The sequence below is a fragment of the Chanodichthys erythropterus genome, chromosome 12 (assembly GCF_024489055.1).
Source record: "Chanodichthys erythropterus isolate Z2021 chromosome 12, ASM2448905v1, whole genome shotgun sequence".
In the NCBI taxonomy this organism is placed as follows: domain Eukaryota; kingdom Metazoa; phylum Chordata; class Actinopteri; order Cypriniformes; family Xenocyprididae; genus Chanodichthys; species Chanodichthys erythropterus.
The window spans coordinates 8,582,091-8,647,286 of NC_090232.1; the positions used below are offsets into that span (position 1 = coordinate 8,582,091).

The following is a 65,196-nucleotide window of genomic DNA, read 5'->3' on the forward strand; positions in this document are numbered from 1 at the left end:
GTGGGGAAGAATGATATTCGGAAGGAGCAGTCAGAACTCCTTAAGAGGGATTTCAATGAACTTTTTGAAATGCTTAAAAGACTAAAAGTTCAGTCGTTCATCAGTGGACCACTCCCAGCAAGAGGAACAAATAGATTTACACGGTTGCTTGGACTTAACACATGGCTGCAAAAAACCTGCAACTTAAAATGACTGAATTTCATCGACAACTTCAATCTGTTCTGGAGTCAGAGACAACTGTTCACTCATGATGGCCTGCAGGGCCGGCGATTGCTATAGGCGAACTAGGCGGTTGCCTAGGGCGACAAATATGTTGCGGGCGCCCTCTAGGGTCGCCGTTACATTACGTTAGGCAAGTGCGCAGTTGATGAAGAAAATGAAGCGGTCTAATAAACCCTCCAGTGCACAGGGACGAAAACGGAGAAAGCAAGAAGATAAAAGGAAAACCCAGTATAGAGGTAAATCTTCTCATCTCAGCCATTAGGCCGTGTGTCCACCAAAGCGTTTTTAGCCAGCTGAAAACGCTAGGCGCTCTGCTTAAAACGCCTGTCTGTGAGTGCTTCACAGCTGCGCAGCGTTTTTTTCCGTTGAGACGCTTTGTTGCTATGAGACGGAATATCCGGGGGACTGTTACTTATAACTGATTTTGCAGGTAATTTGTTTCAGACTTAAAATGTTGACACAATGTGAAATTACTTTGCTATGTATTTTCGGAGAGCAGCATTAATTTCTCATCCATTTTGTTCCGTTCTCTGCTTGTTAATGTCTTTGTACAGCAAGAATGTTGTGACAGTTGGTCGGTGTTGTACTTTCCAATAAATGTGCAATAAATTAATGTTTGTGAATTTTAAGCAGCGATATGATATTGACAACCAACGATTGTCAACTTACAACATTTTTCACAGTCGATCAAAATAGGCAAGTATTGTTTTAATGGCATATTTACTTGTGAATGTCCACTGAATGTCCAATGTAGTGTGATTAACAAGGCTATTGAATACGGATGTCCGAATGGGTCTAGGGCAATCTCGCCTAGGGCGACCAAAGGGCTAGAGCCGGCCCTGATGGCCTGCACCCAAACAAACTGGGCTCAAGTGTGCTAAAGGACAATATCTACTTCTGCCTCCATCATCCTTCAGCAGTGTGTGCAAATCCACTCAACCTGAATGGCACAAACACACCTGGACAGAGTACAACTGACCACAGGACTTCATTTCAGCAGCTGAATGCACATGCGGTGACACATCCCACAAGGTCAATGATAACACCACGCAGCCACAACAACCACTGCTCACGGACACAATCTTGACTGAGCCCTGCCCACAGAGCTCACCGAGAGACAGTGACGTATTAGAACTGCTCCAAGATTCAGCACGCAAGGACGACTTTCGGGAAAACAGCCAGGTAAGCCAGGACAACATATTACAGCCTCCGGTAACACCAGAGCAACAGCCCCTCTCACCGGACACGTTATCCCTCTCTCCAGCATCCCCTCTTCTGTGCTTCTCAGAGAAAATGGAGGAACTGGTGTACGCTGGAACCAAACTCTCCCACTCTTTTGCTGCGAGCCCCCAGATATCAACAAAAAAGCGTCAAGCCCCGAAACCACCAAAGCCTGTGGGCCCAGCTCGACCTCGACCTCCCCCTCCTCCTGTGAGAGCTCTTCGGCCCCTGCCACAACGCCAGCGCCCTCACCCTCCTTCAACTGTTCTAGGTGAATCAAAAACAACCGATAACAGCTCTCAGTGATGTGTGTCGGGTCCCCGCTATGATAACAGTGACTTTATCAAATGTTTACAGAACAAGCGGGAACCCAGTGTGCCTGCAGCTTTCTCTATTTCTGTTTTATTACGTTATAGAAAGCCTAAGGCCTTTTCAAACCGTTTGGCAAACCCTTTTAATCTGCTACCTATTACACGTCAAACTAAGATTACTGTAGAGACAGAAAGTAAGACTGTTAAGCTAGCACTTCTAAACATACGCTCACTTAAAAATAAATCACTTCTAGTCAATGACTTAATAACCACAAACAACCTAGATTCTAAATGAAACATGGCTTGAAGACAGCTGCAGTGCAACAATCCTGAATGAAACAGCCCCTCCTAACTTTACTTTTATGAGTGTCTGCAGAGCTGTTAGGAGAGGTGGAGGTGTAGCTGCTCTATTTGAAGATGTCTATCAATGCAAGCAAGTGTCATTTGGTGATTACTTGTCTTTCGAATACTTGGGTATTGTATTAAAAGGTGCTCCTCGCATTCTACTTATAGTTATCTACAGGCCTCCAAAATACTCTCCAGCCTTTGTGGAGGACTTTACAGAACTGTTATCAGCAATTTCCTCAGAGTTTGACTGTTTTGCTATTACTGGGGACTTTAACATCCACATAGAAAATGCAGAATCCAATATGGCAGAAGAAATCATAACTGTTTTGAATACTTTTGATCTGACTCAGCATGTACACACAATCGTGGACACACTCTAGATTTAATTATCAGTAAGGGTCTAAACATTTCATCCATTGTCATTAAGGATGTAGCGCTATCTGATCATTTCTGTATTTTCTTTGAAATATTGATCTGTCCGACTGTTGAAGCTAGATCTGTCTCGGTCAAAAAGCGATGCTTAAATGAGAACACTAGTGCACTGTTTATGAAGGCTATATCTTTAACACCAAGCATATCTGCAGGCTCTGTTGATTTTCTCCTTGATTTTTTTAACTCAAAAGTACAGAATGTTATTGATAACATTGCTCCTGTGAAAGTCAGGAAGAAAAGTGGCAGACAAAAAGCACCATGGAGAAACTCAACAGCAGTGCAAAATATGAAAAGACAATGCAGAAAAGCTGAGCGCATGTGGCGAAAGACAAAACTTGAAATCCATTATAACATCTATAAAGATATTCTTCATGCTTTCAATGTGGAATTAGGCAAAGCTAGACAGACCTTCTTCTCAAATATTATAAACAGAAACTTAAACAACACCCGCACTCTTTTTGCTACAGTAGAGAGACTAACAAACCCCCCAAGTCAGATTCCCAGTGAAATGCTCTCAGACAGCAAATGTAGTGAGTTTGCTTCCTTCTTCTCTGAGAAAATTAATAATATCAGAAAGGCGATCAGCACATCCTTGAGTTACACTGGGGTAAAACAGATCAGATCACAACCTCAGAAAGTAGCTATTATGTCTGATTTCGAAGCAATTGATGGTAAAATTTTGGAAGAAACAGTACAGCACCTTAAAACATCAACCTGCGCCCTTGACACACTTCCCACATCTTTTTTCAAAAGAGTGTTAAACTGTTTAGAAGCAGATCTCCTAGAAGTGGTAAATGCCTCACTTCTCTCTGGGACTTTTCCAAAATCTCTGAAAATTGCAGTTGTTAAGCCCCTCCTGAAAAAAAGCAATCTGGATAACACCATATTGAGCAACTACAGGCCAATCTCAAATCTTCCTTTCATAGGCAAGATCATTGAAAAAGTTGTTTTCAATCAGCTGAACAAGTTCTTAAGCTTGAATGGATACTTTGATAACTTTCAATCTGGTTTCCAACTGCATGACAGCACAGAAACAGCACTCATAAAGATAATAAATGATATTCGCCTAAACACAGATACAGGTAAATTATCAGTGCTGGTTCTACTTGACCTCAGTGCTGCGTTTGACACTGTCGATCACAACATTCTTCTTGACAGGCTCGAAAACTGGGTTGGGCTTTCTGGGATGGTCCTTAAATGGTTCAGGTCATACTTAGAAGGGAGAGGTTATTATGTGAGTATCGGTGACCATAAGTCTGAGTGACATCCATGACATGCGGAGTCCCTCAAGGTTCAATACTTGCACCCCTCCTGTTCAACCTATATATGCTGTGCAGACGACACCCAGATTTACCTAGCCCTATCACCCAACGACTACAGCCCCATTGACTCCCTGTGTCAATGCATTGATGAAATTAAAAATTGGATGTGCCTAAACTTCCTTCAGTTAAACAAAGACAAAACTGAAGTCATTGTGTTTGGAAACAAAGATGAAGTTCTCAAAGTGAACATGTACCTTCACTCTAGGAGTCAAAAAACTAAAAATCAAGTCAGGAATCTTGGTGTGATTTTGGAGTCAGACCTGAGTCTCAGTAGCCATGTAAAGACAATACCTAAATCAGCATATTATCATCTCAAAAATATTGCAAGAATTAGATGCTTTGTCTCCAGTCAAGACTTAGAGAAACTTGTTCATGCTTTCATTACCAGCAGGGTGGATTATTGTAATGGGCTCCTCACTGGTCTTCCCAAAAAGACCATAAGACAGCTGCAGCTCGTACAGAACGCTGCTGCCAGGATTCTGAGCAGAACCCAAAAACATGAACACATCACACCAGTCCTCAGGTCCTTGCACTGGCTTCCAGTTGCATTTAGAATTGATTTTAAAGTACTGTTGCTTGTTTATAAATCACTCAATGGCCTAGGACCTCAATACATTGCAGATATGCTCATAGAATATAAACCGATCACTCAGATCATCAGGATCAACTCACTTAAAAATACCAAGGGCTCACTCAAAGCAGGGAGAGTCTGCTTTTAGCTGTTATGCCAGCCGCAGCTGGAACCAGCTTCCAGAAGAGATCAGGTGTGCTCCAACAGTAGCCACATTCAAATCCAGACTCAAAACACATCTTTTTACCTATGCATTTGCTGATTGAGCACTGTGCTATGTCCGAACTGTTTGCACTTTATTTTATACGTATTATCTTTTTATTCTTTAAATTATTTTCCTGTTTTTATTTCATTTTTAATGTATTTTTATATCTTTTATGTATCATCATGATTCTGACTAATGCATTTTAAATCCAAATAGCAAAATTATCTCTTTTTACTGTTATTTCTATTCCTTATGTTCTATTATTATTCTTCTTCTTTATGTAAAGCACTTTGAATTAACATTGTGTATGAAATGTGCTATACAAATAAAATTGCCTTGCCTTGCCTTGCCTAAACAATTTTCAAATTATAACACTTTCCATTAATTTTCAGGTTTACATTAGTTTTTGAGTCCCAGATTTGCATTGACTTTAAACCCCACTGTACATATATTTGTAAAACTAAACACAAAACATAATCCTTTTTATTGTCATTTTAATCCACAATCTTCCCAAAATGATGTTCCTTTGATAAAGAAATTTAAAGAATGACCCACTCCAAATGCATTATATGTAATTTTGTGATTTATATGCATTAATAACTGTATATATGTGATTTTGTCAGTAGCTTTCACAGTCCAACAATCTATCATTGGCAATTTGAACAATCTGTTCAAGTGCCTTTAATAACAGAACATCAGCGTCATCCTCTGTGTCAGTCTCCTCATGGTAGTTCTTCACTGGGAAGATGTTTGACATTGGCACACCTGTTTTGGCACTGCACATCTCCATCTGGACAGGAACAGAATGTTAGATCAGAAAACTAGATGTGGCTGTTAGACAAAATCAAATCAACACTGGCAATATGTACTTATGAAAGTGTCTTTGGATGATATCACATACCTTCTCTTTGATCTTCTTGCTATTGTAGATCTTACTTAGATCATCTTTGACAAGCGGACAAGCTGTATCCACTTTAGTCATGATAACTACTTGAGGAATCCCTACAGCAAATGCAGAGGCAAAGTAAAGGTTTTCTATTAAGTTTTTTTCCTCAACAAAATTGAGCACATTTGTAACAGTTTGTTAAAAGGTATTTACATATCTACATAACTGACCCGCATACATTGTCTGGGTCATACAAATAATTAAGCAGAAAAGTTGAGCCTGACATTCCCTGTTTGCACTTGGCATTACAATGCAGCCTGTATATCTGGATTTTGTGCACCTACACACTGAAAAATCCAAATCCAACCCACTTTATGCCCACTTCTCTCTCCCATGTAATATAATGTATGTGAAACCATGAATAAAAATCATGATCAAACATTCAGAGGTCAGTTTTACCCCGATCACTGATTCTGTGGCGGATGATCCTCAACTTGTCAATTAGTTTATCATCTGTGAAATCGACTGTATTTGCATCTATGACATAAACCAGGCAGAAAGCCTGATCGGAGAGGTTAGGGTCACAGTTGTAATGTTGATCCTTATAAGTGAGTGCCTGCTCCTGGTTGAACTAAGAATGGAAATTCAGCAAAATATGTTAAATGTCAAACCTATTGCACACATTCAAACTTTGTTAAAATAATAATGGTTTATTACTTTATAGCCATCCTTCACATGTCCAAACACAGCATTGATGATGTCATCTGTTTGTGACCCAGCCAACACAGCAGCTTCTAAGCCCATTATATCCTTGAAGACGAAGGGCAAATTTTTTCTCTCACTTCTGATGGTGAATCCTTTGAGCTAAAAATGAAGACCAAATATATAGAAGCACAACTATTTGTGAAAAATTTCCAAAAAATCTTCATATGATTAGCTAAAATGGGTAACAGGTTCCCTTTGTAAAGGGTTTACAAAAGTGTTTGTTAATAACTAATAACTTATTTACAAATACATAAGTCATTGATAAGCAGTTATAACTGCATGAATAAAAAGGGTGACTTTAGTGAACTTTAAAAATGCTCACCTGCCAAATAGTGAGCCATTTTTAACTCACATGTTATAAATGCTTTATAAATGTATTTATTCACACAAATTTTACTCAGTCTGGTTATTGCATGATGCAGCAAAAATATACTGTTATGGTGAGACAGAAGGCTGATTTATTTGTGATTTTCTCAATATCTCATGACTTATGTCTCTTTTCTCACTGTTGCTCATCAGACTTTACTCTGTGATTTACCTCTGCAAAAAGGTCATGCTGCCCTTTCACAGCAATGTATAAAAAATGATTTCATGTTTATCAAGAGGAAATGATCAAACTTTATATTGAAAAAAAAAACAACAACATACGAGCACAGCCATAACTTAATGAAATATTAATAATGAAAAATGTAATTACATTACTTACCTGTGAACCCTAATGAGGGGTGAACAATTTATTCATGAGTTATAAACGTTACTAACCTGTGAAAGTGAACCTTTATGTAAAGTGGAAACACGTGAAACATGGCTTTAATTATAACGTTTATAAATCATGAATACATGGTCCACAGGACTTCACTTTACATTTAATGTTCACTTTCACAAATTTCTAATATTTATAACTTATGAAGAAATGGTTCACCCTTCATTGGGGTTCACAGGTAACTAATAATGTAATCACATTGCACAGTATCATGGGTAATGCACAGAGTAAAGTCAGATGAGCAACAGTGAGAAAATTGACATAAGTCATGAGATATTACTGAGAAAACCACAAATAATCACTTTTAAGTCTCACCATAACAGTATAGTTTTGCTGCATCATGAAATAACCATGAAATCTGGTTCTGAGTAAAATATGTGTGAATAAATACATTTATAAAGCATTTATAACATGCGAGTTAAAAATGGCTCACTATACGGTAAAGTTATTCAAGTAGTTCTAACTCCTTATCAATAATGCATTTGTAAACGAGTTATTAGTTATTAACAAACACCTTTATAAACCCTTTACAAAGGAAACCTTAATGTACAGCGTTACCCTAAAATGCTTAATGCACAAGAGTGGGTCAGCTGACATTGAAAAAACATGCAACTACTGTATAGGTGACAAATACCTACTTTTTGTGTGAAACTAACACCAGCAGATGAACTAACTAGCGCTCTAGAGGAGACCCGTCCTTTAAAGACACTATCGATGGAGTTGATAAAGCTGGACTTTCCTGCTCCAACTTGTCCAGCTATCAGAATCTTGATGTCCTTTACATTTGGATCACCCGGAGAGAAGTTTTCCAGCTTTTCTTTCAGAGCTTCTTTCTGTCTGTGAAAACAAAATACAATTCTGTGCAAAGTCTTACTGGCTATATTTGGAATAGCATTACAAAACTATACTTTTTTTTCTATTTTTTTAACAGAAAATATGAGAATGTATCATCTTTGTGGGCCAAACTGCTGTCATCTAGAGGGAAAAGAAAAATAACTTCATGTCAGGTCAAAATTATGTTATGAATATAATGGCCAGTAGATGCCAGAAGTGTTCAGCATCCACCCGCTGTGTGGAATATTTATTTGAATATTTATTTAGAAATTATCCAACTATTATTTAACAAGTTTGATGTACATGCAATAATAATAGTTTTGAAGCATATGTTTTGCAGTTACAGTCATAAACATTAATTTAAAAAAACAATAACTCTGTGTGTGTGGGTGGGTGTGAGAAAATGTTGTACTCTGGGTGTTTCAGTCACACTCTTTCATTTCTGTGTGTTTTCAACATTGCAGCCGATATATATGCTACATTTTATAAAACAAATTCTCTGGATTTAGCATCTGTCACGGTTGAAGATCCGCAGTCTCTGTCTGTGGTCTGTGTTTATGTTGTGCTGTCACCTTAATTGTTTCATGTGGGCGTCGCCGCTGATTGTTTGATCAGCGGCAGCTGTTTTCAATCCAGGACTGCCTATTTATTGCCTTGTCTTTCGTCTCGTGTTTGTCAGATCGTTGTTGGAGTTCCCTGTTCTGTTCCCCTGTTTCCTCGTGTGTGCTTCTGTTTGGAGTTGGTTCTTCGTGTCTTCATTCTGGATTATTGATTCATCGTTGGATTCTTCACTTCTGCTCTCACTCCCACGGACTTCACCACGATCATCTCACGACGGCCCACCGAAGTCCCTGTGTCGCCGCTCTCCTGCTGTTTTGTGTGCTTGTTCCTGACTTTATGGCATGAAGCTCAATAAATGAGATATTTTGACTTGCATTTGCATCCATCTTTATTTCCCATGACAGAACGATCTGACCAACAACATGGATGCAGCAAGTTCAGCAGCATTAACGGAGTTCATCAACCACAGCATTGCACGGATGGATCAACAGCAGGAGAGCATTTCCTCTACCGGACGCGCCGTGCAGGCGTTGGTGACACAGGTGTCCGAGCTCTTCCAACAGCTACAACAACTTCGGAATCCCGCTGCGCCGCCCACACCGCCCGTTCCCCCTCCACAACCTACGCAAGGAGATCAACCGGAACCACGTCTACCTACACCTCAGACCTATGCCGGTGAGCCTAGTTTTTGCAAAGCCATTCTGAACAAGTGTTCACTGTATTTTTCTCTCCAGCCTTCGAAAGGGAAGAGTCCAAGGTGGCGTTTGTGTTGACCTTGCTCACCGGGCAGGCGGCTTTGTGGGGAACGGCGGTTTGGGAGAATCAAGATCCATGCTGTTCCTCGTTCCAGACACTCACCGCCGAAATGAAGAGAGTGTTTGACCGCGCGGTCATGGGAAAAGACGCAGCCCGACGACTGACGGGACTCAAGCAGGGAGATCGCACGGTGGCGGATTATTCCATCGAATTCCGAACACTGGCGGCGGAGTGCATCTGGAACGAGGAGGCGCAGTGGGACGTCTTCCTGCATGGGTTGGCCAACCGTGTACAAAAAGAGATCTACGTTTTGGATTTACCTCAGAGTCTTAATGGACTGATTGATCTTGCCCTGCGGGTGGATACCCGTACAAACCATCTGGAGAATCTTCCTCGGTCCGACTTCGCATCCCGGGGCGCAGAGGCTCGTGGAGTCAACTTTAGAGACAATGTCGGCCCCTCTTTCGATCCTGAACCCATGCAGGTGGGGAGAGCTCGGCTTTCCCGGGAGGAGAGAGAGCGGCAGAGGTCCCAAGGACTATGCATCTACTGTAGAGGGGCTGGGCATTTCCTGAACGCATGCCCAGTAAAAGATCGAGCCCGGTAGTAACGTTGAGGCTATTATCGGGTGGGATCTCCGCTGAGAAGTCCTCACCATCCATTCTCCTCCCGGTTATACTAAGGTGGGCCACCCACACGCTCACCTGTCCCGCTCTACTGGATTCAGGAGCTGAAGGTAATTTCATGGACACAGTTTGCACAACGGTTTCAATTACCCATCATTCCTCTCACTAAGCAGATCTCTGTCAATGCTCTCAATGGCCAAGACCTACCCAACATAACACTCACCACTACATTCATTACCCTCATCACTTCCGGCAATCACAATGAGTCTATTCAAGTCCTCCTCATGGATTCACCTCTGGCCCCCATTGTTCTCGGACACCCCAGGCTTACACAACACAACCCCAAGGTGGACTGGCGGCAGCATGCCATCCTGGAATGGAGCACTCAGTGTCATAAGTCTTGTCTTGTGTCTGCTTCTGTGTTACAGGAAAAGGCTGTGGATCTGTCAAACGTGCCCGCGGAGTACCTAGACCTTAAGGAAGTGTTCAGTAAGTCCCGGGCCTGCTTCTCTTCCTCCGCATCGTCCCTATGACTGTGCTATATATTTAGTTCCCGGTAAGTCTCCACCTAAAGGTAAGTTGTACTCTCTATCCGTTCCCGAGAGGGAGGCCATGGAGAAATATATTTCTGATTCTCTAGCAGCTAAGTTCATTCGCCCTTCCTCTTCTCCGGCAGGGGCGGGGTTCTTTTTTGTTGGAAAGAAGGATGGTTCTTTGCGACCTTGTATTGATTACCGGGGGTTGAATAACATCACAGTAAAGAATACATATCCTTTGCCGTTGATGTCTTCAGCCTTCGAGAGGTTGCAAGGAGCATCCATTTTCACGAAATTGGATTTAAGGAACGCTTATCATTTGGTCCGCATCAGGGAGGGGGATGAATGGAAGACAGCTTTTAACACCCCTTGGGGGCACTTTGAATACTTGGTCATGCCCTTCGGGCTTTCCAACTCCCCGGCGGTCTTCCAAGCACTCGTTAATGATGTGTTGAGAGACATGGTTGACCAGTTCATATATGTCTATCTGGACAACATATTGATTTTTTCCTCATCTCTCCAGGAACATCACGTCAGGCGAGTGCTTCAGCGGCTGCTAGAGAATGGGCTTTTTGTCAAGGCGGAGAAATGTGATTTTCATGCACAGTCTGTTTCTTTCCTAGGGTACATTGTCTCGTCTGAGGGAATTCGCATGGATCCTGACAAGGTTAAGGCTGTGGTGGATTGGCCAAACCCAGATTCCCGTAAGGCCCTACAGAGGTTTCTGGGCTTCGCCAATTTTTACCGGTGGTTCATTCGCAACTTCAGCAAACTAGCCGCGCCTCTGACAGCCTTGACCTCCCCCAGAACGGCGTTCAGGTGGTCCGATGCAGCTGAGGTTGCATTCGCCAAACTGAAAAGTCACTTTGTTTCGGCTCCCATCCTCATAGCCCCTGATTCTTCACGTCAGTTCGTGGTGGAGGTCGATGTGTCAGAGGTGGGGGTAGGAGCAGTTCTATCCCAGCAATCTCCCTCAGATGATAAGATCCATCCCTGCACATTTTTTTCTCATCGTTTATCTCCGGCCGAACACAATTATGACATTGGTAACAGAGAGTTGCTGGCAGTCAAGTTAGCGTTGGAAGAACGGCGTCATTGGTTGGAGGGTTCGGGGGTACCTTTCATCATTTGGACTGACCATAAGAACCTAGAGTATATCAGAACGGCTAAACGACTAAACTCCAGGCAGGCTCGGTGGGCACTTTTTTTTGGACGTTTTGATTTTTTTCTCTCATACTGCCCGGGTTCTAAAAACATCAAACCCGATTCTCTTTCTCGTATTTTTGATCCTTCCGAATGCCCGTCTACTCCCGAGTGTATTCTTCCTGAGACATTAGTGGTCTCCACTCTGACATGGGAGGCCGAATCAAAGGTCAAGTTGGCCTTAGAAGGGGTAACGCCTCCGCCCGTATGCCCACCGAATCGTTTATTTGTGCCGGAGAGGTTAAGGTCCAGTATTATCAAGTGGGGGCATTGTTCCAACGTAGCCTGTCATCCAGGGGTTAATCGCACCAGTTTTTTGGTCAAGCAACGATTCTGGTGGCCTGCCATGGCTCGTGACATTCGCAGTTTTGTTTTGGCTTGCGCGATTTGTGCCACTGGTAAGACTTCCAATCGTCCCCCAGATGGGTTGCTCCAACCGCTGTCTGTCCCTTCGAGACCCTGGTCCCACATCGCGCTAGATTTTGTCACCGCCCTCCCACCCTCCCAGGGGAACACTGTTGTTTTGACCGTAGTGGACCGGTTCTCGAAGGCGACTCGTTTCATTCCCTTAACCAAATTACCCTCTGCTAAGGAGACAGCGGTAACTGTTGTAGATCACGTCTTTCGGTTACATGGCCTCCCGATGGATGTGGTCTCTGACAAGGGGCCCCAATTTGTGTCCAAATTTTGGCAAGAGTTTTGTAAGTTGCTGGGGGCGACTGTTAGTCTTTCTTCTGGGTTCCATCCCCAGTCCAATGGTCAAACTGAGAGAGCCAACCAAGATTTGGAAAGAATGTTGCGATGTTTAGTTTCCAAGAATCCTTCCTCCTGGAGCCAGCAACTCTCTATGATTGAGTATGCACATAATTCGTTACCAGTGTCTTCCACGGGCCTCTCACCATTTGAATGTAGTTTAGGTTACCAGCCACCTATCTTTCCCAGTCTGGAATCTGAAGTCGCGGACCCCTCCGCTCACGCATTCATCCAGAGGTGTCACCGCACTTGGACGAGAGCCCGTGAGACTCTTCTCCAAGTGGGGGCGCACACCAAGGCTAAGACTGATCGCCACCGGTCGAAGCCTCCCGTATACGTCGTGGGTCAAAAAGTGTGGCTTTCTACTAAGAACATTCCTCTCCGTTCCGTCTCCAATAAGCTTGCTCCCAAATTCATTGGCCCGTTTGCTATCACCAAGATCATTAGTCCGGTGGCAGTCCGACTCAAACTTCCTCCAGCGTACAGGAGAATTCATCCCGCCTTCCATGTTTCTAAAATTAAACCGGTGTTTCATTCACACATTAATCCGCCAACCCCGGTTCCTCCACCACCGCGTCTCGTAGACGGGGAACCCACTTATTCGGTCAATCGCATTCTGGACTCGAGAAGGAGGGGACGCGGTTTCCAGTACTTGGTGGACTGGGAAGGTTACGGTCTGGAGGAGAGAAGTTGGGTTCCTGCTAGGGACATCCTGGATCACTCCCTTATCGATGATTACAATCGTCAGGCAGGTGCTCCTGGGAACGCCGAGAGGCGTTCCTACGAGGGGGGGTACTGTCACAGTTGAAGATCCGCAGTCTCTGTCTGTGGTCTGTGTTTATGTTGTGCTGTCACGTTGATTGTTTCATGTGGGCGTAGCCGCTGATTGTTTGATCAGCGGCAGCTGTTTTCAATCCAGGACTGCCTATTTATTGCCTTGTCTTTCGTCTTGTGTTTGTCAGATCGTTGTTGGAGTTCCCTGTTATGTTCCCGTTTCCTCGTGTGTGCTTCTGTTTGGAGTTGGTTCTTCGTGTCTTCATTCTGGATTATTGTTTCATCGTTGGATTCTTCACTTCTGCTCTCACTGCCACGGACTTCACCACGATCATCTCACTACGGCCCACCGAAGTCCCTGTGTCGCCGCTCTCCTGCTGTTTTGTGTGCTTGTTCCTGACTTTCTGGCGTGAAGCTCAATAAATGAGATATTTTGACTTGCATTTGCATCTATCTTTATTTCCCGTGACAGCATCTTTCATTTTCTGTGGTCTGTCAGTTTTGACTGCAAATGGCCAAGTGACCACTTAGACTCATCAAATGAAGTCGTTTTTATTTTTCAGATTGCATATATAAAAGGTATTGAACTACTCAAAATAAAGAAACCATATAAACATATTAATCATTCATTAGGCTATGTTCAATTATTACTTTCATATTTATTAAAAATAATAAAATAAAAATTAATAATAATAATATATATATATATATATATATATATATATATATATATATATATATATATATATTTTATATATACAGTCCAAAAGTTTGGAACCACTAATGTTTTTTTTAATGTTTTTAAAAGAAGTTTTGTCTGCTCACCAAGGCTACATTTATTTAAATAAAAATACAGTAAAAAACAGTAATATTGTGAAATATTATTACAATTTAAAATAACTGTTTTCTATTTGAATATATTTCACAAAGTAATTTATTCCTGTAATGGCAAAGCTGAATTTTCAGCATCATTACTCCAGTCTTCAGTGTCACATGATCCTTCAGAAATCATTCTAATATGCTGATCTTGCTGCTCAAGAAAAATTTAATGTGTACAATTGTACAAAATATTTGTGTACAATATTTTTTTTTCAGGATTATTTGATGAATAGAAAGTTCAAAAGAATAGTGTTTATCTGAAATCTAATCTTTTGTAACATTATAAATGTCTTTACTGCCACTTTTGATTGATTTAATGCATCCTTGCTGAATAAAAGTATTAATTTATTTAATTTCTTTTAAAAAAAAAATAAAAATAAAAATTCTTACTGACCCCAAACTTTTGAACGGTAGTATATAATGCTACAGAAGCTTTGTATTTCTGATAAATGCTGTTCTTTTGAACTTTCTATTCATCAAGGAATCCTGAAAAAAAAAAAAGTACACAACTGTTTTCAACATTGAAAATAATCATAAATGTTTATTGAGCAGCAAATCAGCATATTAGAATGATTTCTGAAGGATCATGTGACCCTGAAGACTGGAGTAACGATGCTGAAAATTCAGCTTTGCATCACAGGAATAAATTACTTTGTCAAATATATTTAAATAGTACACAGTTATTTTAAATTGTAATAATATTTCACAATATCACTGTTTTTTACTGTATTTTAATTAAATAAATGTAGCCTTGGTGAGACGAAACTTCTTTTAAAAACATTAAAAATCTTAGTGGTTCCAAACTTTTGGACTGTACAGTACAGGGACGTGCACAGGAGGGTTGCTCAGGTTGCCCGGGTAACTGCCCATATGCCCTTCTCGACTCACGTTGCCCTTCCGAGGTGGAAAAAAATAAACAAAAAAATCGTACGATGGATGCAGAATTTCCCGTAGGCCTAGATAAAAAAAATTAATAAAAAAATAAAAAAATAAATCATAAAGCCTCATTCACGTCCATATTCGGTCACCCGTCCGAAAGTGAAAGTAGGGGAAGGGCAAACTCTGTTTACGTGGCTGCAGCGACATTTGTCCTAAGCTGAGCCTGCATGAGCGGAAGGAGATTGTCGCGGTTGTCGGGTGAGACGACTTAACGTTGTCGGAAAGGTGAGTAAGGTTATAATCGTTAACGAAAACGAGCGAAAAAACGAAAAGTAGGTGGGAAAAACATCGTCGTTAACTGAAATAAAAATAAAAACGAGGCACTACAAAAAAAACGATAAATAGCCTAACCAAAAATGTAATGTGTGTTAGGCAAAACTAACTAAAATAAAATAAAATTATAGATTAAATGTCCTTAGTTTCCGTCTTTGTCAATGTCTTTCATAGAGCAAACGTTCAGCTGCATTTCATTTCCCTGCATCTCTCACTCACGCGTCTCTCTCACATACTCGCGCCCGCACAGCCCCTCCCCTCCGTGCACACCGCGTCTCCATGAGAACGAGTGTTGAAAGCAAGTTCGCGAAAGGTTGGTATCTCGTGAAAACCTTTAAACAATCACACATTAAGAAGTGGTATAAAAATATTTTTAATTCTGAATATAATTTTGTCAGTGTGTTAATGTCGACCCGAGAAGCGACTGCTAGGCCTACTTTAGAAAGTTAACTAGACGCAAGTTTGAGGTAAAACGCACTTGGGTTGTCGATGATGTCAAAACACTATTTAAGCTGTGATTCAAGTAAGGAATAATTGACGACGGGCAGTAGGGGGGTAGGGGAGTGCCCTTTTTTTAGGTCAGAGCAACTGCCCCTCAAAATTCCTGTGCACGTCCCTGGTACTGTATATATATATATATCAGGGCTGTCAAAATAACGCGTTTCGATTAATTAATCTGAGAAAAAATAACGCTTTAAAAAAATAACGCAGATTAATCCATTCCGTATTGATCTTTGAACCTGGAGCCGGAGGGAGAACGCGCTGGCACTGCCTGGATCATTGACTGGAACATTTACTTATTAAAAACGGCCTGATGGAAGTGTTGATAAAAATAAAGTCGACTGCAATGTCTGCAGAAAGGAATTTGCATATCACCGGAGTTCATCCACTCTAAAGGCTATAGGCTACCACATCAATGCAAAGCATCCAGGAGTTAACGTTAATCCGGAGGTACGACCTAGCACGTCGTTAAAGTAGATATTTCAATCAAATATCTCTCATGTCTCTGAGGCAAGCAGCCTATATGCTGAGTTTTGGTTCATTCATGAATGAATCTAATTGATCGCGCCCGCGCCTCCATGTCATGATTATATTTTCTACTATATTTGCTTCTTATTTGTTGATAGTTGATAAAACATTGATTAAAATTAAGATACAATTTTTACAAAACGAAATTCACTTTAAAGAAAGGCTTTCTACCAAACAAAAGTTCATGAAGTGGTCAAAATCATGTCTGACCCACTCCATGTCTCCCCATATATTCACTTTTCATTATCAAATAGATGAATTTAAAACATAACATAGGACTATTTAAACAGAAATATGAAACTGTTTTCTTTAATGGCTAACGTAGCCTATACCGAGAAATTTCACGTGTGAATTACCAATTCAAATGTGAACAAAAATAAAGCAATTAAATGTGTTATTATAATTAAAAGATGAAAATTAAAATGAAGGGTAATAATAGATTATGACGGATTTTTTACGAACCTGTCCGTCAAAATGATGGACAAAGTTGAAGTCTAACGCAACCTCTGGTGTTACGGCACACATCATCAAATTTTCTTCCTGAAGCACTTTTGAATTTATTTCCTTAGCATATTAGGTCATACTGTTGATTGTTATGGCCATTATTTGAACAGTGAAAATAATAATAAAAGAGTTTTTGAACTTTAATGTCACTAATGCTGATTATTCATTGATTATTTTGAATTGAAATATTTAATACTTTCACAGCAAAAATTATGTATGCAATTAATTTAGATTAATTAATCACAGAGTATGTAATTAAGTAGATTAAAATTTTTAATCGATTGACAGCCCTAATATATATATATATATATATATATATATATATATATATATATATATATATATATGTTTATATATATGTTTATATATATATATATGTTTATATATATATTTGAATTTGAATGTTGTGATACATTTTCATGCTAAAATAATTAAAATTAAACATTATAGTATCATATGTTAAAAAGTTACATCACACATGATCATGGCATATCATAATTTTACACTTCTGAGTGCTGTCCCTTATAAAATGCCTTGCTGAAGCTACAACAGAAGATTTAAGCAGAATTACTTCAGATATATTTTTATACAGAATACTGTGGTCATTCAACAACAACAACCCACAATAACTGTAGTTTGTAAAATGTATGGGGAAAGATTCCAGTAATATTTTACAGGGAAATAAAATTCTTATCTTCCACAGTATTTGCACATTTATCTGAACAGTTCAGTGTTAACTGCTATGCACACAGATACGACACAGTCTGCACATCAATACAGAATAAAGTACTTAGACAGAATAGCTTATGTACATGTATAGCTTACCCCCAGTCTAATTTCCTCCATGGTTTATCCAATTCTAAGAGAAAACATAATAATTAATTTGGAATAACAATAATTTGGAAGTATCTCTCTGAGAATGTATCTATGTGTACATATGTGTTCTGTATATAAATATAAATTTTATATATAAAATCATATGGAAGAAAGACCCTCTCACCTGGATTTGGTTTTGGTTGTTGCACTTGTTTTGAGTTTGATGCTCCCATTTTTTTTTTGTTTTTTCTCCTTCAATATATTTATATCAGCTCTGTCCTGGAACACAGATGACATATCTCACTTTAAGCAAGTGAAATCAGTCCTTCGCCAGAGCCCTTATATATACATCTCTCTTTTTCAGTTTCACTTTTCACTTTCACTTACATACATAATTAAATCTGCCCACACCCATTACTGTTATTTCCACATCAGACCCCAGATATACAGTACAGTCCAAAAGTTTGGAACCACTAAGATTTTTAATGTTTTTAAAAGAAGTTTCTGTAAAAAACTGTAATATTGTGAAATATTATTACAATTTAAAATAACTGTGTACTATTTAAATATATTTGACAAAGTAATTTATTCCTGTGATGCAAAGCTGAATTTTCAGCATCATTACTCCAGTCTTTAGTGTCACATGATGCTTCAGAAATCATTCTAATATGCTGATTTGCTGCTCAATAAAAATTTATGATTATTTTCAATGTTGAAAACAGTTGTGTACTTTTTTTTTTTGTCAGGATTCCTTGAGAAAGTTCAAAAGAACAGCATTTATCAGAAATACAAAGCTTCTGTAGCATTATATACTACCGTTCAAAAGTTTGGGGTCAGTAAGAATTTTTTTTTTTTTTTTTTTTGAAAAGAAATTAAATAAATGAATACTTTTATTCAGCAAGGATGCATTAAATCAATCAAAAGTGGCAGTAAAGACATTTATAATGTTACAAAAGATTAGATTTCAGATAAACACTGTTCTCTTGAACTTTGTATTCATCAAATAATCCTGAAAAAAAATATTGTACACAAATATTTTGTACAATTGTACACATTAAAAGTTTCTTGAGCAGCAGATCAGCATATTAGAATGATTTCTGAAGGATCATGTGACACTGAAGACTGGAGTAATGATGCTGAAAATTCAGCTTTGCATCACAGGAATAAATTACTTTGTGAAATATATTCAAATAGAAAACAGTTATTTTAAATTGTAATAATATTTCACAATATTACTGTTTTTACTGTATTATAATTAAATAAACGTAGCTTTGGTGAGCAGACGAAACTTCTTTTAAAAACATTAAAAATCTTAGTGGTTTCAAACTTTTGGACTGTACTGTGTATATATATATATATATATATATATAATATTTATTTATTTATTTTAATTTTTTTTAAACCGGTTCGTTTTTAAAAAGCTTAGCAATGTAAACTATTTGTTCTCAATTGATATTGTTTATTGAAGCTTACTGTATTATGTATTGTATGATGTAGAGTATTGTGAGAAAGAGATCGATTGAGCAAGTTTATTACCTGATTTCAGATTTAGCATTTTCCTTCAGGTCAGTCCTATGTTTATAATAAAACATCTGTTAAATGTCCGATGTATTATCTTGTCCTTTTAATAGTTTTTAAGGGGTTTTCCCATGACATCGCTAGTCAAAGCATTTGTCAGTTGTGTCTTGTTCCGTGTTCACAACAATTCAGTCTTTTCAATGTAAAAGTCTTCGCTACTGTCTGATTCTCCTTTTCATGATGGGCCTACGTTTGCTTTGCTTTTGCATCTGTGACTAATGAAAGTCTGGATAGTCCCTTTTGTCTTTGGGACTGAGAACTTGAAGTCTGTTTTTCCAAAAACAAGCTGAAACATGGACTCATCTGACCACAGCACACATTTTCTCTGTCTTTTGGACCATCTAAGATGAGCTCGGGCCCAGAGAACTCAGCAGCATCTCTGCATAGAATCGATGTATATCTTTCTCCTTGTGTAACAGAGATTCGAGTTGTATTTCTTGATGCAGAGCCAGACTGTTAAATGACAACTGTTTTCCAAAGTACTCTCGAGTCCATGTGGCTGTATTTGACAGAGTAGCATGACGGTTTTATAATGAAATGACATCTGAGGGCTCAAAGGTCATGCACATTCTCCCTTGTTCTTTGTTTATTTTGGAATTAAACTTTGTTTGAACGTTGGCCGGTTCCCGCCTCCTTCTTCCCACATTTACGAACTGTGTTACAGTACAATTGTTGGTCAGTGAAAACTTTGGAAATCTTTTCTTCAGTTAGTTAAAAAAAAGGTTCAAAAGAATTAACAAAATCACAGATTGTTTTGTATTGCGTTTTACAAAATGTCCCAACTTTTCTGGAAATGGGGTTTGTATTTCGCTCAGTTTTGGTTATCTTATGACACTGCTTATCATGCTAAAATACTTTGCTTGTTTGTGAATATCTGCTCAGGTGTAAATATGATGTGATTTAGTGGAAATATATTTTAGTCTATGCTAAAATAATGCGATATGTCTAAACACTAGACATTATATTTTTATGTATAAATGTCAGGTTTGGGTTAATCTATCATGCTCTGTCAGAACAAGTCCCAGCTAGTAGGCTATATCGCATGTGAGAAAACTGGTGGATCATTTATAGCCTTTTCTCACAGCAGCAGGAATAATTAAAATGATCATTTTGATTGTATGGTATGACAAATGGACAAATAGATATTAAACTGTACAGAAACTGAAATCTACAAGTAATTCTAAATACACATTGCCATGCAATGCTGATGTTGTTAACATTAACAATTTGAGAACAAAGTATAATAGTAATTAAGCAGCCCTAGCTCAGAGAATAACAGATTAAGTGATTTGTAGCAAATGACTATTCCATATGATGCATACAGTATGTAGGAATAATGGTTCTGACAAATATCTGACAAACGTTGTAATTCTGTTATGCTGGGTCTCTTAGGGTTAAACACTTGAAAGACAGACTATTCGTTTTTCTGCCAGACAGAGAAGCGTGATTCATCACTCCAGAGAACACATCTCCAATGCTCGAGTCCAGTGGTGGCACGCTTTACACCACTGCATCCGACGCTTTGCTTTGCACTTGGTGATGTAAGGCTTGGATGCAGCTGCTCCGCCACGGAAACCCATTCCATGAAGCTCTCTACGCACTGTTCTTGAGCTAATCTGAAGGAGGTCTGTAGCTATATAGTTGGCGACTTCTGCGCACTGTGTGTCTCAGTATGCGCTGACCCCGCTCTGTGATTTTACGTGGCCTACCATGTGGCTGAGTTGCTGTTGTTCCCAATTGCTTCCACTTTGTTCTGATACCACTAACAGTTGACTGTGGAATATTTACTAGTGAGGAAATTTCACGAATGGACTTATTGCACAGGTGGCAACCCATCACGGTACCACGCTTGAATTCACTGAGCTCCTGAGATCGACCCATTCTTTCACAAATGTATGTAGAAGCAGTCTGCATGCTAGGTGCTTGATTTTATACACCTGTGGCCATGGAATTGATTGGAACACCTGAGTTCAATGATTTGGAGGGGTGTCTCAATACTTTTGGCAATATAGTGTAAATGCTGGCATTCTCATTAATTAATTGTTTAATTAAAATGAATAAATTTGTTGTTTTATATAATACGGTCTAGAGGTAATGGAGCATGGTCATTTTTTAGTGTTGTTTAGTTCACAGTGGCTAATGAAGTTTAAATCCATTCAACAAAACCACCATCTCTTACACACAGAGAGAGAGAGAGAGAGAGAGAGAGAGAGAGAGAGAGAGAAATTTTTGCTTTACTATGTGCGATCTCATTACTCAAAACAAACACACTGTCTTTTTTCCCATATTTACCAGGGTAATCACCATAGTAACACATTGGTTTCCATGTTTTATGAGTACTTCCCATAGACATGATGATTTTAATACTGTACAAACGATACATCACCCTACACTAAACCTATCACAGAAAACTTTCTGTATTTTTAGATTTTCAAAACACTTCATTTAGGATGATTTATAAGCTGTTTTCCTCATGGGGACCAACAAAAATAATGTCCGGACCCTGTGGGTCCCCATAAGGTCAACATTTACTGGTATTACTATTGAAGGGATAGGGTCCCAGAATATAGGGAATAGCACACACACCCACACACACATACATGGTGAAACTACTAGGGTAAGCATTTTTAAACATGCTTTACTATGTGCCATCTCATTGCTCAAAACAAGCACACTGTCTATTTCCCACCACCAACCAGGTTAATCACTAGAGTAACATACCTGATCTGATCCAGGGTATGTTTTAAACAATTATTAATAATAAAGTAAATAGAAAGTGAAAATGAGAATTTATTGTTTTGTCCTAATGATTCTGCAGAAGTCATTTAAAGGAAAAGGAAAGTGAAGGAAAGTGTTACCTCTGTAGATGAATAACATGGATGTTAATCATTCTCACTGGAACATTACTGAGATACTCAAGTGATTTCAACCAACGGACCTCTGCCATTCTGCCATAAAACCAGTCAGAAGCAGACAACTGTACATCAAATAAAACACTACAGAGAGCTTTGCTTCAAACCTTATCGTCCTGTTGTGAACATTAAACCCAGTTCAAAGTAGTCTTGACAAGGAGTTCATTAAGGTTATCTCTGTATTTTGTTGCATTCAGCTTTCCTTCGACACTGACCTGCATGATGCTACCACCATCATCACTTTTCTAGTACAAAATCTTATTGCCATTTCATAACTTTATCACACATTTTGATAACACACTGAATAGATATGCCTACTATTACAAACATTATGGATTTTACATTACATACGTTAGATAATGTAAGTGTATCTATTTTGCTGATGTGGCATCTGTAGCTTGCATTACTTTAATTATTTCAGCAACAAGGGTGATTTCAAACATGTATCTTGCAGTGTTTGTTATTGAATGAACTGATTGTTAAAATTACTAAACTAAAAGAAGAACATACTGTTGTGGTTCAATGATTAAACCAAATGTTCTCATTACATATCATAATGATCTTGTGTTTTGAAACAGCAATTATGTAGAATGAAAATATGTACAACTAGAATGAAAGCATCAGATCAGCTGTGTTACATGTGATCAGTTTTGTTTTTTGTACTAAGATTTTTGAAATTGAAAAAAAAAAAAAAAAAACTGTAATGAGATATTAAAGTATCCTAATGTACAATAGGGTACTTTTGTACGGTTGAAGGTCAAAATTACAGTTTCAGTGCAGCTTCAAAGAGCTCTACACGATCCCAGACGAGAAATAAGGGTCTTTTCTAGAGAAACCATCTCTCATTTTCTAAAAAAACCCCCAAAATTTTTATACGTTTTAATCATAAATGCTCATCTTGAACTAGCTCTCTTCTTCTATATTTGAATTCCAGCAGTGTAAACGCTGCTAAGTGTGTTACTGCCCTCCTCAGGTCAAAGTTTGAACTAAATTGTCATATACAATATGTTAGTGTAAGTATATAACAATTAGTTCAAACTTTGACCTGTGGAGGGCAGTACACTTAGCAGTGTCTACACTGCTGGAATTCCAATAGAGAAGAAGAAGAGAGCTAGTTCAAGATGAGCATTTATGGTTAAAACGTATATAATTTTTTTTTTTTTTTTTTAGAAAATTAGTGATGGAGACCCTTATTCGTTGACTGGGATCATGTAGAACGTTTTGAAGCTGCACTGAAACTGTAATTTTGACCTTCAATCATTTGGGGTCCATTGAAGTCCACTATATGGAGAAAAATCCTGGAATGTTTTCATCAAAAACCTCAATTTCTTTTCAACTGAAGAAAGAAGGACATGAACATCTTGGATGAAATGGGGGTGAGTAAATTATCAGGAAATTTTAATTTGAAAGTGAACTAATCCTTTAACATATTCTCCTCAATGTTTAAAGCTACAGTCCGTAAGTTTTGCCTCTTTGTCGCCATCTCTGTTTGAAGCCTGCAATTGCAGTGTTTTGCAGAATTATCATCTTTCAAGGGTTGTGCATTGTCATGGCTCCTCAGTGCGGATGTATCTAATGTTTTGAGGAGAACGTGTGGCTGTCAGTCACCAGTGGTGGATACTGTACATGTACATTTGAAATCACAGATTGAAGTCTTGATAGTATGACCAAAATAAGAATTTTCTAGGGCTGCCCCCGACTAAAGTTTTTTCTGTTCGACTAGTAGTCGTTCATTTAAGCCATTAGTCAACTAATCGTGTGTTTACATTAATAAGCCATAAATCATAATAACCAGCTTTTAAAGGCTTTGAGAACCTCTCCTTTTACCACTTATAATGCTGAAACTAAAGTGATTGTAACTTTCATTATCTAAGCGTTCAAGTTAAATCCTACGTTTCCCTATCAGTTCTAAGAAAGACTTTTACCTTTAAAGAATAAGAGGTTAAAGATTAATAACAACTTTAATGAAATCAGATTACTGTAAATTATATTGGAGTCAGACAAATAATGGAATTATGCACATTATCCTTCAACTACTTTTTTACGATTATTGGTTCAAAATAGCAGCAAAAGCTTCAAGCCTTACAAAAAAGAAGAAGAAGAGAGCTACTTCAAGATGAGCATTTATGGTTAAAATGTAAAAAATTGTTGTTGTTTTTTTTTTAGAAAATGAACGATGGTTTCTCTAGATAAGACCCTTATTTCTTGAAGCTGCACTGAAACTTTCAATTTGACCTTCAACCATTTGGGGTCCATTGAAGTCCACTACATGGAGAAAAATCCTGGAATGTTTTCATCTAGCCTTAATTTTAGCAAATGCCATACCTATGTTATATGCTGCACCAAGAACAGTTAAATGATCCATTTTGCGAGTTATATTAGCTGTGTTAACAGCTGTATTGCCTCAGTGTATTGAAATGTCAAGCGAGCTTGGGGGTGCCAGCACGAGGTCTTTTGCATTTAAAAAAAACCCTCCCACAGAAACGGCTTGATTTTGCCCCACACCCAAACGGGGGAAAATTGACAAGCTATAATAAATGATCCGTGGGGTATTTTGAGCTGAAACTTTACAGACACATTCTGGAGACACCAGGGGCCTCATTTATAAAACTTTGCGTAGATTTCATCCTAAAAGTGTACGTAAAAAAAAAAAAAAACTAAATTCTGCGTACGCACAAAAATATTCCGATTTATAAAACCATGCGTATGCCAGAACCTGCGCACAAATCCCTTTATAAATCCCAGTCAGTGGAAGATTGTGCGTACATGCATCTCCACCCCGAAATCACCATATATGGAGCTTATGACGCCTAGTTTTATGCATAACCTCATCTGCATATCATTTCCATGCATGTTCCCATCCACGTGACACCATGGTTAACACCGTCAAAGGTACAAGACATTGGAAAATATTAGATATGGACTAAAAAAGCAATGTGTGCAATACACTACAGTGATAAAAATTATCCAATATCCTCTTTATGTTTTAGAATAAATATATCAAAATATCCATAAAAACAAAATTGTATCAAATGCTTCAGATAAAGGTTTTAGAATAGAGTTGTTTCATTCATTTCCACTGACCAAATAGTATTTTAATTGTTTTATACAATTCAAATCAAATTTATGCAGTTTTACTGATAAGGTGAATAAATCTTTTAGGATGTTTATGGGCTATTTTTTAGTAGAAACAGATCGGCCTACTTATTTATGGCAGTTTAAATACAACTGTCTGTCTCGGCGCGTCACTGACAAAGTATTTTTTAAAAAGGAAGCGTGCAAATCTTGCCGTTTTCCTCAAATTATATCCTTCAAATACAGTGGTAATTGTTTGAATATCCTTCACACAACATCAACACCTCCTGCAGCTGCGGTTATACAGTAAGCTATTATCATTGGATCTCTTCAAACTGGACAATGGACCGTTCGACCACCGGATCCAGCAGTGTCTTCCATAATATCGAAGTTAAAGGTACTGTAAGCGATGTCAAGGGTTTTTAGGCCAAAACATTTTTTGTCACATACAGCAAAGAGATCAGCTTGGAGGTAACTTCTACTCTGAGTCAGTTACCATAGTAACTTACTCTGTGAACCTAACCTGGGGCTTCATTTATAAAACTTTGCGTAGATTTCATCCTAAAAGTGTACGTACGCGCAAAAGCTAGATTCTGCATACGCACAAAAAAAATCTGATTTATAAAACCATGTACGCCAGATCCTGCGCACAAATCCCTTTATAAATTCCAGTCAGCGGAAGATTGTGTGTACGTGCATCTCCACCCCGTCTCCTCCCCGAAATCACCATATATGTAGCTTACGACGCCCAGTTTTACTATGCATAACCTCATCTGCATATCATTTCCATACACGTTCCCATCCACGCTACATCCACGGTTGACACCGTCAAAGGTACAAGACATTGGAAAATATTAGATATGGACTATAAATGCAATTTGTGCCACACATTATGTTGATAAAGATAATCCAATATCCTCTTTGTTTTAGAATAAATATATCAAAATATCCATAAAACAAAATTGTATAAAATACTTCAGAAAAAGGTTTTAGAATAGAGATGATTAATTCATTTCCACTGGCCAGATAGTATTTATGCAAATTTATGCAGTTTTGCTAATAAGGTGAACATATCTTTTAGGACGTTTATAGGCTATTATTTATAGGCACTTATTTATTGCAGTGTAAATACAATTGTCTGAAACGGCGCGTCACTGACAAAGTATTTTTAAAAGAAAACATGCAAATCTTACCGTTTTACTCAAATTATATCCTTCAAATGGTAATTGTTTGAAGATCCTTCACACGACATCAACACCTACTGCAGCTGCGGTTGTACAGGAAGATATTAGGGACTTTAAGCAGCAGCTGCTGATACAACGGCAATGGCATTCTGGCATTCCATTGCGCATGCGCAAATTTAACTGCTACTTCTTGACGTTCTACTGTAACCGTCTACTACGGCAGGGTAGCCGATTTGCCGTAGTCGATAATACGTGACAGACTAGATGTAAATGTTATGTTCTATAATTATGTGGTATTTTAGTTGTATCTGTATGTCATTTAATGCCAACAGCTACCATTCTCTTGCTTTTATTTACATGTAATGTATTGTTTACTATGTCAAATGATTAAATGATCCACGCCATCATCTTTGTTGTTGCTTAGTGATTTTTGCGTTCTTTAGCTACGGCAGTTGACAGTTTACTTCCGGCCGTCGTTGCCGTTCCATCAACAGCTGTTCCTTAAAGCCAGATCACACGAAAATGCGCATCAATAGTACGAGTTTGTAACCTCGTAGAATATATACGCCAAAATGAGTTTTGGCGTGCTTATGGTACACAGTTTTTCACGTGCATATGATACGCACTTTATGGCGTATTATACGTACGAACCCCCCACTCCCCCACCCCCATCCTAACCAAGAGCGTATCATATACACGCCATAAAGTGTGTATCATATGCACGCGAAAAACTGCGTACCATAAGCACGCCAAAACTCATTTTGGCGTATATATTCTATGAGATTACAAACTCGCACTTTTGATACGCATTTTCGTGTGATCGTGTTGAGAGTTCAGTACATGGAAAAGACATACATTGAGTTTCAAACTCCATTGCTTTCTCTTTCTTATGTAAATCTCATTTGTTTGAAAGACTTCCGGAAAACACGCGGATCTCAACATAACACCGACTGTTACGTAACAGTCGGGGTGTACGCCCCAATATTTGCATATGCCAGCCCATGTTCCCAACATTATGAAAGGCATTAGACAAGGGCAGCCAGTAACGTCTGGATCTGCACAGGTGAATCAACAGACTAGGTAAGCAAGAACAATAGCGAAAAATGGCAGATGGAGCAATAATAACTGACATGATCCAGGATAGCATGATATTTTTAGTGATATTTGTAAATTGTCTTTCTAAATGTATCGTTAGTATGTTGCTAATGTACTGTTAAATTAGGTTAAAGTTACCATTGTTTCTTACTGTATTCACAGAGACAAGAGCCGTCACTATTTTCATTATTAAACACTTGCAGTCTGTATAATTCATAAACACAACTTCATTCTTTATAAATCTCTCCAACAGTGTAGCATTAGCCGTTAGCCACGGAGCACAGCCTCAAACTCGTAGAGAATCAAATATAAACATCAAAATAAATACTTTACTCGCATAATTCGAAGCATGCATACAGCATGCATGACGAACATATTCTAAAGATCCATTTGAGGGTTATATTAGCTGTGTGAACTTTGTAAATGTGCTGTAATATAATCGAGAGCTCGTGTGCCAGGGAGCACGTGAATTAAAGGGGCGGCACGCTGAAAAAATCAGTGCATAGTTAATGATGTCCTAAAATAGGCAGTTAAAAAAAAATTAATTTAAAAAAATCTGTGAGGTATTTTGAGCTGAAACTTCACAGACACATTCAGGGGACACCTTAGACTTATATTACACCTTGTGAAAAAGCATTCTTGGTTTAGTAATGAAAGGTTTGGTAATGAAATGATAAAAGTTAAATAAATAAGATCTTTAATGGACAACTTGATATATAAATATGTTTATTGTGCAAACATTTATTACATATATGAGGGACAGGCTGAAATTTGATATTTTACTGTGAGCACTTTACAAAAACTTTCCATACAGCTTTCCATTTATGTCTGAAAACTGTGCCCAACATTATTTAGTAATCATAGTGTGGCGAGGGATAGGATAAAACGCTGTGAGAAGCAGGAGTGTGTGAGAGAGAGGGGAACTGCTGACTGAGTCGTGTCGAGGTTCTGGAGTGAAGCCCTTGCGGATTGTGTATGCCAAACTTGGAGAGAAGCCCTTGTGGATGGTGTATACCGAACCTGGAGTGAAGCCCTTTGTGGATTGTTTATTTTTGTTGTTGTGCGCTGCACAGTCTTTCTGTTGAACCCTTTTTTAAAGTTAATAAATTCTCAGTCAGCAGTTGTTCACCGACCCTGTCCTCTTCCTTCCCCAACTACGAACTGAACTGTGTTACACATAGGATAAGCAGTTGTCCTGATGATTTTCTCTTTGATACGCTAACCAGACTTTGAGTTACAGCCATTTGAAATGTGCATTTTTTTGCTCTTCCAAGGGCCATTACTGGCCCCCTGGGGGTGGAAGGGCAGTGAAATCTACACAGATGTATTCTCCTCATCTTGGATAACAAACTTTGTTGAATCACATTGAAATATTGGAGAATTTGATAATTTCCCCCCTTTTCTATTCTAACATCATGCTTGTATAGGTTTTGATGGGTGTTGTGAGACCTGATGAAATATGGAAATATTTGAACAAAATGTTGTAATCCAATAATAATAATAATAATAATTGATTGAATAGTAGTTGATTATTTTTTATGATTTCATTTTTTTGTGTGTGAACACCAGTAAATATAATGGATGAATCCACTGCCATTATCCAATTTCCAGTGTTGGCAGTAAACAAAAAATTGTAAGGAACCCACCATCGGATTCCGACGGCCTGGGCGAAGGTTAACGCATGTATGCCTTTTCAGCGCCTCTGCATGTTCACTTAATTCACTTGTTTAATCTGACTTCGATTTCAAATGATTATGACTCTTAGATTGTGTTTCCAATTAGAAATTAATCATTAGTTATGCATTAATTTAGATATTTGATGGTTCTGGGTATCCCATATTTCAATTATTCTTTCATCAGGGACCCTTTTGGGGTTAAGGCAAGGCGTTGTCCTTTACTGCTTCTTTGAGATCTTTTTCCAGATGAGTTTTATTGCTTTATTGCAGGATCCTTGATCTCTTTTTTTTTTTTTTTTGTTTAGCAGGAAAATCAAGTCTTACAAAACAAGGATAATGCACCATTTAGTAAAATAACAAAGAAATGGAGCCAAAATGTAATCTTCAATAAACTTCTTGAAATAAATCCATAAGAGCCTAGTAAAATTTTATTTACTGTGCCAAACACCACGTTCACATCGTATTCACCATACTTTATTACACTTCATTGGCAGATACAGCATAACATTGAAAGTAGCATAAAGACAAATGAGATTGAAGATAAATCAAAAAATAATCCATTCACAGACTTTACTCCTACTGCACAAATGAGTGCCACAGAATGCCATCCAACTATGATACAGAAAACAGATTTGATATTGTGTTTAAAATAAAGATTCTTTATCACGGCTAAACTGGTTTCTTGCTCTTCCCTGTACATGTCTCTATCATGTTCATGTTCTTCTTCTTCTGGACAGTTTTTTCAGTTGTACTCTACAGTGAAGATGTGTTCACTGATGTGCTGTAGCTTTTTCTCAACCAGAGGAAGAAGTCTTAACATCCCATTGTCAGGCGTTCTTCAGTCCACGGTCCTGCAGATTTAGCTCCCAACTGTCTATAATTGTCTGTAAGTAAACCTGAAAACATTGGTTAAAATTTTCAGGTGTGCTCAATTAAGGTAGGAGGAAAACTCTCCACCTCAAAAAGGAGACAGCAAAAGGGCTGATTTAAATTTACAAAGCAGCAGTACATAATATACACATTATAGTATTATACTGTATATATAATGCAGCAAGGACTGTGAGCTAAGTACTAATGTTTTACCCATTTCAAAAGCAACCTGTTTTAAAAGATCTTTTAGAAAGGAATGCTGTCTTTGCCAGTGATGCTTGATATCTTTCAAGACAACATACTCTATCCCTTGTTTCAAGAGCATAATTTGGACAAAAACCAAGTGAAGACCTGTACAATGTAAAATTGTCATAATACTGCAATACAAACTTACAATAATTTAAACAAACAATAATTTAAATGAACCAGTTCAGTTTTTTTTTTAGAACCTGGAGTACGGTGTTCATATTAGGACTTCCTCACACCTCAGTCATACAACGAAAAGGAGTCATGCCTCAGACTAAAAGGCTTCAGTCATAGGACAAAACGGCGTCGCACCTCAGACTGAAAAGGTGCATTCACGTGGCCTCGTAATTTTTGTAGTTATGAGATTCTAGCTTGTAAAAAGCGTTCACGTCCTCTTAGAGCTCGTATTTACAGCTTGTAAGCTGGGAGTTTTCTGAAAAACTCATAACTTATACATAACTTATGCTGCGTTCACGTCACCTATTTACCGGATTCTTGAAATGACAACACGTGACGTTATTTTCGGAGCTGTTCACGTCCTCGGACTGGTAATTATGCGTTTCCATGGCACCACTATCAACGCCTAAATGAATCTACAGCGGTCAGGTGGTACAGCGGCCACGTGGTACATGTGGGAGCATTCAGAAAACTCCCAGCTTACAAGCTGTAATTACGAGCTCGAGGACGTGAATGCTTTTTACAAGCTAGAATCTCGTAACTACAGGAATTACGAGGCCGCGTGAATGCACCTTTATACCGTTTTTTATTACTTATATCGTTTTTTAACTTTAAAAGTTGTCGCCTTTAATAGCGTTTGCGTCTGTTGATACTGAAATGAATATGGTTACCTGCTTACCTTATTTGTTTTTGACTTGGTTAAATATCCACATTCTTCATGGTATTGTTTGCAGGGAAGAAAATATATTTTATCCCATTGAATGATAATTTGGTGTTTTCACTTCAGTTTTGTAGTTTTCCGTTCACAATGTTGATCTGGTTACCATGAGAACAGTGTTAAATGGTAAATCTCTCGGTATGATTTTTCTTTGCAACATTCACCATGGCTTGCTCAATGGGGCTTTCAGACATTAATGCACAATTTTTTGTAAAGTTGCTTTGAAACAACTTTCAATTTACATTTCAGTTTATATATGCATTTGTCACAGAACCGACAATATGCATAGTAAACATTGGCAGATTTAAACAGAGGTGAAATGCCAAGAAGAGAATATATTTCAACATGAATTTACAGAAGTTATGCTTTCTCTTAATATGAATGTACCAATTGCTCCAGATACCCCAATTCACTATTTTAGTACCGACTGAATATACATACATGTATGGTCAAGAAAAATGAACAAATCAAGATTGAACAGGATTTATTCAACACATCTCTGTAAGCAAAATGTATTTTGTAGTATCTAAAACACAAAATGCAGTGTCACTGCATTATTCCCTTATTTATGTAATGTAACGGTTTTAATGTTGTTAAATGGAGAAAGATTTTACATCATAACTTAAACAATTTTCAATTTATCTTTCAATTATTTTCCAGGTTTACATTAGTTTTTGAGTCCCAGATTTGCATTGACTATGAACCCCACTGTACATATATTTGTAAAACTAAACACAAAACATAATCATCTCTATAGTCATTTTAATCCACAATCTTCCCAAAATTATGTTCCTCTGATAAAGAAATTTAAAGAATGACCCACTCCAAATGCATTATATGTGATTTTGTGATGTGATTTATATGCATTAATAACTGTATATTTTATCAGTAACTTTCACAGTCCAACAATCTGTCATCAGCAATCTGAACAATCTGTTCAAGTGCCTTTAATAACAGAACATCAATGTCATCCTCTGTGTCAGTCTCATAATGATAGTTCTTCACTGGGAAGATGTTTGTCAATGGCACACCTATTTTGGTGCTGCACAACTCCACCTGGACAAGAACAGAATGTTAGATCAGAAAACTACATGTGGCTGTTAGACAAAATCAGATCAACACGGGCAATATGTACTTATAAAATTGTCTTTGGATGATATCACATACCTTCTCTTTGATCCTCTTGCTAGTGTAGATCTTCCTTAGATCATCTTTGACAAGCGGACATGCTTCATCCACTTTAGTCATGCAAACTACTTGAGGAATCCCTACAGCAAATGCAGAGGCAACGTAAAGGTTTTATAAGTTTTTTTCCTCAACAAAATTTAAATTGAAAACACACACAAATCCAACCCACTTTATGCCCACTTCTCTCTCCCATGTAATATAATGTATGTGAACCCATGAATAAAAATCATGATCAAACATTTAGAGGTCAGTTTTACCCCAATCACTGATTCTCTGGCGGATGATCTTCAACTTGTCAACAAGTTTATCATCTGTGAAATCGACTGTATTTGCATCTATGATGTAAACCAGGCAGAAAGCCTGATCGGAGAGGGTAGGGTCACAGTTGTAATGTTGATCCTTATGAGTGAGTGCCTGCTCCTGGTTGAACTAAGAATGGAAAATCAGCAAAATATGTTAAATGTCAAACCTAATGCACACATTCAAACTTAATGTTAAAATAATAATGGTTTATTACATTATAGCCGTCCTTCACATGTCCAAACACAGCATTGATGATGTCATCTGTTTGTGACCCAGCCAATGCAGCAGTTTCTAAGCCCATTATATCCTTAAAGACGAAGGGCAACATTTTTCTCCCACTTCTGATGGTGAATCCTTTGAGCTAAAAATGAAGACCAAATATATAGAAGCACAAATATTTGTGAATAATTTCCAAGAAATCTTCATATGATTAGCTAAAATGGGTAACAGGTTCCCTTTGTAAAGGGTTTATAAAAGTGTTTGTTAAGAACTAATAACTTATTTACAAATACATAATAAGTCATTGATAAGCAGTTATAACTGCATGAATAAAAAGGGTGACTTTAACGTAATACCTGCCAAATAGTGAGCCATTTTTAACTCACATGTTATAAATGCTTTATAAATGTATTTATTCACACATATTTTACTCAGTCTGGTTATTGCATGATGCAGCAAAAATATACTGTTATGGTGAGACAGAAGGCTGATTTATTTGTGATTTTCTCAATATCTCATGACTTATGTCTCTTTTCTCACTGTTGCTCATCAGACTTTACTCTGTGCTTTACCCACGATACTCTGCAAAAAGGTCATGCTGCCCTTTCAGAGCAATGTATAAAAACTGATTTCATGTTGTAACGAGGCTGGAGACTCAGAGAGATCCATGTGCAGCTTTTATTAACAATAATCGTGGTCGTACAGGCAGGGGTCAGAGAACAGCAGAGACAGTGTCAGAGGCAAGACGTAATCAGAAGCGAGGAGGCGGTTGACGCCGGGGTCTTCCGCGAGGACGAGGGGCAGGACGCGCCGGATGGGTCGTATGGAACTCGGTAATGAGGTTTGGGTCTAGGATGTTGTCGGCATTGACCCAGGACCGTTCCTCCGGGCCAAACCCCTCCCAGTCAACAAGATATTGGAGACGTCGGCCCCGGCGTTGGGAATCCATGAGCTCGTGAACTTGGTAAGCCTCCTCGCCTTCCACGATGAGGGGAGGAGGTCTCTGGTCACCGGTTTCATCTAGGTTCTCCACTCCTCTCGAACCACCTGCGGGCTTAAAGGGATAGTTCACCCAAAAGTGAAAATTTGATGTTTATCTGCTTACCCCCAGGGTATCCAAGATGTAGGTGACTTTTTTTCTTCAGTCGAACGCAAATTATGATTTTTAACTGCAACCGCTGCCGTCTGTCAGTCAATTAATAGCAGTGGATAGGAACTTCAACTATAACAGTAAATAAAACTTGCTTAGACAAATCAAAATTAAAACCTGCGGCTCGTGACGACACATTAATGTCCTAAGACACGAAACGATCGGTTTGTGTGAGAAACCGAACAGTATTTATATCATTTTTTAGCTCTAATACACCACTATGTCCAACTTCGTTCAGCTTCCGGTGAGTGAGGTCAGATCGCGCTCTGACAACGGAAGTGATGTCTCGTGCTCATTGAAGTATATGGGCGAGACATCACTTCCGTCACCAGAACACATTTTTTGACCTCACTAGCAGGAAGCTGAACGGAGTTGGACATAGTGGTGTATTAGAGGTAAAAAATGATATAAATACTGTTCGGTTTCTCACACAAACCGATCGTTTCGTGTCTTAGGACATTAATGTGTCGTCACGAGCCGCAGGGTTTAATTTGGATTTGTCTAAGCAAGTTTTATTTACTGTTATAGTTGAAGTTCCCATCTACTGCTATTATTTGACTGACAGACGGCAGCGGTTGCAGTTAAAAATCATAATTTGCGTTCGACTGAAGAAACAAATTCACCTACATCTTGGATGTACTGGGGGTAAGCAGATAAACATCAAATTTTCATTTTTGGGTGAACTATCCCTTAAAGAGACATGGAAAGTGGGTGAGATACGGTATTCTGGAGGCAGAGCAAGACGATATGAAACTGGAGTGATTTGACGGGTGATTTTGAATGGACCCACGTACTTGGGACTGAACTTTCTGCAAGGGAGACGAAGACGGAGATCCCGGGTGGACAACCATACCAGTTGTCCTGGGTGATAGTCGGGATGCGGGCGTCGAGCACGATCCGCTTGTTCCTTCTGTCGTCGGACTGCGCGTTGGAGGTGTACGTGGGCCTCATTCCAAACTTCTTCACTTCGACGAAGCCGTTGATCGACTGCTGGCAGATCTGTGGGTTCGCCTGACCAGGGGAATAGTGGCGGTTGATAGCCCAGGATGCATTTGAATGGTGAAAGTCCTGTGGCTGGCTTTACGAGAGAATTCTGGGCGTACTCCGCCCAGAACAGGTAATGGTTCCAGTCTGACTGATTCTGCTGGCAGTAGGAGCGGAGATAGCGGATGAGTTCCTGGTTCTGTCTCTCAGCCTGGCCGTTGGCCTGTGGGTGGTAGCCGGAGGTTAGACTGACATTGACGTTAAGCTTTTGGAAGAATGCAGACCATAGATGGGAGGTGAACTGAGGTCCTCTGTCAGAGACGATGTCCTCTGGAATGCCGTAGAAACGGAACACAAAGTTACAGAGATGTTCTGCAGTTTCTAAGGTGGTGGGTAGCTTGGGTAACGAAATGAACCAGCAGGCCTTCGAGAATCGATCTATCACCGTGAGGATCGTGGTGTGTCCCTGAGAATTGGGTAGGTCGGTTACAAAGTCAATGGCAATATGTGACCAAGGGCGCTGTGGAATAGGGAGTGGTTGTAGGAGTCCTGCTGGTAGCAGACGAGAGGATTTCGTGGCCTGACAGATGGAGCAGTTGTGCACGTAGGTGATGACGTCTGACTGCAGCGAGGGCCACCAGAAGCGATTACTGACCAGTTGGATGGTGGCTGCTATCCCCGGATGTCCTGTGCTGAGTGATGTATGGACCCACTGAATGACCCTTTGACGGAGAGACTGAGGCACATAGGTGCGGGCAGCAGGACAGTTGGCTGGCGGTGGTTCGGTTCGCTGAGCCTCTGTAATTTCAGTCATCATGTCCCATTGGATAGGTGCAAGGATAATGGATGTTGGAAGGATGGGTTCGTTGGAGAGCGGTGTGGAGCTGGCTTCGATCTGGCGTGAGAGGGCATCAGCTTTGATGTTCTTGGACCCCGGTCGGTAAGTGACAGTGAACTGAAATCTTGTGAAAAATAGAGCCCATCTAGCTTGACGTGGTTGAGACGTTTGGCTGAGCGTAAGTATTCCAGATTGCGATGGTCAGTGAGGACGATGAACAGATGTTTGCTCCCCTCCAACCAGTGTCGCCATTGCTCCAGAGCAGCCTTCATGGCCAGGAGTTCACGGTCTCCTACGTCATAGTTCTGTTCTGGTGGTGTTAACTTGCGTTAATAGAAGGCGCACGGATATAGTTTGGGTGGATTGCCTTGATGTTGGGACAGGATGGCACCTTTACCAGTACTAGAAGCATCAACCTCCAAAATGAATTCCCGTTCAGGATCTGGGTGATGCAGAATTGGGGCAGACGTGAATAAATCCTTGAGTTTGTGGAACGCTTCCATTGAGACAGTGGACCAAGCCAGCCTGGTGTTCCCTTTTTTGAGCATAGACGTTAGTGGAGCTGCGATGAGACTGAAGTTTCGGATAAAACATCTATAGAAATTTGCAAATCCCAAGAAGCGTTGCAGTTCCTTAATCGTGGTGGGTAGTGGCCAGTTTACCACTGACTGAACTTTACTGTCGTCCATGGCAACCCCCTCTGCACTGATGATGTAACCCAGGAACGAAGTTGATGTCTGGTGGAACTCACTCTTTTCTGGCATAGAGTTGATGATCGATGAGCCTTTGAAGAACTGCCCAGACCTGACGAACGTGATCCTTGAAGTTATCGGAATAAATCAGGATGTCATCAATGTACACGATTACCCATTTATTCAGCATGTCCCTGAAGACGTTATTGATAAAGGCCTGGAAGACGAAGGGCATGACCCGATACTCATAGTGGCCAGTGGTGGTGGAGAAGCCAGTCTTCCAGTCCAGGTACGTGGTTGGGAAATGTAGTCCGGACAGGTTAGTATTCGGGCGAGGGTGCCCTCAGGTGGCGATCGGAGGGAGCCACAGAAACCGTATTCGTGACACGTTTATCAAGATGAAATGATCAAACTTTATATTGAAAAAAAAAAAAACATACGAGCACAGCCATAACTTAATGAAATATTAATAATCACTCTGAGGTCTGACGGTATCGCCGGCGATACCACCGTGGTTTTTTTCTTATCAGTGTGAAAGAGACTCAAAATACTCCGTCACTGTTGCACATACAATTAAGAGTTATACACCATTTTAATCTGTGGAATATCTTCTTTCATTTGTATACACTCAGAGTAAAAACAGAATGTTGTGCTTTTTGTAAAATAAAGAAAACTAACATGATGCGTGATCTCTCATCTCCCTCTGAACGAACTCCAATCTGATAGTTCTCAGAAAATGAACTGTAACTTAGTGAATACTAATGACAAAAAAATTACACTTATGTCTAAAAAAACGTTAAGATGTCAGGTTTTAAATCATGTAAGTCAAATCGAAAACAAACCTTCTGTGTTTATGTAATCTGTATGAAAAGAGAGCCATGTCAGAAATCTGTGATTCAGCTCATTATCTGCTAATGCGGCCACGCCCACGGAGCCAGCGCTATTCAGACGCAAATTCAGTCAATACATGCATTCATCATCTCAATCGTGTATTTATTGTCTTGAAAAGTGTTTATCTGGATGTAAAAGTCATGGTTAGCGATCTCTAGAAGACATGCAGTTACTTCCTGTTTACTTGTCTTCTACAGACGAATTTTAGATGAGTTTTTGTTTCTTTAGCGCCCTCCGGCTGCAGTATGAATTGGAAACTCCATTCATGGAATAGCCTCTTCTTCTTTTAGATGAATTTGTGGACTAAAATGCACAGGGCGCCCTCCAACTTCAAGGATGAATTGAAAACACCAGCGTTCATAGTAATGCCAATGAATATTAAATAAAAATAACTCCTCTGTATAGAAAATTGACATAAGCATATGAGAATCCAATATTTCTCCAAATGTGCATGTTTTTAAACTAAAAGTCTATATTCAGACTCTTTGCATCACAGAAATACATTATATTTTGAAGTATAATATAAAATCATTACTTTATATTGTAATAATATTTTTCTGTATGTTTCATATATCATAATGAGCTTGAGACATCACAGAAGGTTTTTTTCACAGCCTACCTGACTGAAATGCCTCATTAATATGCAAGTCATTTCAGCTCATTACTATCCAATTCTTTTGTCTTCTCAGGTGAGAATGGCCCATTTTCAGTGGTGATTCACGCCTCCTCGCATACTGTATTTCTTGGCAAAAAGTGTCTTACAAAAACTAAATCTCTCTATTGTTTTATATGAAGGAGTAAGCAGCATAATTTTTACATAATTTTGAAGCAAAAACTCTAGTCTACAACCTCCAATACTCTAAAGTCTTATGAACACAGATTTACTATACTTTTTTTGGCCTTATTTCAGTGACTTAAGTTTTTTGTTTTTTCAATAACCACGCATAAATGTTATTCCTTCAAAAACACAAACATGTACATACATGTTCCTTACATATTATTGTAGCCTAGTTTGTGCTGAATACAGTGTAATGACACTTTTGTCATTTATATGTTTATGAACAACTGAAAAAAGCACAAATGTCAGGGCATGTCAAAACTTCCCCAGGCCCCAAATCAGCCTCAGACTCCAGAGGGTTAATAATGAAAAATGTAATTACATTACTTACCTGTGAACCCTAATCAGGGATGAACCATGAGTTATAAACGTTACTAACCTGTGAAAGTGAACCTTTATGTAAAGTGGAAACACGCGAATCATGGCTTTATTTATAACGTTTATAAATCATGAATACATGGTCCACAGGACTTCACTTTACATTTGATGTTAACTTTCACAACTTACTAATATTTATAACTCATGAAGAAATGGTTCACCCTTCTTTGGGGTTCACAGGTATACACTGTATTTCTATAATTTGAACAGTATTTTACTGTAATGTACAGTACGATACTGTAAAATGTGTATACAGTATATTACTGTAAACAGCAAAGGATTATGGGAAAATATATGGTCACTACTGTAATTTTTCTGTACTGTAAATCAATTTACAGTAGTGAACTTGCCTGCGAAAAACTGACCAATGGCAAGAGATTTCGGGGGGGGGGGTTTGGGAGTTTTTGTTTTTTTAACTCGGTGGTGGAAGTGGCTGTTAACAGAGAAAAAAAGAATGTACCAGTAACTCACTAAAAGGTTAGTATATTAATTTTATGTAAAACAAACCAAAATGGTTTCATTTGTAATGTTAACAGCAAGATAATCGTATCGTTTTTCATGTCGGAAGGGTTTGGTACCTTTTTTCTGACTGTCAGCCGGATCGCCATTATAGCGGTCATAACATGAACTGGTGAGTAAGTTAAGTTCACCTATTAGCCGAAATAAACTTTATTTAAACTGAAAAACATAACTTTTGCATGTGTTTCGCTGTCTCTTTAACGCAAGTTAGCTCATCAGGCAGAGCCATGGAAACAGAGGTTTACCCAGCAGCAGAGTTAAGAGTGCTTTTAAACAATCATCCCTCAGTGTCTGTTCTTTATTTTGAATTTGCAGCTGCCATTTCCTCTGGACTGTACCACTGCTGCTGCTCTCACTAACACAGAAAGAGTGATACTTTGAGGAGGAGGAGGAGGAGGAGGAGGAGGAGGAGGAAAAAGGTTAGCAATATGCAATTGTCATTATTAATATATAAAAATTCTGAAATATTATAAGATATTATAAAATATCAAAGCCATTAAATAAAATGAAATGTTTATAAATGTTGGTTAATTTATTAAAAACTATATCTCACATTGTTGTTAGTCATATGTTCTGTTTTCTATGGTAGTCCCTATAAACCATCATAACACTAAAGGGCTGCTGTGACTTTGTCTATTACAGGAGAGTCTGTTCTTTAAGCAAAAAACATGGATGCTGACTATGAAGGGCAGGATAATCATCCAGCCAACAGACTCTTTTTCAGCATTTGCTGTCCACTTTGTTGGAATGCAGAATTGGGTAAGCCAAAACATTTTTTACATTACATTTACATTCATGCTTTTGGCAGATACTTTTATCATACATTACATACAAATCAAATCCATTATTTCAGCATTCAAACATCTTGCTCTACTGTTTGGGCTACTGGAATGCATTGTAAAGGATGGAGCTTTAATTATTTGAATGTAATGGATTTTCAGCTAATTATTAGGGGTGTAATGGTTCTCTGTAAAAAATCAAACCGCACAAGTTTTGCACTTGAACAGACAAACTCACACAAAAATTATTATCTCGGCAAGTATCCTATCTATCAAACATAGTAAGTTATGTCTTAAGTGAACATAAACAGTCGAAAAAGACCACACAATGTGTATCAGTGAATTGAATCATGCATTATGTCGTGACAGAAGCCTAACATTCCTGCTGTCTGGGTTTTTAATGTTAATCAAACAACAAATGATAAAGAAATCACTCACTGGTCTTGATTGAATAGCTCTTGTAACTTTAGTAATGATTAATGTTTGTTTAATTAATACAGTGAAGATTATTTGTATCTTTGCTCAGTTGTATATTTGTTTATTTGTTCTTATTTTCATTTTTATTTCACAGTTGGCCTATTTTCCCTGAGCATAGCACATACCAAACCATACCAAAACCGTGACCCTAAAACCGTAATAAATTGAGCCATGAGTAATTTGAACTGTTACACCCCTACTAATTATGTACCATCCCTGTAGGTTCATTCAGAATCAGATCTAGTGTGAAGTGCTTTTATTAAAATCAAAATGCATACGGAACCAAGTTTGAGAGTTAGGGCAAATTCTGCAAACACTGGTCTGAAAAGTAATGTTTCTTTTTTTTTTTTTTTTTTTTGTGCTTGCAGGTTCATTCCGAGAATCAACCCTGATGGCACCAAATACCATAGTCAAAGATCATATGGAAATCTCAAAAGGTCCAAAGAAAAGCTTCAGCCTGAACCCATAAAGGCATTTCTCATCAGAAAGCTTGTCAACTTTGACTGCCGTAATTATTGAAATGTAACACAACACAAACTGACTTTTACTGCATTTTTAAGGTCTGTTGGATCATTTTATACAGGTTAAAAATTAAACTAATTGACAACACAATAGTAAATACTGTAAATTAAAAACAAAACTGTGCTGCAAAATACTGTAAATTTAATTACAGTACTGTACTGTATTACAGTACTATACTGTAAATGAAATACAGTACTGAACAAAATACTGTAATTAAAATATACAGTAACAATACTGTAAAACATTTTACAGTAAATAACTGGGATCCAGCTGGCATCCTATCCTCATGAAATATTCAAAAATCTGGTTCTGAGTAAAATATGTGTGAATAAATACATTTATTAAGCATTTATAACATGCGAGTTAAAAATGGCTCACTATACGGTAAAGTTATTCAAGCAACTCCTTATCAACGACTTATATTAACAAACACCTTTATAAACCCTTTACAAAGGGAACTTTAATGTAGAGTGTTACACTAAAATGCTTTATGCACAAGAGTGGGTCAGCTGACATTTATGGAATTTTGAAAAAACATGCAACTACTGTATAGGTGACAAATACCTACTTTTTGTGTGAAACTAACGCTGTCACCAGCAGATGAACTAACTAGCGCTCTAGCTGAGATCCGTCCTTTAAAGACACTATCGATGGAGTTGATAAAGCTGGACTTTCCTGCTCCAACTTGTCCAGCTACCAGGATCTTGATGTCATTTACATTTGGATCACCCGGAGAGAAGTTTTCCAGCTTCTGTTTCAGAGCTTCTTTCTGTCTGTGAAAACAAAATACAATTTTGTGCAAAGTGTTACTGGCTATATTTGGAATAGCATTACAACACTATACATTTTTTCTCTCTCTTTTTTAACAGAAAATATGAGAATTTATCATGTTTGCCATCTAGAGGAAAAAGAAAAAGAACTTCATGTCAGGTCAAAATCATGTTATGAAAATAATGGCCAGTAGATAGCAGAAGTGTTCAGCATTCACCTGCTGTGTGGAATATTTATTTAAATATTTATTTTGAAATTATACAACTATTATTTAACAAGTTTGATGTACATGTAATAATAATAATAGTTTTGAAGCATATGTTTTGCACTTACAGTCATAAACATTAATTTCACTTTCTCTGTGTGTGTGTGAGAAAATGTTGTACTCTGGATGTTTCAGTTTCACTCTTTCATTTCTGTGTGTGTTCAACATTGCAGCCGATATATAGGCTACATTTTATACAACAAATTTAGTGTCTTTCCTTTTATGTGGTCTGTCAGTTTTGACTGCGAATGGCCAAGTGACTTTAATGACCACTTAGGCTCATCAAATAAAGTCCAGTTTTTATTCAGATTGCATATATAAAAGGTATTGAACGTAAACGTATTGAACCACTCAAAATAAAGAAACCATATAAGCATATTCATCATACATTAGGCTATGTTCGATTATTACTTTTATATTTATTTAATAAATAAATAAATACAACTGTTGAACTCAAAACATAAGGTATGACCAGCTGAATAAAGGGACTGATTCACTTCATGTTACCAAATCACCTGACAGTTTCAATGCCAATATTGAGGATAAAATGGGCCATTTTCACCAACTAAAATGTTGTGATACATTTTCATGCTAATAATTCTCCCAGCTAATAAGGTGCAAAGACCTATATTTTAATTATTTTAATTAAAGATACAAAGAAGGTCTGCACTCTAAAAAGACTTTAACTGAAGTACACAGGAGATAAGTGGACAAAAATTTTGGGTCTTCGCCTTCGTCAGTGTACAAGACTGTGGTCCTTCAACAACAACAACCAATAATTGTAGTTTGTAAAATGTATGGGGAAAGATTCCAAATAAAATTCTTATCTCACACAGTATTTGCACATTTATCTGAACAGTTCAGTGTTTTGACTGCTATGCACACAGATACGACACAGTCTGCACATCAATACAGAATAAAGTACTTAGACAGAATAACTTATGTACATGAATAGCTTACCCCCAGTCAAATTTCCTCCACGGTTTATCCAATTCTAAGAGAAAACATATAAATTCATTTGGAATAACATTAATTTGGTAGAATCTCTCTGAGAATGTATCTATGGTGTGTACATATGCGTTCTATATATATATATATATATATATATATATATATATATATATATATATATATATATATACATATGGAAGAAAGACCCTCTCACCTGGATTTGGTTTTGGTTGTTGCACTGGTTGTGATTCTGATCCTCCCATTTTTTGTTTGTTTTTCTTCCTTCAATACATTTATATCAGCTCTGTCCTGGAACACAAGTGAAAGCAAGTGAAATCAGACCTACACCAGAACTGTTATATATATATATACATCTCTTTTTCAGTTTCACTTTTCACTTTCACCTGCATACATAATTAAATCTGCCCACACCCATTACTGTTATTCTAGTGCTGTATCGTAAATAAGTCACGTCTGAAGGGCGTTGTTAGACACGTGATTCAGCCATTCTTAACCCTCTGGTACACAATATGATATCAAGGAGGAAAAAATTATTTGTGTTGTTTTTCCTGCTTAAAATTGGACACTTTAACAATATCAATAAACATTTTCATAAATTTTAAATTTATTTAATTTTTACAAGTTTGTTGCCTCGAAGCAACATTGTACCACAATGGAAAAATTTTAACATTTGGCATTTTCATGTAGAAAAAAGAAATATATTTATTGAAAACGTACTCGGTTACTAACGTAACCTCGGTTCCCTGAGATACGGAACGAGTACTGCGTATGGGGGAAAGGTCTCCCTTTTTCCCCGCTGCTGAAGCCTTTTTCAATAACGCAGTGTAACTGCACCGTCATTGGTTCACTCATAGACAAGTTGTTGAACCAATGGCGGCGCGGCATAGCTGCGCGGCCTATGGCGACAAAGCGCGTGAATGTTCCCGCCGAAATGGGCGGGGTTAAGGGCTATATAAGCGGGCGTTTCGCCGTAGGACTTCAGTGTCAATCGACTGAAGCGACGATCCTGAGCCGCAGCCTCGTGGCACGGCAAGTGACGCAGTACTCGTTCCGTATCTCAGGGAACCGAGGTTACGTTAGTAACCGAGTACGTTCCCTTTCGATACTTCACTCGTACTGCATATGGGGAACAAATTCAACCACGCCGTGCCACGGCTGGGAACGATATAGCTAGCATTTGGCCAACCAAAAGGGGGGCCAAGAAGACAAGCAAGAATGACTGACCACTTCTGGTCGTAGAGGCGTCTCGTGGACGGGGCTCTAGCCTGAGAAATGGTATTTAGGACGTCCCCGGGGAGGCTAGTCGGCTCCCATCGAGGGACCAGAGGTGCAGAGCCCAGAGCTCCGGCTGTGGGTGCCAGATTGTTCTGTTTGCCTGAGAGAGGAGGTCCCGTCTCAGGGGAATCGGCCACGGGGCTCCCAGGGAGAGCCTGAATAGCTCTGAGGACCAAACCTGGTTCCTCCAGAGCGGGGCCACCAGAAGGACTCTGTGCTGGTCTTCTCTGATGCGCCTGATGACCTGGGGGATCAGTGCGATCGGAGGGAAAGCGTAAAGGAGCGTGCTGGGCCATGTGTGGGCCAGAGCATCTACTTCCTTCGAGAAAAATATTGGGCAATGAGAGCTGTCTTCTGAGGCGAAGAGGTCTATCTCTGCCTTCCCGAAGAACTCCCAGATCTTGAGGACCACTTGGGGGTGGAGCATCCACTCGTCGGAGGGGATGTTGCTCTGTGACAACATGTCCGCACCCAGATTGTTCCTGCCAGGAACATGAGTCGCTCTGAGCGACTGAAGCCTCGGAAGAGCCCATACCAGAAGACGTTTCGACAGAGCGCATAAGCGGCTGGACGAGAGACCGCCTTGGTGGTTCAAGTATGACACCACAGTCATACTGTCTGACCGAACTAGGACATGACGTCCCGTCAAGTAAGCCTGAAAGAACTGAAGGGCCTTCATCACTGCTAGCATCTCTAGACAGTTGATGTGTAGACGGCTTTCGTCGTGGCTCCACGAGCCGAAGGCCGTTCTGCCCTCGCACACAGCGCCCCAGCCCAAGTTGGAGGCGTCTGTTGAGAGCACCGTCCTTCGTGAGACCGCCTGTAAGGGGACTCCGCGCTCGAACCATACTGGATCCATCCAAGGTTTCAGGGCTAGAAGACAGGCCTGATTGACCTTGAGACATAAGCGGCCGTGCCGCCAGGCGCTGGGAGGAACCCGGAACTTCAACCAGTACTGAAGAGGCCGCATCCGAAGAAGGCCGAGTTGCAGCACCGGGGAGGCGGAAGCCATCAGCCCTAACAGCCTCTGGAAAAACCTCAGAGGGAGATAGGCTTTGTTCGTGACAGATGCCGTGAGCTGCTGAATTGCCAGGGCGCGCTCTGGCGAGACTACTGCCGTCATACGGACCGAGTCGAAAACTGCTCCCAGAAATGAGATTCGTTGAGTGGGGCATAGCGAGCTCTTGGCTAAGTTGACCCTGAGACCCAGACATTGTAGATGGCTGAGGAGCACGGATCTGTGGTGTTCCAGCTCGTCTCGCGAACGGGCTAAGATGAGCCAGTCGTCGAGATAATTCAGGACCCGGATTCCCATCTGCCTCAGAGGGGAAAGAGCCGCGTCCATGCACTTGGTGAAAGTGCGAGGAGCCAGAGACAGCCCGAAGGGCAGGACCGTATATTGGTATGCCACCCCCTCGTATGCGAATCTCAAGAATCGTCTGTGACGGGGGGCTATCTGGATGTGAAAATACGCATCCTTCAGGTCCAGCGAGCAGAACCAGTCCTCGGGGCAGATGTGCGCGAGGATCTGCTTCAGCGTCAGCATTTTGAACTTCCGTCTCATGAGGGAGTGATTCAAAAGTCTGAGGTCTAAGATGGGTCTGAGACCGCCATCCTTTTTGGGGACCAGAAAGTAGCGGCTGTAAAAGCCTGTCTCGCTCTCTGATGGGGGAACTATTTCCACAGCTCCCTTTTCCAGCAATGACATAACTTCGGCCCGGAGGACATGAGCGTCGTCCGGATTGACCGATGTTTGAAGCACCCCGGCGAAGCGAGGGGGCCGTCGTGCAAACTGGAGCGAGTAGCCCTGGTTTACGATCCCCATAACCCATTCTGACACATCGGGGATGGCCTGCCAGGCCTCGGCCCGAGTGGCAAGGGGTTGAATGATGTTTGGTGACAGACCGCCGTTGAGGGGGTCGTACACCGAGAGGGGTGGAAGAGGAAATTTGCTCTTTTTGTGATGAGGTAAAATATAGTTCGCCGTGAAAACGGCGTTTGGAGTGGGCGCAACAGGTGTGGGCCCAGCTGTCACTTGGAGCATGTTTCCCACGCCCAGAAATAAACGAGGCGGAGGGGAAATTACTCGTGGGAGCTTTTGGGGCGGTCCGGTCGTAACGGGACGATCCCCATCCTCTTCCTTCCTGACGAATCAGGACGACTTCGGAGGCACCGGGTCCAGCACAATCTTGGGCCGGGGTCCCTGGCATCTCGGGAAGGGAGGGCGCTTCGCAGGGCGCGAGCGCTGGCGATGCTCCTGGGGTGGCGCTGCCTGTGTTGCAGGTGGGGCTGGCTTGTTCTGCTGAGCCGGCGCAGTCCTGGGGCGGCTAGACGCAGAAGCGGAGCTGGAGCGCTTTGGCAAGAAATGCCTCATAGCCTGAGACGATTTCTGCGCGGCAGTAAAGCGCTCAGTGAAGCCTTCCACTGCAGGCCCGAAGAGACCAGAAGGAGAGACCGGGGCGTCTAAGAAGGCCGTCTTGTCTAGATCCTTGATCTCCGTAAGGTTGAGCCACAGGTGGCGCTCCAACACGACCAGGCTGGCCATGGAACGACCAATGGCCTGGGCCGTAGCTTTCGTGGCTCGCAGGGCAAGATCAGTGGCGCTGCATAGATCCTTGAAAGCCGGCGCGTCGATTCCAGACTCGTCCAATGAGCGGAGGAGTTTGGCCTGGAAGACCTGAAATATGGCCATGGTATGGAGCGCGGAGGCAGCCTGGCCCGCCGAGGTGTAAGCCCGTCCAGCCAGTGTAGAAGTGGTGCGACAGGGCTTGGAAGGAAGGGCCCTCTTCGTTTTCCAACCCACAGCCGTGGGAGGACAGAGGTGAGCAGCCACCGCTTCGTCTAGGGGTGGCAGATGCTCGTATCCCTTCTGCTCGGCGCCGTCGACGGCGGTGAGGGCGGAGCGGTGCGTAGTGTGGAGGCGGGCGGAGTAAGGAGCGCGCCACGACTTCGTCAGCTCTTCGTGGATCTCAGGAAAGAAGGGCGCTGAACGCTGGCGAGGTGCTTGGCGGCGGCCTGGCAGGAACCATTCGTCCAGGCGGCTGCGAGACGGCTCCTCTGGAGGGGCCCACTCAAGGTCCAGTTCCTCTACGGCTCGAGACAGGATGCGGAAGAGCTCGGCATCCATGCCCTGGCCATGCTCAATGGGTTCCAAGGGAGGTGGTGGAGCGGGGTCTTCCGGCCAGCCCATCCTTCCCCTTCGGAAGCCGCAAGCGACATGGAGTCATCTTGTTCGTCGTCCGTTCCCCCGAATGAGACGAGGTCACTTGCTTCCGCGGAGGGACGCTGCTCAGGGCGGGAGAACAGAACGGGAGAGAGTTCCCTAGGAGGAGAGGGCGAGGCACGCGGGGGCTGGGACGGCGTGAGCTCGCTCAACTCCGGGCGCTGAGTCGCTCTACCCCGCTGTCTCTTCCTAGCCGGCTCGCGGGAGGAAGGAGACGGGAGGGCGCGAGCGGCGAGATCGCCCTCCGTGAAGAAGGCGACCCGCGAGCGCAGGGAAGCGAGACTCATGCACTCGCAGTGCGGGCATGAGTCTCCAGCGAGCGCGCCGTCCGCATGGGGCTTGCCCAGGCAGGCGACACACTCGCTGTGTCCATCGTCGTCGTGCAGGGGGGCCCTGCACGTACCACAAGAGTGGCGGGGCATTGTAAGACGCCGCTGCAGTGAAAACGGCAATTGGGTGGCTCTTTTAGAGCGGCGAGGGCCGCGGAAGCTCTGGAAGCGGTTAAAACCGCTGAAATCGCTCTTTTAGAACGGCGTTAAGCCGCGGGTGAAGCTCTCAGGCGGCGCGCCGGATGGCGGCAGGGGACGCACAGGAAGCGACCGGGAGCGGGAAGCGGGAGGCGGCGACTCGGCGACGGCGCTGGAAGCTGCAGTCTGCGAGGGCGCCGGCGCTGTCCTCAACCGGCGAGTCCAGGCGAGTCCGCTGCGGGAGCCTCTTCAGACGGCGGCGAGAGCAGGAAGGCGGCGAGCTTCTTCGGCTTCAGTCGGAGATCAGCGAAGAGAAGTAGAGGTCGTCGCTGAAGGAGAAAACACTGAAGTCCTATGGCGAAACGCCCGCTTATATAGCCCTTAACCCCGCCCATTTCGGCGGGAACATTCGCGCGCTTTGTCGCCATAGGCCGCGCAGCTATGCCGCGCCGCCATTGGTTCAACAACTTGTCTATGAGTGAACCAATGACGGTGCAGTTACACTGCGTTATTGAAAAAGGCTTCAGCAGCGGGGAAAAAGGGAGACCTTTCCCCCATACGCAGTACGAGTGAAGTATCGAAAGGGAACATCAATTTCTTTAATTAGACACTTGAACAAACAAATTTATCCAGTTTTTAATATTTTACAAGTTTTATATTTAATAAAAAAGTAACATTTTATATCCAGCTGTTGCCCTCAGGCAACATTGTACCATAGTGGAACACATTTATTACCAAACCATCATATTTTTATGTTATTATATCAAGTTATCATATCCATATTCATCCTCATCTCCATCTTCTCTTTCACCCTCATTCTCACCCTGACAGATTGTCACTATGATTTCATCTTCCTCATCACAGTATGACCCCTCATTAACTCCTCATCATCGCCCTCATTAACTGCCAGTGCTTCCCGTGTTTTATACCTTTCTGAAGTGCTATAGAAAATATGCAGATATAGTATGAGCATTAGTATTCTTATAAGTCCATTACAAAATCATGTGAAAAAGCAGATACATTTAGATAATTCTAACTCTTTTCCTTACAAATGCAATACATTTGCATTCAAACCTATTATGCCTGTATGGCCTTATGCGATTCCATTATGGTACAATGTTGCCTTGAGGAATTTTTTGTAATTTTCTCTAAAACATTTGTTGATATATGTAATGTAAAGTTCTTAAAAATACTTCTTTACTTGCCAGTGAAGGTGACTCATTTTCATTGGAGAAAATATGGAGTCACGTGACGTGCACATGTGCTGAAAAATGTTGGTCATGCTGATCAGCTGTGTCTCAATCTTGATCAATTGTCATTATATTTTGCCTAGTTTTGGCTTGCTTTTGTCTGCTTACGAGAAATATTGCCTTACACTGTCCCATACAAATATATCTGTAATATACAAACTCCATTTCCAGAAAAGTTGTGACATTTTGTAAAAGGCAATAAAATCAATAATCTATGATTTGTTAATTCTTTCAAACTTCTATTTAACTGACAAAAGTACAAAGAAAAGATTTCCAATGTTTTCACTAAACAACTTTATTGTATTTTGTAAATATAAACACATTTGGATTTTGATGGCTGCAACACACTCCAAAAAAGTTGGGACAAAGGCAAATGTTTACCACTGTGTCACACCATCTTTCCTTTTAATTACAATTGTTAATCATTTGAGAATTGAGGATACTAATTGTTGCAATTTTACAAGTGGAATTTTTACCCAATCTCACATGATACAAGACATCTGGGGCCTCATGTATCAACTTTGCGTACGCACAAAAACTTTGCGTACGCCAGCTTTCACGCTCACGGTCGGATGTACTAACACTGAAATTAACGCGAGAATGTGCGTTTCTCCACGCCAATTTCATGTCTGGCGTACGTACATTTCTCATTGTTTTTGTCCGTTGGCGACTCTTACAGGCAATGAAGGGAAGTTTACCCAATGAATTGTTCTACAAGTCTATCGCACCCACCACCTGTGGGAAGCATTGCTATTAATTTGAAATTTATAAAATAATTGACATATATTGTCACACAAGCCTTATGGGAATATTCTATCAATTATGCAATTAAGTCAGAACATATAAAAGCATGTGCAAATTGATACAACCCTTAGTCTATGGCAATGGCAGCTTAGGCCTTATTAGAGGATATTGCTAATGGCAGAATCCGAAGAGAACGAGTTTTTAGGGACCACAATGATTTTCTGGCCCAGGATGATGACTGGCTTATCAGCCGTTTCAGATTTCCAAGGGCTATCCTCTTGGAACTCTGTGCTGAGTTGGGTCCGAATCTAGAGAGAGAGACAGCGAGGAGCCACGCAATACCCGTTCCCTTACAGGTGCTGACAACACTTGGTTTCCTTGCAACTGGTTCTTTCCAAAGGGAACTGGCAGACCGCTCAGGAATAAACCAGTAGTCTTTGAGCCGCGCAATGCCAGCTGTATGGGACGGGATCATCGGCATGTCTACCAGGTATATAAGGTTCCCATATGATGCAGTTGACCAGCCAAACATTAAAACGCAATTTGCAGCAATAGCCGGTTTCCCTAATGTAATCGGAGCGATCGACTGCACACACATTGCTATAAAGGCGCCATCTGAAGATGAATTTGCATATGTGAATCGGAAACATTTCCATTCAATAAATGTGCAGATAATATGTGATGCACAAATGCGCCTAACAAATATTGTGGCAAGGTGGCCTGGGTCAACCCATGATTCATACATCCTAACCAACAGCATGGTTGGGATGAGGCTCCAAGCTGGCAGGGTGCGCGATGGGTGGCTTCTTGGTGAGTGATGCATTTAAAGTTATGGTTCTATCTAATAGTACTTTTTTATTTTTATTTATTTGCATTTAATTATTCAACAACCCTTCAGGAGACCGCGGTTATCCACTAAAGACGTGGCTGTTAACCCCCCTCACCAACCCACAAACTGACCGAGAGCGCAGATACAATGATGCCCATTCTCGCACTCGGTCAGTTGTAGAGCGGGCGATTGGGCAGCTGAAATGTCGGTGGCGCTGCCTTGACAGGACTGGGGGGATGCTGTTATACCGCCCTGACAAGGTATGCCGCATTGTGCTGGCCTGTGGTGTGCTGCACAATGTTGCGCACAGGCATGGCATACCACTTGGTGAGGTGGCAGCACCGCCAGATGACCCTGACCCAGGACCAATGTATGTGCAGCCCAACCAACAAGCCATTCAGGCCCGTCAACATGTGATTGCGACAATATAAATGGTAACTGGAGACGAAGTTCATTTTTTGACCAATTCCTTTAATGAGTGGCTTATGTCTGTGAGTGCGTCAGTGATATTTTTCAGGTGACTGTTAATTTCTCCAATGGCCATAACGATTTGCTGTTGTGACTCCAGAACTGCATGCGTCAAGACGCGGCCAGACGGACGGGCCTCAGCACTGGGGGAGCACCGGAAACTCCAGAAACACTGGAGACGCTGGCCACAGTGGGCGCTGGCTGCTCAGGAGGGGCGGATTCCGAGTTCGTGCCAGTGGATGTTCCGGCTGTTGCACCATATGAGTCTAAATAAACACAGGCACATGTTAACGGTGATTTGAGTCTGTTCCTTATTAATGGGTACACGCATTTGCCATAAATGCAATGGATACGTAAAATCTCTGGTGTACTTTTGGTCCGCTACATTGCATGCATTTGAAAATTAAATTGTTAAGGTATTTGTACCAAAGTAAAAACAAATGGAAATTGGTTACCTTCGTGGCAGTCCTGCAGTAAATCCGAGTCTCCCACAGCAGCAGATACTACTCCAGAGAGTAAAGTGTCACCTATAATAGAGGCAACTCTCTGCTCAAAGGGTGTAAGTTCATCGACCCCTTTACCACCGCCTGTTCTGCCCACACTTTGTCGGTGCGCAGCAGTTCTCCGTTTAACGTCCACCTTTATATCAGACCATTTCTTTTTAAGATCATTTACAGTGCGACTTTCAGATCCCACCGCATTGACGGCATCAGCCAAACTCTCCCACTCATATTTTTTCCTTTTGTTATTAATTCCGGAGGACAAAGTTCCAAATAAAATATTTTTTCTTGTTTCTACCTCTGACAGTAGCACCTCCAATTCACTTTCTGTAAAGTTTCGTTTCTTGCCGCTTGCTTTAGCCATTTTCTTACTACTTTCTTTTGCCCAAGTCGACTCATTAACATATTTAAATAGATTTAATTAAGGGAGGAGACTGGGTGGGGTGTTGTGCTCGTGCATGTGCGCTCAATTTTACGTTAATTGGGATGTACAAAGAGAATATGCGTGGGATTTTTCGTACGCAGAGATTCATACATCTGGGTTTTTTTGTGCGTACGCACATTTTCAGCTTTGTCCGTACGCAATGTTTTAGAATGAATTCAACGCAAGTCTTTGTACATGAGGCCCCAGCTCAACAGTTTGAGGTCATCGTTGTCTGATTCTCCTTTTCATGATGGGCCTATGTTTGCTTTGCTTTTGCACCTGTCACTAATGAAAGTCTGGATAGTCCCTTTTGTCTTTGGGACTGAGAACTCAGTGTCTGTTTTTCCAAAAACAACCTGAAACATGGACTCATCTGACCACAGCACACATTTCCACTGTCTTTTAGACCATTTAAGATGAGCTCGGGCCCAGAGAACTCAGCAGCATCTCTGCATAGAATCTGTAAGACTGGATTTTCCTGCTCAGACAAAAACTGAGATAAAGTGCCCTGCAATAAAGAAATAAAACTTATCTGGAGAGAAGATCTTAAAGGACTAGCATAGGACAACGCCTTGCTTACACAACATCTACAGTACACACACACCCCTTCCCTTCCCCCTGACTCAAGTCACTGAAAGTACTCTGAGATGTATAATGTAACTTGTGTATATATTGTTTTTTCTTTCATGTTTGGTATCATTTCAAATGTCTCAGTGCGATTGGTAAAATGGTCTCAATTTCACAGCAGTCACTGGTTTTATGAAGAAGATTGAAAACTAAGGAGAATTCTGTCCTCTTTTTGGGTGGTGCCTTTTGTGAAAACCCACTCCTCTCCCCCCACAACAGGTGTTGGTGTAGTAAAATTTATAACCCTTTTGTTCTGGTCTGTATATAAGGTACATTGCAAAGCAGTCACATGGGATCTTCTGCAGCCAGAGGCCCCCATACAGTGATGGGTGCGTGTCTTAAAAACATTAATCCACCAATATGTGTATATACATTTGTTACTTTCAGAGTAATCTTTAAGCAACTGATGTTATGTATTTATGATTTCTGAATTGGCTTCTAATTGGTTATTTGTGTAACTGGCACAATACACTTTTACCTGACAAATAAAATGTTATATTTGATTTACTCTGGATTCTCCTGATATCATTATTACCAGTGAATTATGGGAGGCTAAATGCTACCGTAAATCTGTGCACAGGGTAGAACAAACTGAAGGCGCATGAATGAAGGAGCAGTAGGCACTTCATCTGAAGACCTTTTGATTTCTGTTTACCGCTGATTTAGCAAGTTGTATGGAAGTGGCTAAATTAAAATAAGTTTAAATCCATTCAACAAAACCACCATCTCTTACACACACAGAGAGAGAGAGAGAGAGAGAGAGAGAGAGAGAGAGAGAGAGAGAGAGAGAGAGAGAGAAAGAGAGAGAGAAACACACACACACACAGTGAAACAGCATTACTAGGCTAAGCATTTTTGCTTATATGTGCAATCTCATTACTCAAAACAAACACACCGTCTTTTTTCCCATATTTAACCAGGTTAATCACCATAGTAATACACTGGTTTCCATGTTTTATGAGTACTTCCCATAGACATAATGATTTTAATACTGTACAAACGATATCACCCTACACTAAACCTATCACAGAAAACTTTCTGTATTTTTAGATTTTCAAAACTTCTTAATTTAGGATGATTTATAAGCTGTTTTCCTAATGGGGACCAACAAAAATGTCCCTATAAGGTCAACATTTACTGGTATTACTATTTAAGGGATAGGGTCCCAGAATATAGGGAACACCACACACACATACATACATGGTGAAACTACCAGGGTAAGCATTTTTAAACATGCTTTACTATGTGCCATCTCATTGCTCAAACAAACTCTGTCTATTTCCCACCACCAACCAGGTTAATCACTATAGAAACATACCTGAACTCTTTATATTGGTGCAAAGGGCAGAATGTTACCTCTGTAGATGAATAACATGGATGTTAATCATTCTCACTGGAACATTACTGAGATACTCAAGTGATTTCAACCAACTGACCTCTGCCATTCTGCCATAAAACCAGTCAGAAGCAGACAACTGTACATCAAATAAAACACTACAGAGAGCTTTGCTTCAAACCTTATCGTCCTGTAGTGAACATTCAATTGTATTGTGTAAAAAATGCATGGAATGAAATGCAATATCAAATGTAACAATAACATGACAGATTGTGTCATTTCAATTTGCAGTCTCACAGCACTGTTACGAGAAAATGTTCCATCACCCTGTAAATTGACTGATATATTACTTCCTTCAATATGTGTTATTCAGCAAGAAATAAATAGGCTTATCTTCAAACCAGACAAAGAGACGTGTAAGAAGCTGGTATTTGTGTGCAGTTTCTTCTTGTTCTCCTTATGTGGTATTGGTTTTGAACTGTAATCATTTCCAGTAAACGCTAAGTGAAAGCAAAACTGCATGTGATGTCTTAATTGTTCTGAGGTCTTGTTGAAGTCCTTTTCACACATGCAACAACTTTGTTTGATTGTATGTGCATGTGTACCTACTTAACCATATTTTGAGGACAAATTTGTATGACAAAAAACTCACAAAATCTCCTTTTGCAGACATCCTCATTTGTAAAAACATTAAAATAAAATAAATAGTTAAAAAAAAAACAAAAAAAAAACTGTTAAGGTAAAAATGCAGAACTTCTGTTAAGGTTAAGGGAGGGTGTGGGTTAGGGTTAAATGTACAGTGGCATGAAAAAGTATGTGAACCACTTGCAGAATCTGTGAAAATGTAAATAATTTTAATAAAATAAGTGAGATCATACAAAATGCATGTTATTTTTTTTAATTTAGTACTGTCCTGAGTAAGATATTTTACATAAAAGATGTTTACATTTAGTTCACAAGACAAAACAATAGCTGAATTTATTAAAATGGCCCCATTCAAAAGTTTGTGAACCATTGATTCTCAATACTGTGTGTGGTTACCTGATGATCCACGACTGTTTTTATGTTTTGTGATGGATGTTCATGAGTCTCTTGTTTGTTCTGAGCAGTTAAACTGAGCTCTGTTCTTCAGAAAAATCCTCCAGGTCTTGCAGAAATTTCAGTTTTCAAGCATTTTTGCATATTTGAACCCTTTCCAGCAGTGACTGAATGATTTTGAGATCCGTCTTTTCACACTGAGGACAATTGAGGGACTCAAACTAAACTATTAAAAAAGGTTCAAACATTCACTGATGCTCCAGAAGAAAACACGATGCATTAAGAATCAGGGGGTGAAAACTTTTGAACAGGATGAAGATGTCACAATTTTTCCTATTATATTTAAATATCGTTGTTTTTCATTTAGTACTGCCCTTTGGAAGCAACAGAAGATACTTACATGTTTCCCGGAAGAAACATTAAGTACAATTTACCTTGATCTTCGAATTCAAAATGTTTTCACCCCCGGTTCTTAATACAGTAGACCCGCTGCTTCGGTCAAAAACGATGGAGCGAAGGTCTGTCCTTTTAAACTTCCCTCGTCCACTTCACGATGTGGAACGCACTTCAAAATGGTGGCAGGGATTCCCCCAGGGGAAGTGCTTAGGGAAGTTCGTGAGTAAGTGTCTAAAACTGGAGTGGAACACATTCCTTGTGTTCAGAGATATCTAGATGGAGCTCAGCAGACCGGATGGATCTTATCTTGACTCTCAAGCTCTTCCAAACAAAAACATTTCACTAGCTTTTTCTCCTCAGACAAAACCCATCATGACATGTCAAGCCAAGTTTATACTACAGGACTTTAAACGATGGCAGATCGCTGGACACCAAAGTCGCTGGTAGAGTCAATGCTGAGCAGCTTTCTTTTATTAGGCTTCTTTTCCAGTTCAGCCACTCTCAAAGGAAAACAGGATGACAAAAGCCTTTTCATAAAGGAAATAAGACTGTGTTAATTTCAAATTAACTTCAAAATTACAATACACAAGAATCCATAATGGGAAACAACAACGTTAAAACCATAGCTAACTCAATAGTATGCTCATTGCTCACAAACTCAGAAAAATAAAAGATAAACTACAACATGTAACAGACAAAAATAAATGCTAGATGTATTCAAAATAGGAACAATAAAATACACAAATAAACCTTAAACACAACATAAAATATTCTCAGCCACATGGAACATAGTAAACATGCAATAATATCAGAAATGCAAAACAATTTATCAAAAATAATCATACATACACTTTAGTAAACTTGATAGCATCAATATATGTCCTTTAATCATACAGATTGCTAATATAGAGAAATTAAACAGATATTATGGAACAACTGTGATAACCTTCCTTACCTTTTCATAAAGGCAGGAACACACCAAGCCGACGCCGACAAACTAGTGGCGACAAAAGCAGACTGCGAGGTTGGCTCACGTCGGCAGCGTCTGGTTCCAAAGTTGCCCTGACACACCAAACCGACGCTTGATGATCAGGCGCAATGATCACTTCACCAATTAAACTGCAGGTGTTGCTTATGTAAGAGATCATTCTCTTTGAAAGGGTGGCCGACTGCCAACTAGTCTACATCTTTTGACTTTATCTCTCGTGGTGGAATTCTGCCAATTGACCCTTCGCCGGGAGTTTGATTGCAGCTTGAGCTGAGGCACTACTGCAACCTGTCACGACACATTAAAGAGCCACAAAACGGTTTTTATTGTTTAATATTTCTTTAAAAATTACACAATTTGGAAGCTGGGACTTTGTTTAAAATCATTCTGTCTTGTCTGTTGATGTGTTGTCAGTTTCCTCTTTGCTCCGCAATGTATTTTTCCCTCTGTGTGTTGTGACAACGCCATGGCTTGTCGGACAAAGCAACAGTAACTGAGGGGGGCAGGTCTTTGCGAAGGGTCAGTTAATGATCTTATGATCTTATCCATTTCACATCCTCCTGTTGTCTGGTGGAAAACTACCAGCAAAATATGCTTAGTGGCCAAGCTAAGTTCTCAGATACATCTGACCATTACAGTCACATAGGCCAAGGGGCCTCAAAACACTTCTGGCTTTTATAGTAAGCAAACTAATTCTACAATTGTTTTCTATAGGATAGATAAAATACTCCATCAAGTTTTCTGTCAGCTCACTTTCTTATTGGGTATTTATTTATTTATTTTTTCACATGATAATCTCCTCGGGGTTCCTCCACACAACAGGATTTCGATTCAAGTTTGAGGCAGCCCCAATCGACATTCTTCCAAGCAGATTAAGTCACTCTTAACACAGTCACACCTCACACCACAGGAAAACCTGATAACATAACATGGAGAACCATAAAGATAATTGTGACTTTACTTTGGATTGTCAGAAGGGGAGAAAATGTGAATAAGAATAAGAAATAAAAAAATAAGAAATGTGCCCAGTCCTGATTTTACTGAATATGCAAGAATGAGGTGGCTGACGATCTATTTCAGCAAACATCCCAGTATGATTTAATGCAAAACATTTAAGGTTTATAAGAAAAATAGTTAAGAGAAGGAAATATCCATAATTCACAATACATGTATATGTTCCCTTGTCTCCCTGGACTCCATTTCCCATGCTCCTCTTGTCTCCACACCTGTACTCACTTCCCTCGTCATCTCCCCATCAGCACTCTTCACCTGCACCTGGACTCCCTCATCAGCACTGTCTTTATAATGGACTCACTCCCTTCACTCCTTGTCCGTTCTTGATGTTGTTATGGTGTTGCTATGTTGTATGATATGCCTGGTTTACTATTAAAGCCTACTGTTGTGGATCTCTGTACTCACCTCATCTCTCCTGCATACACCACCTGTAACAGTATACATTGCCACAGTAAAAACTGAGAAAATTTTTTTTACATTTGTTTAGAGCTTCTTTTATACAAATAACTACACAACAAATAACTACAAACATTTATCTTTTTTCATTCTTTAACTAATTTTTCAATTATTTAATGTGCCGTGACAGATCGCTGTCATTCAAGTTCATAAATGAACTCTAGAGAGAACATTTTGATAAACATATAGTATATATTTCATATTCATTTTATTTTTCTGAGGAACACTGAGGGATGCAGCTGTTGTCCCCTTCCATACAAAAATGTATTATATTCACATATATATGAAACACTGTTGAATATACTGAAATATATATTTTGAAAATGCATAAAACAATGCTTAAAAATTGATCTTCATGTTGCATGTGTAAATATGCACATATGTGAAAATATATTTAATGAATAACATTTTTAAGTGAATTTTTGCAATATGTACTTTTATTTCTATACCAAATTTACCATTTCTGAAGCTCTTTTATATTATAGCCTATGTAAACTGTTCTTTAAACATTGACTTACATCTGCTTTCATATTCTCATTCCATTAAAACTTAATATAAATTACAATCCACTCAAACAATAAGTTATCAAGTTTTATGAAAGACATTTTATCAGATTTTCTGATTTAATTCACTGCATCAGTAAATTATTATTATTGATATTTTTACCTCTGGGTTACACATATTGGGTCACTGTGTTGGGTTATGTCCTAATATTTGGGTGTATTTTTTTTTAATTGTTGGGTTAAATACAATTCCCACAGCAACAGTTCAAATTTTAATGGTCCAGTGAAAGACAACAGAAAGAAGCTTCAGCCTGATAATGTCAGGTAAGTCACATTGTTTTATGACAACTCTGTACTGAACATTGAATCAATATGCTAATATTTCATCTCATTTAATCTATTCCTGACTATTTAGCTGACTATATTCTGATTTGAAACTAAGTATTACACTACTGATGTTGTTAAAGCTACCTCAGAAAATTGAAAATACCGCCACACCAGCAAGTGAATTTTCATCAGAAGTTTTTCAGCTGGCTGTTATATTTTTATTTACATCAGCCAAGAACATGTGGACACAGCCTTAAGTACTCTTCTTCTTCTTTATTTTACAATTTTTAGCCTCTTATCTTACAACTCCCCCTTCTGGCCACATACGTTATTTCAGATCACTCAACACAACATATTAAATTTTCCTGGAAAGCATTTACACTTGCGTTAGAATTAACTAAAACTCAAGGGGTCATTATATAAGGGGTACAAAGACTAGATAAGCAAAGCAATAGAAAACACAGTGTATAATAATGACTTAACAATCAAGCTAGAATAACCCCATATCCTCCATATCAATAACATAATAGGATTCTGCAAATCTGTAACCTTCTTGATATTCAAACAATCTTACATCAAAGAAATAAACAACAACAACAGTTAAATAGCAACCACGCAACATATATGGTTTCATAGACTAATAGCCTACCAATTTTTAATCCCCATACTCCTCGCCTAAGCTGTTACAAATTCCTTCAGCCATCCAGGGGTCTTCTTATATCTTGTTTTTCTGGGACTACCCATTTCTACATTAGGTTTCTATTGAGGGACCGTAGTAGACATCTGTTTTTTTTTTGTTTTTTTTTCAGGACAAACAGCTAAATTCGCAGTGTTCCAGGATTTCCCATCACCCAAAATGATATACCAGTTATCACAGTAAAGCTGCTTTGACACAATCTGCATTGTAAAAAGCGCTATATAAATAAATGTGACTTGACTTGACTTGAATGCCCCTTGACGGAACCGAAAGCCCACATATTTGAAGGATAACATCTCAGTACTTGGCTGTATGCCCGCTTTAGTGACGCTAGGCAAGGTGACCACTTCTGCTACATTTTATATTGTTCAGGCAGGCTCTGCGCAATTAGGCTTGGACTTAATAAAGGCTCTAAATTACCAGTTTGCGGGAAGAACGGTGGGTACCATACCACCTGCTCCAGTGTATGAAATGGATAAAGAATTATCAAGTGTGATTGGATGTGTAAAAGGATTCACTCACAAAGTGCAGGTGATGGGAAAACTAACGCCATGCTTCCTAATGATATATCCCAAGGGTAGCATGTACAGAGTGAAAAGCAACGGTCCTAGTACTGAGCCTTGCGGTACTCCATATTGAACTTATGATCAGTATGTCATCTCTTCGTTTACTACTACAAACTGATAATGGTCAGATAAGTATGATTTGAACCATGAAAATGCAGTTCCACTAATGCCAACATAATTTGAGTCTATTTAAAAGAATGTTGTGATCGATAGTGTATGCAGCACTAAGATCCAGTAACACTAATAGAGAGATACAACCACGATCTGATGATGAGCAAATCATTAATAACTCTAATGAGAGCAGTCTCAGTACTATGGTATGGTCTAAATCTTGACTGGAAATCCTCACAGATACTATTTATTTCTAAAAAGAAGCATAGTTGTGATGAGAGTGTCTTTTCAAGTATTTTTGACAGAAAAGTGAGATTTGAGATCGGCCTGTAATTGACTAATTCTCTAGGATCAAGTTGTGGTTTTTTAATCAGAGGTTTAATAATGGCCAGCTTAAAAGTTTTTGTTACGTATCCTAGTGATAAAGATGAATTAACTATATTAAGAAGAGGATCTATGACCTCAGGAAGCATCTCTTTCAATAGCTTAGTCGGTAGAGGGTCTAACATACATGTTGTTGATTTTGATGATTTAACAAGTTTAGACAATTCTTCCTCTCCTAAATCAGTAAATGAATTGAATTTTTCCTCAGGGACACCACAGTGCACTGTCTGATGTGATACTGTAGTAGACGGTTGCATGGTTGTAATTTTTTCTCTAATATTGCCAATCTTGCAAATAAAGAAGTTCATAAAGTCATTACTGCTGTGCTCTTTGGAAACATCAGAAGCTTTATTTCTTGTTAATTTAGCCACTGTATCCTATAGCCACTGTATACCTAGGGTTGTGCTTATTTTCTTCTAAAAGTTTTGAAAAATAGGCAGATCTAGCCATTTTTAAGGCCTTTCTGAACTCAATCATTCTCTCTCTATGAAATACGAACAACTTCTAGTTTTGTTTTCTTCCAGCTGTGCTCCATTTTTCTGGCTGCTACATTTAAGGCCCGAGTGTGCTCCTTGTACCACGGTGTTGGATTAATTTCCTTAATCTTTTTCAAGCGCAAAGTAGCAACTGAGTCTAATGTGCTGGAAAAGACAGAGGCAACAGTTTCTAAGCTAGGGTCCTCTAAGCTGTCTATATGGTATGCTAAGGCGATGAAACTGATCAGGAAGATTATTTATAAAGCGATCTTTAGTGTTAGAAGTGATGGTTCTACCATATTTATGGCAGGGAGGCAGTTTAGCAGCCTTGACTAAATGTAGTATACAAGAGACTAGATAATGATCTGAGATGTCGTCACTCTGCTGCAGAATTTCAACGGCATCAATAATTGATTCCATGTGACAATATTAGATCTAAAGTATGATTATGACAATGAGTGGGTTCTGACACGTGTTGTCTAACTCCAACAGAGTTTAGAATGTCTGTGAATGCCAATCCCAATGCGTCTTCTTCATTATCTACATGGATATTGAAAATCACTAACAACAAGGACTTTATCCGCAGCTAGTACTAACTCTGATAGAAAATTAGCAAATTCTTTGATAAAGTCAGTATGGTGTCCTGGTGGCCTGTATACAGTAGCCAGCACAAATGTCAACTTTCATAATGTTACATAAAGTACCATCACTTTGAAGGAATTATATTTGAAAGACTGTTGACTAAGACTGTAAATACTACTATAAATTACAGCAACACCTCCCCCTTTGCCTTTCTGACAAGGATTGTGTCAATAATCATAACCTTGAGGGCTAGACTAAAGTAATGTAATCCTCCAGTTTTAGCCAAGTTTCTGTCAAACAAAGCACATCTAGATTATTGTCTGTGATAATATCATTTACAATAAGTGCTTTTGAAGAAAATGATCTAATATTTAACAACCCAAGCTTTATCATTCGTTGATAAGTATTATCTCTATTTTTTATTTGTTGAACTATTAAATTTTTACCCTTAAATGGGTTTGGAAGTTTTTTGTTTTTACTAATTCGGGGTACAGACACAGTCTCTATGTGATAATATCTAGGTGGAAGAGTTTCTATGTGTTGGGAATTATCTGACTTCTGTGACATGAAGGCAGCTAGCAGACGGTTGGTTTAGCCGGTCTTTCTGCTTCCTGACCAGGGCCCTAGTTTGTCATATTTCAGCTCTAAGACTATGTGCCATATTACTAGAGAGCAAAGCAGCACTATCCCAGGAGGGATGAATACCGTCTCTTTTCAACAGGTCAAAATCTTTTCCAGTGGTCTATGAAACCTATATTATTCTGCGGATATAGTACCCTCACTGCCTGATGAGGAACATTTTTTTTATAACCATTTAAAACGGTTCAAGTATATATATTTTTTTCATATTCCAATGAGTGACAGCATCATTTATAAGAAAAAGAGTTAATTATATACATTTTTCTCATTGACTGCTGTGTCCACAATTAAAGATATAATATAATATAATATAATATAATCATTCATAACATATACATATATAACATTATGCTGTATTAAACAATCTGAAACAACCCTGAAAATGTTCATGTCAGCAGAAATTATCCTTTGCTATACATTTTCAATATAAACACATTTTATCAAACTTTACTGTTGCGTTATCAAAAACACATATCTCTCCATTTGTCAGACTGCATGGTCTCCATCATTAGCATGAAATGCGATACACAGAGAAAACTTGAAACTTTCACACTTCTGTTAAACGTAAGTTATTAACGACTTTAAACATCCTTTACATTTTTTGTAACTCTAACATGTCAAGAACATATTCTTACTGTGTTAATGTGTTTCATACCTGATGAGGGGAGAAATAAATGTTAATTAAACACAGGACATGGAGCTGCAGCTGCTTTTCCATCAGAGTCTGTCTATTGTTTGAGCAGCGCGCCCCCTCCCCACTCAGGTGAACGCTTCAAGGCAAATGCAATCAAATAATCGATCGTCAGACAAAATTAATATGCAAATGTAAAATACATTTGATAAAAACATATTCCATGTCAAATATTTATTTTCTATTATTTTTGTAACAACGACACGAACACCATTTAGACAGCCAGCCATTGAGTGATGACAATCTGCTAACTATCTCATCACTCTGACGAACAGGAAGAGGGCCTGAGCAAATTACTGTTTCTGACATTGTACTTGCGAGTTCACACACCTCTTTAATGTTAATTTTAGTGATCTCTGACTGGCAAACATCATTAGTGCCAACGTGAATTATAAGAGTATTTACGATTAGCATTAGCCAGCACTTTTAAATTTGCTTTGATGTCAGGTGCTCTGGCAAACATGTGTCTATGGTCGCTGGTGTCTCTATTTTCACGTTCCGTGTAATTGAATTGCCAATAACTAGGGCACTTTCAACAGGATTCTCACTGAGTGGGGAGAACCTGTTTGATGTTCTTATTGGAAAGGAAGAGTGGTGTTTTCCGTGGCTAGGCCACCTCACAGTGACCCAATTGCCCTGCTGCAATGGCTCTACAGCCAGAACCGACCAATGTACAGAGTTCACTAAGCTAGTCACATCCAAAACAGTATCTAAAGCCCTTGCATTCTTACTATCCTCGATTAAAGTTTGGATGCGTGTCTCTAATTCTGAGATTTTCTCTGTCAGCCTGACTATTTCCCTACATTTATGACATGTAAATTCCTCGTCGCTGACAGAGGGGTAACAACCAGGTAAATAAATTATTTATACTGCAAGTATTTTAAAACTAAGGGGTACTTATGCTATTATGATAGACAACAATCTAACGTTTGGGAGCAATTTAGCGAGAAAGTGCACTGATTAAGTTGTTTTAAGTCAAGTAGAAAGAACTGCAATCTTTTTTTAATACATGTGTTGTATTTGTTATCCCCCTCAAGCCCCAATCAATCATATATATACGTTTCTACAATCCTTAACTGCATCAAAATTTTGGTCTTACCATGGATTGAGAGCGTTGTATAACGATCAAAGGTTTCAAGGTGGAGTCCACACCAGCTCAGTCAGGGTCTGGTGCTCTTGAGGCTCGATAGATTAAATTAACTACAGGTTCAGATAATAGTTTTATGTAAAAGTAATTTCACTCTGAGACTTGTTTAAAAAGGTTTACGAATCACCAAATATAGTGGCTTCGGTTTAATAAGATACAGAATAAAAGAAATTACAAAGAACATAAAAGCGAGTATAGTCTTCACCCGAGGTGTGGCAAACTTTTGTTGTACAACTTATTTAAAAAACAGCTTATTTCAAAACTTATTTGATTTAAAGTTACAACACTTCTTATTCATTTCTCTTGCTTGGCTTCCTCCTCCTCTTGTTCCTCCTCTTCTTTTTCTTTCTTTCCACTGATGAATCTTAAGAGGGAATCCCATGTCATTTGCTATTCTGCATTAAAAGAAAATACAGTACAACTGGAAAATGTGCTCACCGTTTATTTATCTTTTACCCTCATGCCATCTGAGATGTATATGACTTTCCTTCTTCAGACTTTCCTTGTTCAGAAACAAAGGATACTTATAGAAAAATAAGTAATATCTGGGAACGCTTTATAGGACTAATGCAAGCTCATGTGTTCCTTTTAAAAGTCGAAACATCAAACAGCACATACAGCAATAAAAACACTAGTCCATACGACCCCAATGGTTGTATCAATGTCTTCTGAAGTGAAAATATGTATTTGTATGAAAAATACCAAATATTTTAGAATTTTAAACTTTCGACCAACTGTCTCCTGCTCGTGCATGAGAGTGTTGAGAGTTCATGCTTGACATAACTTGAAGCGTGATGCAAGCAAAGCTGCTGGAAGGCAATCCTGCAACTTAGCCAAAAAAGCATAATGGCTAATGCTAACACCCCGCCCCTGGCTGTACGCAGGGAAGGAGACCAGAGGCTGTTTTTTGAATGGATGTCAATGGATGAGAGGCTTCACTATGCTGAAAACAGCTTTTGTGGGGAAATTTTTACACTAAACAATACTTTCGTTGTAGATGTAGATCTACATGTAGATTTTAGCTTGATAATTTATTTTTTAAGAGAAAGCAGACTAGGGAACGTTGCAACTGATGTCACTGCCATTACATGATAGGCTGAGAGGTGCCGCACATGATTAAGTTAGCCGTTACGTTTTCTCCAATGGTAAAAGATGCAGACAGAGATTGTATATTATAGCAAAGAGTATAGAA

General features: G+C 39.6%; 2 protein-coding genes across 2 annotated transcripts; both read right to left on the minus strand.

Annotated features, from left to right (window-relative positions):
* Positions 1-5,148: 5,148 nt before the first annotated feature.
* Positions 5,149-19,105, minus strand: LOC137033050 (interferon-induced protein 44-like). The gene is made up of 8 exons (XM_067405117.1): positions 19,066-19,105; positions 17,714-17,808; positions 17,539-17,572; positions 7,685-7,883; positions 6,236-6,382; positions 5,978-6,149; positions 5,534-5,634; positions 5,149-5,422 (listed from the first exon to the last, which is right to left on the minus strand). Exons 2-8 carry the CDS (start codon positions 17,760-17,762, stop codon positions 5,252-5,254), a joined length of 873 nt encoding a protein of 290 aa, XP_067261218.1. The 5' UTR covers positions 17,763-17,808; positions 19,066-19,105; the 3' UTR covers positions 5,149-5,251.
* Positions 19,106-31,561: 12,456 nt separating this feature from the next.
* On the minus strand, positions 31,562-43,260 carry LOC137032847 (interferon-induced protein 44-like). Its single transcript, XM_067404815.1, has 8 exons — positions 43,238-43,260; positions 43,040-43,134; positions 42,835-42,868; positions 41,407-41,611; positions 32,766-32,912; positions 32,506-32,677; positions 32,228-32,328; positions 31,562-32,116 (listed from the first exon to the last, which is right to left on the minus strand). The coding sequence occupies exons 2-8, from the start codon at positions 43,086-43,088 to the stop codon at positions 31,946-31,948; spliced, it is 879 nt and encodes a 292-aa protein (XP_067260916.1). The 5' UTR covers positions 43,089-43,134; positions 43,238-43,260; the 3' UTR covers positions 31,562-31,945.
* Positions 43,261-65,196: the final 21,936 nt, after the last annotated feature.

Excerpts from the sequence above, each read along its gene's own strand:
- LOC137033050 (XM_067405117.1), bottom strand. The coding sequence starts at position 17,762 with ATGGGAGCATCAAACTCAAAACAAGTGCAACAACCAAAACCAAATCCA. Across the intron at positions 6,383-7,684 it reads GTGTTAGTTTCACACAAAAA|CTCAAAGGATTCACCATCAG; the intron begins GTAGGTATTTGT and ends CTTCATTTTTAG. Across the intron at positions 5,423-5,533 it reads GCAAGAAGATCAAAGAGAAG|ATGGAGATGTGCAGTGCCAA; the intron begins GTATGTGATATC and ends GTTCCTGTCCAG.
- LOC137032847 (XM_067404815.1), bottom strand. The coding sequence starts at position 43,088 with ATGGGAGGATCAGAATCACAACCAGTGCAACAACCAAAACCAAATCCA. Across the intron at positions 32,913-41,406 it reads GCGTTAGTTTCACACAAAAA|CTCAAAGGATTCACCATCAG; the intron begins GTAGGTATTTGT and ends CTTCATTTTTAG. Across the intron at positions 32,117-32,227 it reads GCAAGAGGATCAAAGAGAAG|GTGGAGTTGTGCAGCACCAA; the intron begins GTATGTGATATC and ends GTTCTTGTCCAG.